Here is a 71,306-nt window from a genome sequence, read left to right as displayed (position 1 = left end):
TGCCCACCTCCGCCGTCACTCGCTAAATTTAACATAGGACTCTTTTAATCAACAGTGCGCTCCACAAGATTTATTTACGGACACTGTACACCACCGTTTTCTTTAAATGCACGACTATGAGCTAATGAAGGAGAAAAGATGTTAAAAAGACGTGCAGCGAGCCTGGTCTGTGACACTATGTATCCCAGCACATGGGGCAATAAACAATGAATGGGGATTCATTTCCAATCGCGTCAGGTCGTGTGCAGTGTGTGATGATGGGCTTCACTCGGTACGTGTCAGCATTTTATACTGTTCACAACGGTCTATAAAAATGCAGCGCACTTTTCAATGAAAAATTAGATATTAAAAGTGCTTCCTATTCCCTGGATTTTACAGTATTTATACATTTCTCACTTCTTTATTTTCATGAATTGCTTGTTTTCAAAGTGTTCAGAATGTTAAAGTGTTATGAGCGTTTAAGATTTGATAAATGCAGGTGATGTAAAATCAATCACCGTGTTTAATAATCAGGATCTCAATATCCTTAAAATAATCAGGATTACATCTTTTGCCATAATGGAGCAGACCTAGGTTCTGCTCCAGTTTTCTGCCTGTTTAAGGCAGTTTTGTCTTACCACTGAAACTTGTTAAATGTTGCTTAGTGCTCATGTAGGATTAATGTTGGGTCTTTATAAATAATAGAACAATGAGTACAGTCTTGACCTGCCCTTGTTGTAAAGTGTCTTGATAAAACATTTGTTATGAATTAGTGCTATTCAAATATAGATTGAGTTTTGAGTTTCTGGAAATGTGTCGGAACAAATGTAATGAAGCCGATTTGGAAAGATTTCTGCAGAAAGGGCAAAGTCAAAAGTGTCCACACACAGATATAAGTGTGCCTCAAAGCCTCATATGTTAGCAACAGATGAGATAAACACTGTGCTCAGAGGAGATCAGATGGGCACTTATCGAGTCTGCTCCATACACTATCATATAAACTTTCATATCTGTGTTACAAGACTCACAGGTTACCTGCAAGTACAGGAGAAACTGGGCCCCGTGTTTCTCGTCATTCATACCAGTTGATCTCACGTCAGGGAAACATTGCAACATCATCATCATCATCATGCAGGATTTCCTTACAAACCAAATCACATATTCCGAAGCTTGTCTTGTAACGCACAGCGGAAGTGTCTGTACATAAACAGCCTGCTTACACTTATGATAAAGGCAGCTAAGTTAAGGTTACCAGCTAGCGGAATGCCAATCCCAAAATAGGATGGCTGGCTAAAATATGCTAGCCAGCTTGTAGCTAGCATGCTACTTCTTCCTGATCCGAGTCCCACTAGTTCAGAGGCAGCGGCTAGCATGCTAGCAGGCTAGCAGGAAGCTAACGATAGCGCTAGCAAGTGGTCATCTTCTTTGCAATTTCCGCACAATAGTACTGACAGCTCGGTAAAACATGGCGCTGCGGTTCATCAAAAAGTGTCACTGAGGGCAAGTGTACGCTCAGAAGGAGTACTCACCTCTGTTCGGTGTTTATTTGTTATAAAACTCAAGTTTCTCCGCTGTCACAGGCTTGATTTGTCTCACTTACAGGTCTTTTCCTACCTCTCGGGTCATACCACTGTACTCCGCGGGGGTGTGTTATAAACAGGTCGTTATATTGGTCCTTATATTCGTTCGCTTTATACACTTCTAAAGTGTTTTTGAGTTGTATTATATTTTAAACAATATATTATATAGCTCTAAGTCCTTATGAAATGAGCACAGAAAGCACACGGACCTAATTCAAAGGCATATCCTTATATCAATGGTATCGCCTTAAAACTACGGAAACCTCTGAGGAATTGACCATTAAAAAATAACCGCAAGAAGTCGAAAATGAAAGGACGTTTCAAAACAATGAACGACATTGATCCATGCAGTGAACTCTTAAATACGAGGTTTATTTCAGATAGAAGTGAATGAACATTTAGTCATGTAGATATAATCTCAGGAAAATATTCTCTATGGTTATTATAAAACTGTGAAGCTTTTTTTTTAGACAGAATCCATGAATGGTTGGTAATAAACATAGATAGACTGTAAATATTAAGGTTAGAAATACTTTTTTTGTGTATCATTAGGGTTATATTTTAATTGTTTTCTTCATTCCACTGTTACTCTCTTAATCATTACATCTTACATAAATAAAATGTTTAACCACTAATCAAACCTCACAAATAATAAATTGGCAAAAACAACAAGACATTTTAATGTGTACCCCCCAAATAGCTGACCGTCCCCGTTGTTTTGTTCAGTTCTTTTTTGTGATTTCATATTGATATTTGTTGTACAGTGTTGTTATTTACAATTTGTATTGTTTTTTTTACCTGTTTTTGTTTTTGAATTTTGATCAAATAAAGTTTTAAAAAAACTTAAATAAATAAATGATAGTAAAATAAATATCTGTATGGGTTTCCCTTTCTCGTTTTTTATATTCCATTTTATTAAATAAATAAAATAAATAAAAATTATACAATTTTGCAGTTAGAATTGAGAAAAAAAACAACCAATGAGAATCCTCCTGCTTAACGTCCGTGACGTCAGCTTGTATTTGAATAACGCGCACGTTACACGTTTTATTATCAACTGGGTTTACTGTAATTACCGTGAACATCTTCAGGTCCAACAACAGGTAAAACATAATTAAACACGAGAACAGTTGCGGTATAAAAAAACAAGGCTAGTTAGGAAGCTAACTGCTTATTAAGAATACTTTAATAAGTTAACAGTTAGCATGTTAGGATGTTAGCTAGCTAAAATAGTGGATACTTTGACCGAAAGCATTCATTGATCGGTTTTCCTGAAAATATTTTAATATGCTGTAATAAGAATGGTATGTAAGTAGTTGACAAGAGTCAAAGTAGTATTTTTTTTATCTAACAAAAAGTTATCTTAGCTTTTCTGACTTGACCGGTGTTCTATCGAATATTGCTACCCATCGAGATCGTAGACTGTAAATAATGTAAACTGTCTATGATCGAGATGTGCTGCGCAAACTTTAATATTTACAGTCTATTGTGCATACAGGTGTTCTGTCAAAATGTTATTATTGGTACCCATCGAGATGTGCTGTGCAAACTTTAATATTTACAGTCTATGGTGCAGACCGGTGTTTTGTCGAGATGTGTTGCCTTGTCGAAAAATGCTTCCATCCGGGCACAACGATAGCAGAGGCTATCCCATATCAAATAACGCTATCTAAACAAAAATAAACTCATATTATACCACTACTCACTCCACATGCATTGTCGGAGTATGGGGAGCACGTTTTTGTTCTCTATTATTGAAGATTTCAGGAGAAGCCAATCTTAATAATAATGAATAATAAGAAATAAATAAGAAATCAAATAATGCAGTACATACATAATAACTTTAAAAGACCTCTACTCGCTACAATGGCACTGTAATGAAATGGGAAGCATGTTTTGATACTATTTAATAAAACATTTTAAGATTTCATAAGAGGAGGCATTTCCTTGATAGATAAAAAGCCCCTATCATTTAATGTTAACTTTACTGCACAGAGCCGCACGGTATAGGAAATCTCGATGGGCAGCACTAATCGACAGAACACCTGTTGATTGAGTTATCCAAGGAGGGTGGTGGATAACAAGAAAAACAATGATAGCCTATGATACATTTTCCTTAAAAGGAAGTTCACACAAAGCAGCACTCGTGCCTGATTGTAAACAAACCTCACCCACTCCTCCTTCTCGTCAAAGTAGAGAAATACGTAGAAATAGAGAACTTCTTGTTCTTGACAAAGTCCAGGAATAGGTTGAGTCATCAGGCCTGACTGACTCGTTCAGTTTATAATTTATCAAATCAATCTATGATTCGTTTCAGCTCAACATTATTTATAGCACTAAAAGCCTTCAGACAAGAAACAACAACAGAAATTGACAACATTAGATAAAATCTGCAAAGACAGGAAAGACGGTGATAAAATAATGAAAACATAAAAGAAAATTAAAGCTAATGCAGGTAGGAATCAATACATGTCAGTCAGTGAAAGTTGGAGACAAAATAAATACCAGAGATCAACTATCAAATGTAAAAACAATGGTACAGATGTTGACCCAGGAGCACCAGCAGTGAAGTGGTTACTGCACATGGTCCGTGTGCGTACCGAGGCTGTTGTCCTCAAAGCAGGCAGCCCAGGGTCCACCCCGACCTGTGGCTCCTTTCTGTTATGTAATTTCCATTCACTTTTTCTCCCTGATTTTTGACTATCCACTGTTCTGTCACTCAAATAAAGGCATAAAAAGCATAAAAAATAAACCTAAAAAAAAAAAGTTGACCAAGGCTATAAAATCTCTCAGTTGACTTTTAAAAGCACCCAGAGAGCTCGCCATTTTAACATCCAGAGGATGTGAAGTACACAGATTATGGGTTTAAAAACAGAAAGCTCTACCCCCCGGTGATTGTGTGGGTCACATGAGGGACATTTAAAAGGTCTAAGAGGTAAAGTATCGACCACTTACAGGCGTCATGGGTGGTAAAGCAAACAACGACAGGTCAGGAGTAACTCTCATTTGTCGTTGCTGTAGTGAACATTGCTTTCCATGCAGACTTTACTCTAATCCTCTCTCATCCCAAAGGAGAACTCCGGGCTTGCCCTGAACAGCAGCACCAACAGAATGTATCAGATGAACTCAGAAAAGCAATATCAGCCACACGTACCTGTGCCAATATGTCCTACACCTGTTCACCAGCAGAGCAGCCTCAGCCAACAAGCAAATCGTAAGCATGTCTGACAAGTAGTGATGTGTAGTTCGTGAACGATTCGTTCAAAACGAACAAATCATCTGGGTGAACGAACTGAACTGAATCACTTACTGAAAAGAGTCGTTCATTTCTCAACTTCAGTTGCGCTCTCCTCTCTCCCGTCTCGTGTCTCTCTCTCTAGACCGTAAGAGTCACTCAAAGTCCGCCCTCCCTCTCCCTTTCATGTCAGTGATACATACTGACTGAACCAACAGGACGGAGTCGGTCAGGAGCTCTGTGTCACTAAAGCCCGCCCCTACTTCTCCCTCTCATGTCTCCAAAATTGAGGAAGTAGCAAATATATTATTTAACATTTAGGTGTCGCGAAAATGTATGTGCTTTTTATAGCTGCTGTCAGTTTGCAAACGGCTTTTATATCCAACTTAATTTCACTCAGCTGACTGTTTTAACATCCACTAACGATCGTGTTTCAGTCAGTACAGTGTGTGTGTGTGTGTGTTTGTGACTGAGGTTGGTGACTCGCAGTCTCGCTCGTTCACGTTCAGTCAGTGTTTCGTTCACTGAACGAACTGAGAGGAAGAGAGTGACTCGGAGGCCGAGCTCTCGTTCACTGAACGAACTGAACGAGAGCTCCACCTCCGAGTCACTCTCTTCCTCTTCTTGTACTGAACGTACTGAACAGAACGGTCGGGGAAAATAAATGTGATTGTTTTAGCAGCTTTCAGTTTGCAAACTGTAACTTTATCCAACTAAATTCTCAGCTCATTGGTTTATTATTCACCACCGGCTGTTCTCAGTACGATCGCGAGCAGAACTAAATGTTCGGCCGTGTTTCAGCTTATTAAATTCTGATTCACAGACAGAGCTGCGGAGAAGTACTGAACGATTCGGTGAACAAATCTTTTGAACGAATCACTTTACTGAACTGATTCTACTGATTCAGTACACTGAAAAGAACTGCTTTTCACATCACTACTGACAAGCAACTTTCACTATTGATTCACCTGTTTCTCCCACTGCACCCACAACTTCTTCTTTGTTTCTTTGTATTTGAGTTAAATATCAACTGTGGCATTTTACAATATGCAGATTTTGTTTAGAGGAAAACCAGAAAACCAAACAAACAAATAATTAACCGACAAAGTACAAACATAAAGGAACAACAATCCATGTGAAGCAGAGAACCAGGGGGGTTACAATACAACATCAGCTCTTTACCTTCTTTGTGGGTTTCAATCAATCAAACCGTTGTATAGCACCAGTTCATAAAAAGTGTCATCTCGAAGCGCTTCACAAAAGAGCTGGTAAAGGACCATTCTCATTGTTAAGAAAAATGGGATAGGGGGATACAAATAAATGCATGTAGTACAATAGTTTTTCATATCGCTATAGGTAACCATTTGTTCACTTTCACCTTTAAGTCACTGCTGAAAATGACCTGATCGCACCGCCTGATGATTATCCTTGTGCCACCTGATAACGTTAGCAGTGACAGGAAATAATTAGATATTTAGTTCAAATTCAAAAGTCAAAATTCTCTAATATAAGTCAAAGTAATACATGTTTGTAGTAGTAATGTTAATAGTGCTAATCATAGTCAGTACCTATGACTGACATATTTTTTTCACCTTTTTTTTCAATGTTCTGAAGTTTCTAACACTAAAAATGTCCCCGATGTGGTCGACAAATGTTTATCTTATCATATCTAAAAACTTCCTCAACAACTTCTACACTCATTGTCATAACCACAGATACTTTCACAGGTGGAATAAGTCACTTAAATTGAAGCTTGGTGTTACACCCCACCATAAGGCGGCCCTATGGGACTAACAACAACCCACAAATAGACCCAATAAAACACATTGTACACCTTACCAGAGTCCAAACCAATGGATTTATGAACAGACAGACTAAATGATTAAACAAAGATCAACTCCAACTTTGAAAGACAACACACAATCCCTGGCTGAGAGGCACAGCAGTCCCAACTCCAAAAGACTATAAAAACAAACTCTGATTTATTTGCATATTTGAAAACGTTCGACCTGACACATTAATCATTTGTTATACTGAGACACCTTTGAGTTACTACCACGTGCCAATATGACTTTTTTTTTATTTGACTGCCCAACCTTTGATCTTTTACTTGGCTTTTTGTTTTGTGCTGTCTTTTGTATTAGTGGAGTCTTGTCATGGAAGCCGTGTTAACTTCCTGTCATCATGGGGGACACAGAACATGCCGTCTGTGCACCTGACCAGCACACAAGCGCCACAGCTTGCACCCAACACCTTTCAGTGCTACAGGGAGGTGATCAATTCCATGCAGCAGTATTATACGCAATCACTAACAGGTAACACTGAGTAATAATAAGAAGACTTTAGTAATACTGTTCCAGCTGTATCATACTATTACTGATATGTTCACATCAGGAAAATTCTACTATGTGCATTAAAAAACATAAGAAATATAACTATTGTGATAATCACAACCAGGCTGTAAAAAACAAACATGCTACATCTACCATTTTCACCTGCCCAGCTTCATTACCTCCAGGAGGTTGTGTTGGGACACAAGACCTGCAGTGGATGGCCATGACACAAACAGCACAGCCTCCTCCAGGAGCGTCTGAGTACAACGGGGGGGCCATGGCTAACCCACAGAAGACGGGTAAGCCAACATCACCGCTACACCTAAGGTTATTAGGCTGAGTGGCAAACAAGTGTTTAACACAAGAACACAAAAACAGTGATTAAGACCTTAAACCCATCAGGGAAATGTTTGCTGAGGAAACATCTTATAGACTTTTATACAATCATGACTTCTTTTTGAAACAAGGAGGGCCGTCCACCTTGAATTCTCTGTCTATCTTCATGAAAGTAAAATCCCAAGAGAGCGAGCGATGATGTTCTGAATGTGAGCTCTGCTGTGATTCAGTCTGAAAATAGTCAGATTACATGGTCACTAACTGTTGTATAAACCTAACAGGATGTATAATTTCCATATGAAATATAGCATAGGGTGACATTTTACCAACATGGTTTGCCCTGTTGAAGGTATATTAGCAATATTTTTTAACATTAATGTAGCAGAAATCAAATAAATCCTACCATCATTGTGGAGTAATGACTTTCTAAAAACAAGAGTGAAGGCAAACTCCTCCTGGGTTTGTTGTCCTGAGCTCTGAGTTCACAGTGACGGGTGGGGATTCCTTCAGCTTGTTGAAGAGTCACTCAGAGGCTCAAACATGTTTCGAGATTAATTCATGTGAACCTCTCCCTCTCTAACCATTAGCCCTGCCACCATGTGGTGGAGGAGGAGGAGTTGCGCCGCCGCCCACTCATCAATGTTGGCAGAGGCACAATGGCAGAGTGTCGTCGCAGAGCGCAACTCAAGGTGAGCCTTCCCAAAAAAAAACGTAAGAAAAAAACCTGGTAAAAATAGAGATGCACCGTTCCACTTTTTTTCAGTTCTGATCCGATACATATGTATAAGATACGATACTGATAATTTTAATATCATAACTAATAGTGTTATTGTTGTTGTTGTTGTTGTTGTTGGTTTTATGTGTAAGGCTACACAAAGCTGCAGTAAACCCGGCATTGCATTGTGCTGGCTCTGCATACAAACAGGAAGCAGCAACAGCTGTCAGGTTTTCAAATTAAATGTTTTAAACTGAAGTGGAAGAAGATGGAAGGAGCAGTCGAGGATAGTCATGATGGAGACGATTTGTGGGCATTTCTAAGAGAGACCGTGGGAGCTGAGAATGTTTAAAGTGCCCAACTATCTTTCTTGATCGGTGACATGGATCGACGACGTCAGTACGATATCCGATTCATAATTTACGTCAATATCGGATCCGGTACATATATAAGATCGGATCAGTCCAATCTCTAGTCGAAAAAATTCAAAGAAATAAGAATTGAATCTTTTAGTTGCGTATCAGAATGGAGATGAGTCTCCATCTCTCCGGTTGCATGCCAGTGTCATAGCTAAAAAAAAGTATTTTTTCTACTTGTAGAACATGATGTTTTTACATAGATGTTTTGATCAGTAAAGGATGTAAATGTGACCTTTGTCACTGTTTCACTCTCCCCTCATATGCTCCCAAATGATCTTGTTGGTCAGTTTTCTGAAAATCAGCTCAAAGCATTACCACTGTGGAAAGTATGATGTATCATTTCAGAGCAATCAAAGCAAAGTAAATGCAATTAAAATGTGAATCCTACTCCCACTCAACAACAAACAGGACTTCATCATCACAGGACTGATAGTTCTGTTTAACTCCTTGGTGCCTGCAGAGGGAGCCAGCTCCCACAGCTGAGAGTTTAACATGAATCAGAAAAGGAGATGATTGTTTTCTGTCTGGCAATGACAACAAATACATGCAAATAAGTAACCTTTTCTTTATTTGATTGAGGCATTCACATCAATTACATTTCCATTAAGATATGATAGAAGGTCGATGGAAGAGAAATGCAGGTCCATGTGTCTCCTCTCGTGTGGTAATGTGCTTTTGTTTCAAGAGAGACTGTTGTGAAACAAGCATGGAAGAAACTTGTGTTGTTATTTCAGGCTAAACGGGTACAGTTTTAAGCACTGTTCTAAAACAGTCCATTAATAGTAAGCTGCATTTTTCAGTGCTGCGCTCCAGCGGAGGAAAATTCCTCCTCCAAAGACAAACAGCAGAGCGCCTGACTCATAGCGCTGTGTCGAGGGAGAGAGCAAACCATACTTACTGTTGACATCAGGAGGCCAGTGATGTCATGCTGATGTCAATGCCTCTAATTGTAAATTGCACACATAGCCTGGCTGTTGGCCGTGGTAACATATCAGTCAGAGGGAAGACTCAGGCGGAGAGCGTTGCTGTTGGAAAAGCCTGGGAGTAGATACAGTATGGCTGTCACTGGGGATGAGACAGAAACAGGTATGTTTGAGATTCATTCTTTACTGCCTGATCTTTAGAGAAGATGCTTCAGCTGGAAAACTGATTAAGGGATATCTCTTGATATTCAATCAACATGGGGACTCTTCAGGTAACTTAGGCTGAAATTTTAAAAACACCTGATGTTTTGAACAGCTTGGTATACGTTACTATTGTTCTGAAGTTTCCACAAACCCTTTATGAATATGATCCATTTTTAAACCAAATAAAATCACAAGAAGACGCCTGAAATTGTGGAAAAGGAGTGATGAGAATTTAATTTTTCTCAGTGAGCTGCAAAAACCTCTCAATTAGAAACATTTGTATTGGGTTTGTTGCCTCTCCCTCTCTCTCCCTCTCTCCCGCTCCCTCTCTCTCTTCTCTCTCATCCTCTCTCCCCCCTGCCTCTATCTCCCTCTCTCTCCCCCCTCTCCCCCTCTCTCACCACCTCTCCCCCCTCTCTCTCTCTCTCCCTCCCCCTCTTTCTCACCTCCTCTCTCCCTCTCTCTCTCTCCCTCTTTCCCTTTCTCCATCTCACCTCCTCTCTCTCTCTCTCTCTCTCTCTCTCTCTCCCTTTCTCCTCTCCCTCCCCCTCTCTCTCACCTCCTCTCTCTCCCCCCCCCCCCCCCCTCTCTCTCCACTATACGAAGTGCTTCAGCGCTCTGCCCACTCACAGCTCACAGCAGCAGTAGCTGACGTCGCTGCATTTTCCTGGAACAAGCCCCCAGCAGCTACATGTAAATTTGAACAAGCGAATGAGATGCGCGCTGACGTCAGTCGCCGGGCACGTTCTGATTATATGCTGTCCTTCTGCAATTCCAGCACATCAGACTTAATCATCAGCATGTCACATGATATGAGGGTTAGAATGCTACTGGCATTAAGCAAACAATGAACAGAAGAAGCCGTAGATAAGAACGGCTCCAACTGTTGATGAGTTTTCAATTCTTTACCAGGGTTACACACACCTTTGATTAAAATAGAAAAGATGAAATATGGAATTCATTCACATACAATTTCTCAGACTTGATCCATTTATTATTTATTTTCTTCAATTAAATAGGAATATAAATGGTAACTGTAAGCTTGTATATTTATTTTCTAGACTTCTGACTGCTCAAAGCTCCTGCAGGTCACACCTACACATTCACACACTGATGACAGAGGTTGCTATGTAAAGTGACCATCAGTAATAATTAATCCCATTCTTACACCGTTGACGAAGCAGTGGGAGCAATTTAGGGTTAAGTGTCTTGCCCAAGGACACATCGGACATGTTGCTGCAGGAGCTGGGAATCCAACCCCAACCATCCTGATGGGGGAAAAAAGCATCTCACCCACTGATCCACAGCCTCCATTCATTGACTTCCAGGTTGCATAGTAAACTAATTGGGTCTGTTACCTCTCTCTCTCTCTCTCTCTCTCTCTCTCTCTCCGTCCCTCTGCAGCATGTTCAGGATGTCTCCTGGCAATCAGTGTACGCATGATATTTCTTAAATGTGACCGACATGTTGTTTGGCGTCTCCTCAGGCACTGCGGGTGACATGACTGCCTGCCAGCTGCGTAACCCCAGCTCCAGCCTCCCTCAGGGGGTCGCAGGAGCCAGCGCTCACAGCTCCCAGAAACCTAAAGCGGACGCCTTACAGAAGAGGGAGCTCCGCTTGATGAAGAACAGGTAGACAGGAATGTTCACACCTTTTAACTGCTGAGGCTACACAACACCTACCTGCAGATAATCTCAGTTTATACAAGCTTCAGTAGATGTACTGGACTGATGTGCATGGAGGCTTGTATTTACATAAAAGGATTGGAGGTTTTTAAAACAGCTATCCAAAATTTCAGAAACCACTCTATTATTAAGAGAGTTATTTGAGAGGATTGGTACCGCTCGTGTCCGGGCATACTGTAGTTATGAGGCTATAGCTAGCTTCCAATTAGCTTAGCTGCCATATTGCTTCAGACAAAAGTAAAATTATAGCTAGGGATTCATCGTTGCAGGCAAACATATCTGATTAAAGTATGCCGCCTCTGCTAAGCTTGTCATTTAAAAAAAAAAAATGTTATGCTTTTAATTAGAGATAGGACAGTGTACACTCAGAACATGGGAAAAGGAGCCACAGGTCAGAATCGAACCCGGTCCACCTGCTTGGAGGATTACAGCCTCTAAACATGAGGCTACCAGCCTTTCCTGACGAAAAATTTTCAACTTGAGCGCTCAGAGCGTCCGCACAAAAAAGGCAGAGCGCTGCGCTTTTTCTCCAGGCGGCCGCTCTCTGCTGCGAACGCTCTCTGCTCATTGAAAACAATTTGAAAAAAGATGCTGGTGTTGAAAAAAAAAACACTAGGTGGACATGTGGCCTTAGACACTTAAATATGTAAACAGAAATAGGTTTATAGCCTCAGTTTAAAATACAGTTTTTTTCCTTTAATCAGATTTGTGGGTGTGATTTATTGTCCTCACACACATCAATCTGGCTCTCTTGGACACATGCACTGTGGAGTCAGTCTGCTCTGCAACACACTAACACCTTACAAACACAGAATGACGATGGGTGACGATAACTACCTGCATGCAATCATGAGATCCTCAAGCCTGTTATCATACCACCACATGATTCTCCTACGTCCAGTGATTTGTGTTTGTAGCTGCTAATTCCCAGCTTGTCTGCCTCGATATGATCTGCTCCGTAATGCGTGACGGCTGGTTCGAGTGTGGTGTGTTTGTGAATGTGCTGTCTGTGTAAAGACTTCTAGTTGTGTTTGCTGTCAACAGCCGTGTGTCACTGCTGGCACTGACTCCTACTTTTCTTGTTTTTGCATGCTCCCTGTCCTCCCACATCACGATTTTACTACCATCAATTATCAGTCAATCCTCCTGGATGTGTTGTTTTGCTTTGATTGTTTGTTCCCCCCCCCCAAAAGGTATCTCATTTCACAAACATAATCATCATTCTCCAAACATTGCGTGCCCACATGACCTCACAAACCTCTTTTCTTTCTAGTGCTGCGAAACCTCCTTTCTACCGCTCCGTAAACTGATTCATGCATTGAATGAGTTCTCTGTTGTATCTGGGACTAAAGCCAGGATGTGAGAGGCTTCTTTCTTCATGGTTACTGTTGTTGTTGCTTCCAGGGAAGCCGCCCGGGAGTGTCGGAGAAAGAAGAAGGAATATGTCAAATGCCTTGAAAATCGCGTGGCTGTGCTCGAAAATCAAAACAAGACTCTGATTGAGGAGCTTAGAGCCCTAAAAGATGTCTATCGACACAAAGCCGAGTGATCCCTCTCACTAGAGGGGGAGCGTATGGACTGTGTTTGGGGGTTGTCTTCTTGAGGACTGTTTTTCTTGACACACACAAAACCCTCCTTGTTCGTGCTGTTAAATGTGTTTCCACGGTGACGTTAGCGTTTCTTGCTGTGAATGATTCCTGCCCCACCACCAGCAAAAACATGAACCTTGTTTCAGGTCAGGGTTATTATCAGTGGGTGTCCTTTTCATCAGGAAGGCTGCCAGTGAATCCAGGATTAGGAAGAAGGAATATATGCACTACCTGGAGGACCGCCTCGCTGCACTGGAGACGGAGAACGCCACGCTGAAGGCACGGCTGCAGCTCTCCGACGACACCTGCCCGGATGAGTGAGGAAGGCTCCACCCACAACCGCTTTAACTGCACTTCTTTTACATTCCTTTATGATCCGGCTGAGAAATTTACTCTTTAAATTATTAAAATATTATACTAACTTATAGACTTTGTGATCGTCTGTTTTGATGTGTTTAAGAAAATGTTGTAAGATGCCAAATGTTCACGAGGAATCAGGACTCCATCTTCAAGCACACAACCAGGAAAAAATCCCCAGTATTTATCACCCGTCTTTCTTTGTATTTAAAGTAGACGTCTATCTATTGTGCTCCTGTAGTGAAGTGTAGAGTGTCTCTGCTTCAAACGTGTGGCATTCATATTTATTTGTGCAAGTTTATCCGTTATTTGTTTTGGTTTTAAATCCCTCTCTCACGTTGTACAGAAAAAAATGGGAGAAGTGTGCAAAAAGGGGGAATATATCGTAGAAATCGTTGGTAGACATCAGCCTGCAGCGACTAAACAGGCTGTAGAAGCTGCAACTTCCTCCTGACTGGACGATGATCCTGATCATAGCTGCACTGAAAGCTCTTGTTTTGGACACTAAAAGTCTCACTTTGTTTCCTAAGTGTCTTGCAACATCATAAAAAAGTGATCCCTACAAAATAAGACTTATTTCAGTTTCTTTCTTTTCTTTTTTTTTAAAGATTTCTTTTTGTGCTTTTGTGCCTTTAATGGAGAGATAGGACAGTGGACAGAGACGGAAATCAGGGAGAGTGGGGATTGACATGCGGGAAAGGAGCCACAGGTTGGATTTGAACCCGGGCCACCCGCGTTGAGGACTATAGCCTCCATATATGGGTACTAACCACTGCGCCACCAGCGCCCCTACTTATTTCAGTTTCTTAAGCAGAAACAGAATTGCATTGCACTCCTCAAAGCCACCAGATTCATGGTTTTATGATACAAGAAGTAATTTTAGCTTTCAAGACCTGACTTGTTAGATTGTTTGTGTTATTGTGTAATTATTCTGTGTTAGAGGAAGAATGTGCGACATTGCCCACATAAGACCAGCAGAAATCAAGTCTATCCTGTGTAAATGTATCTCTGAGTCCTGACTGTCTACAATGAGTGTGAAGCTCGAGTCCCACTGGCTGTGTTGTTGTTAGAGTTGTGTTTACATGGACGGGACGGCCGGCTCCTCCCCTTGTGTATAAAAGCTGTTTTAGTCAAGAACTAGAGAAGAAGAAGAACATACTCACTGATTATTTGGATGTTAGTAAGAGTTTTTAGATCACGCTCATTCTGTTTCAATTTAAATACAATGTGAAGTTACGAGCTAACTAAAGAGCGCTAACATTAGCATGCTAACACAACAATGCAGGACACAGGCAACTGCAATTGGAACAAAGGACAACTTTGTGCGCCGCTTGGGCTTGACTCCTTTGAGCGAACTCAAGGGGAGGGGAGTCTGAGGTGTGTCTCTGGAGGTGTGGCCAAACAGCAGTTTGTTTTGGTTTCATGCTGGTGCTCAAGGGCGACATCTACTAGATCAAAAAGTCACACATTCTTCCTTTAAAATGTTAGTTAAAGGCTTTATATGTGATTTTTCACTCTTAAATATAATAGAAATCAAGTATATCCTCTGAAAATAACTCTGTGAGTCATGACTGTCTACAATGGGTGTAACACCCGAGTCCCACTGTCTGTGATGTTTTCAGAGTTTTCAGAGTCCTATCTTCACTTTGTTTACATCGTCCGGACGGCCGGCTGACTCCTCCCCTCACGTATAAAAGTTGTTTAATTGAGGGACTAGAGAAAAGAAGAATAACATACTGTACTCACTGCTTAACTGTGTTTCTAGATCACGCTCATTTCAGGTAAATTTACATGCAGTGTGAAGATACGAGCATAATAAAGATCGCTAGCATTAGCATGCTAACACAACAATGCAGCACGAGTTGTTTTGGTTTCATGCTGGTGCTCAAGGGCGACATCTGCTGGATCAAAAAATCACATATAAAGCCTTTAAGCTCTGATACGTTATATGTGCAACACAATAACTATAAACAAAAAATGTGGTAGACAAGTAATCCCCACGTTCTGCAACTTTAAATAACTTCCTGTCAATTCACTCTGGTGGCTTTGAGAAGAGCAAAATAACAGCAGTTTGCTCTTTAACAAAACAGCTCTGTCTCTGCAGGGATCATTTCTGTAATGTTGTCTAACACTTCACATATCTTTAAGCCTGTCCATGGCACAAACAACAACTTTAAGAAGATTTGGTGTATAAACACCTGAGTACTGCATTCTCAAGAAATTTAAAAAGATACCAGAATTCCCCTTTAAAATTAAACACTTTTGTGCATATCTTCTTTTACTCCCTGTTTTAACTTGACCTCTGTTTGCGTCCCCACAGTGTGAATGGCTGCAGTGATTTAAGTGACTGTAAGTACGAATCTTGTCAAATGACTCTCAGTTGATGTTTTTATTCTCATAAAAGTCCTCAGCTGTTGTCAGGCTATGATCTAAAGGTCTCATTGACATTGTTTAAACTGTGTTTGTTTCAATAAAGTTCTTGTTTAGTCTTTCTGTTTAAACACCTCATAAATATGTGAGTAATAAAAACATAGAGGGAGCAGTTGTAAAGTTGTAAAGCAAGTGAGTCACAGCCCACCACGAACACAAGAGGTCCGCTCTGAGTTTATTAAAGCTTTCATTGACACGCTCAACCTTGAGTTTCTGCACAGAACATTATGTGGTGTCCTTCCAGGGATGCCTTGAATTGATTGCTTTGACTGTCACAGTGAATACAATCTTTTTTAAATCATTTGTCGCCTTGTGCAGCGTGTGGGTATGTGGTGAAAGAGGCGACAGAACAAGCTGAGAGAAAGGTAAAGCACTAAAACATTTTGTGTCCATAACTGACTTGCAAAGGGAACGTACATGTGCTAAGAGAAAGCAATTATTGGCTGGTTTGATTTTAAAAAATGTACCTGTCTGACACAATTGGTGCATGGTAAATGGACTTGAGCTTGTATATTTCTTTTCTAATCTTCTGACTACTCAAAAGCGCTTTTACACTGCAGGTCACACCTACACATTCACACACTGATGGTAGAGGCTGCTGTGTAAGTCAATCAGAAGTAACTAATTCGATTCATACACATTCACAAGCAGCGGGAGCAACTTGGGGTTAAGTGTCTTGCCTAAGGACACATTGCTGCAGGAGCTGGGGATCGAACCCCCAATCTTTAGAGACAGTCGACTCTACCAACTGAGCCACAGCCAACCCCAATTGAATTCTCAAATACTCTAGACTTTGTTGCAGTAAAGGGAGACTTTTCATGCAACTGAAAGGTCAACATTCAAATGAGCAGGTTGGCTTCGTTATGATGCACCTGTCACTCCTCGTGCAATATTTGAGGAAACAAATCAACCGAGGAAAGTATCCAATACCAGTTAGACTTAACCTGCACCTGGACATCTTGTTAACACCTTAATCCTGCCTCCAGCTGAGAAACAAAATGCTATGAAGGCACCTTAAGGGAACAGGAATCACCTGAATGTAGCAGACTTGTAACAGATGGAATAATTAAGAAAAAGTAAGAGCAGAGCATCAGTGATTGTGACAGGCTGTCATGTGGGAGCCTTCTTTATGTAATGCAGCTGCAGTACCAGCGGGTGGCACTGCAGCACCATGCCCATCCCTGATCACGTCAACCAATCATACTAAAAGCCAATCCCTTCTAAAAAAAAAAATAATCCAGACCTTTTTTGCAATATCAGTAATCTTTGACATCATCCTGAGCGTATTGTCTCACATGTCAAGTGTTCCTCTCTAAGGATCAGGATCTCCCTCAGGACTTCTCTTTGTTTATGTTAACCTCTGCTAATCCCATCTTAATCCTACAGAGAGATTTACAATGAACAACCATGTGTCGGACTAAGCAAAGCTTGAATGCATGTGTTTAGTCATCAGTCAAGATCAAATTAGTGAACTGTTGCACAACATATGAGCACAACAGAAGTGACAGTTGTTCATACTTTGCACAATCTCATGTCCCAGCCCACCCAGAGATACTCAGCATTGATGTTCACCCACCTGTTCAAGCAAGAACAAGTTGCTTTATTTTATTATCCTTAGTTTATAGTAATCATAGGCCTTTTGACTGCAGGTAAAAATTGATGAAATGAAACTTATCGTTGATGAACTTCAGGATCCAGATTGTATCCCTAAGGGGGTCTTTACTTTTTAATTCCACATTTTTTAATATTATCACCTGAAGTATTGTCATAGTTGTCCATTTAAAACAGATTTGTAGCCACCTACTTGAACCGGAACCTTTTCATAACAACCACAGCGCTGTAGGGTTTTTTTTAAGAGACGTTCACGTGCTGCTCCAAATATTGTAATTTACAGTTCCGTAGATGCACAACGCATCCCCTGTAATTTACTGAAGGGAGCAAAAAAAAAAAATGGATGCATTATTTTAAAACGAGTACATGAAGAACAATGCTGCTTTTTGTTTTAACTTGCAAGTTGTTGTATCAATCGGATGAAGAGGAACGTGGCTGTGGAACAAATTACCATCATCTAATATTAAAAAATGTACATAGTTCAAGGTTTTTAAGACACAAGTAAAACAGCATTGACTGGCTTTCATTAATCCTTGTTTTAATGCGTGTCCTTATTTTCTTCTCTTGTTTTTATTGAATTATAATTTCTGTATCAATATAGCATCACTATGTCTGCATTTCTTTACTGCAAGTAAGCCGGCTACACCTGTTTGCATGGCATCTATTTGTATTTTACATATATACATATGCTCATTACATGTGTCCCTGTGAAAAACATCAACCTATGCACACTGCCTTAATGTCAAAACTATCTACCTTTAATATTAACCCATCTGTTACCTAATTACATAATTTATTACCATGTTTGTTGCAGTATCTTTGCACTCCTCTTCTCTTGGGCTTTTACACATTATTCTTAATTTATTTGTTTATTTATTGTTCATATTTAATGTTACACTTTTGTATAGAGAGCTAAATCTACCTCAGTCAAATACATTATATATGTAAGCATAAAATTGTGTGTGCATTTATCATTCCCCTCCCCAAATGACATTGTTGTGTATGATAATTGTGTGTCCGGGCTCGTCGATTGAATAAATACACCTTAAAATGGAGGGAATATTAAAGTGCGAAGCCTTTTTTTTTTTTTTTTTTCATCGTCGTCAAACACCAGTATTTTCCGAGGATCACCTGAACGCCACACGACAGCGGATGTAGCAGCAGCAGCAGCAGCAGACGATTCTACAGTTTATCGGCAACCATGTAGCTCTGCCAGCCTTTCTATCTCCCCCTGACGAGGTGAAGTATGATGTCCTCACATTTATCCATGTTGCAATAAAGTAGTGTCAAAATGTGTGCGTGAGGAGAAGCGGAAATTACAAGACGAAGGAGTCGAAACAGACGCCTGTAAAATATCTGCCCTCCTGGACGTTTTGAAGGGACACTGGAGATTTAAGAGCCTTTGTGGTCGTTTCATCTGCCTCTGAAATGACTACATTTGGACGGGTACGTGCATAAGTCAGGTGAAAAGGTGTGTAACTCTAAAGGAGACCGGGGGGTTCGTGTTTGCACCGCCGGGGCTGCCTGGTTTATCCGCGTTACCGCCCCGTTTTTTCTCCTCTAGGAGTATCGTCACAGCACGGGAAGACAGACAGGAGAAGACTGGAGATACCGTGCTGTGTGTGGATTATAACCAAGACCAGTTTACACCATGGGGAATACAACCTCCTGCTGCGTGTCCTCCAGCCCCAAACACCGGAGGAACAACCACTCCAGGCTCGAACCCTACCGGCCGGAGCCGGAGCTGAGCCGGGAGGACACGGGCTGCAACCTCCAGCACATCAGCGACAGAGAAAATCTAGACGGTAAGATGCAGTGAACAGACACAAACACATTCCCAAATGTATTAGTAATATATTCAATGTCGCAAGAGCTGGAGTCAGTGGGTTATTAACAGATAATGAGAGCTTGCAACATCTGTGCAGCGGACCCACCCACCCATTACACCAATAACTACAGTGCTGCTGTGGCTTCCCTTTCAATAGACCTCCAGCATGTTGGACATCAGCCTTACGTAGAGGTGGAAAATGCACTGTAATGCATTCATACTAGGCTGAGAAATACGTTGCGTGTTTGATTATTAATGCATTATTCTTTATTTTACAACCATTAACTAAAGCATTCACCTTTAATAGTCTCACTATGACTGATTGATGACGTGAAGTAAACAAAGTTATGCACATGAAATAAGATCGTAGTTTAGAAGCAAAGCATAATAAGGTGGTATTCATGAACTGCAACGTCCTTCATTTACCATTAATAAGCAGTTAATGCAAATACATCAAACATGTCTACAAATTACTTTGTACCTCCAGCTGAAATTACAGTAACCAAGTGCAGGCGGCTGTGGCTCAGTGGTCGAGTCTCATCTCTCAACCTAAAGGTCCGGGGTTCAGTCCCACATCATGCAGCTACATGTCCGATGTGTCCTTAGGCAAGACACTTAACTCTGAATTGCTCCCGCTGCTTTGTCAGAAATGTGTATGAATGGATGAGTTAATACTGATGGACTCTTTACTCAGCAGCCTCTACCATCAGTGTGTGAATGTGTGTGAATGGATGTGTTAATACTGATGGACTCTTTACACAGCAGCCTCTACCATCAGTGTGTGAATGTGTATGAATGGATGAGTTAATACTGATGGACTCTTCACTCAGCAGCCTCTACCATCAGTGTGTGAATGTGTATGAATGGATGAGTTAATACTGATGGACTCTTTACTCAGCAGCCTCTACCATCAGTGTGTGAATGTGTATGAATGGATGAGTTAATACTGATGGACTCTTTACTCAGCAGCCTCTACCATCAGTGTGTGAATGGATGAGTTAATTCTGATGGTCTCTTTACTCAGCAGCCTCTACCATCAGTGTGTGAATGTGTAGGTGTGACCTGCAGTGTGAAAGCACTTTCAGTAGTCAGAAGACTAGAAAATAAATATACAAGCTCAAGTCTATCTACCGTTTACTTATAACATTTTACTGACTACAGTACTTGTGTTGTTACTTTCTGCACTGGTACAGCAGACTCCTTAAAATAAGGATTTAAGTGTTTCTGCTGCAGGAACATATCAGCCCTTTCTGTCCTTGTTTGTGTGTCCAATGGAAGAAAACCCTGACTTATATGAAGCCTCCATGTTGGGCGGCCTCGCACAAATGTTGTCAGTTATCGGTCAGCGCTCTACAGCACTTAAGAAAAGTGTGAATCCCAACCTGCTAGATCTGAATGTCTTCTTATTCCTACCAAGAAGTCTAAAAGGCTGCCCGGGTGCATCTGCTGTCTTGTGTCATCTGCACCATGTGTCAGCGTGTGAACGGGTGTGTAAGGTGGGGACAGCATGTCTGAAGGGCGGGTGTGAATTTGTGTTGCTGTGGGAGGTGATGTGATAATGGTGAACAGTGCGGGGTGTCCATTCATTTCAACAGTGAGCTGACAGGGAATGACCAGTCCCACATTCAATGCTCATTAACACCCGCTCAGTCAGTCATACTCTGCTGTACGCTGCGAAGGAAATGTGCCCACAGGGCCCAGCGTGGGGGGGGGTCGCCCTGAAAAATATGAGCAGCAGAAAAGAAAAATGACACCCTGATCTGTTTCCTAGGGTAATGATGAATCCTTTTTTTTTTTTTTTAAGGCAACAGTTCTTAATTCTCTGTAGCACAGTTTATATTTCATCCGTGTCTAATGAAGTCTAAAGTCTTTAAGGAATCAAATTCTGTGTCATTGCCACAAAAGGATAGACAGCCCACGCAGCGATCAGGAAATCGGAAAGAGGCAGAGGGAAGGAAGAGAGGGAAGGAGATCCCCGGAGCATGCAACTACTGCAAGGAAACAAGCCGCTCTGCTCTAGGAAATGTGCGGTTATTAGAAAGCATAAAAAACATAAGCAACAATCTGACTCACAGAGGATGTTGAATTTTTTATTATTAGGTTGCCTATTGTATGCTGAGTTCTCTTCCCATTCCATCATTTGCATGCTTACAGTTTCAAAATCCTCGTTACTTCCTGTAACAACAACAAGACTGTAGCAACCTACACAGTGAAAATGGCGAGTTTTTAGCGGTCACTGGACAAGAAGTCAGACTGAGCATCGACACAAAGCTGTGAATTGTACCTCTTAGAATGTGTGTGTGTGTTTAGGAAAAGGAAGGAGAGAGTAAGAACTGGTTTTTCACTGTTTGTCCTCCTAATCTGTTTACACACGTCTTTAGTTCAGGACCTTTTGACCCCGTCACTGGACCTCTAATGACATTCCTCAGTCTAAAGACCTCTAGCCTATAGGGCCCCACCAGACTCTAGAGTCGCCCCTGTACATGGGGCGTGCGCACTAACCACTACGCTACTGGCGCCCCACAACATGATGCTTCTGATTACACCTGATGTGTTTTTCACAAATTGCCTCATCGACGTTATGACGTTAAAGGAGCTTCTGCTTTGACTCAACATCCTCCATCATCTTGTTGGCACATGTCCCTTATTCCAACACATATGAGCAGAAACGGCCGGGCCCCTGAAAGGCTCAGTGGACGGGCCCTCCCAGGACGTGGTTTAATTTGATCAATGTATGTGCATTCGATCAGTAGTGTTAGCGCTAGCATCCTGGCTAACATTAGCTCCCTCTGCTCGGCTCCCATCAGCCTTTGAAACCGACTGAAGTAAGTGTGTCGGAAATTAATTTTAGTAGAGATGTAATGATATATCAGGATACAATTCAATGACATAAATATCGGACAATTAAAAAAATATTGCAATCTGTTTTTCTTGTATAAAAAACACTGAAGGAGGTCTTGTTCAGTGTTGAATGTTTCTCACTGCAGGGGCATTTCTTATTCATAGCTTACAGTCACCTGACTGATGCGGAGGGCAAAAAGAGCCGAGGAAAGTGGCGGCCATCACTGAAACATTCCATCAAAACAACGCATGTCTACATAACCTGACAACTGCAGAAAATCTGAGATATTAAGATAAACTGCAGGGTTTGACCCTCATACAGCACGAGCAACACTATTTCAATAAATCAAGTCCTCTGCAGAGCTTTTAGTCATGTTTACCTTTATCTGATTAGTGCATAGCTTCAGTTTGCATTTCTATTGGTTGGTTACTTTGATTGTAGAGGCATTCACATTGTGAGATGAGCACTAGGAAGCCATTCTTGCCCCCCCCAGGTGGGCGTATCCATCAGTGTGAGACAGGCGGCTGTGGCTCAGTTGGTAGATTTGGTTGTCTTTAAACCGGTAGGTTGGGGGTTTGATACCCAGCTTCTGCAGCAACATGTCTGCTCTGTCCTTGGGCAAGACACTTAACCCCGAGTTGCTCCCGCTGCTTCATTGGCGGCGTATGAATTGTACAGAGTTGGCATTATATTAATGATTTTGTGAACATGGAAGTGAGCAGGAGGACCTTGTGATGCAGGACGATTGAACGTCCCCCCACTCTCTCTCTCTCTCCCTGATGAACGTCCTTTGAGGCAGGAAACAATGCCTCGAAGGTTCATCTGCCTCCTGATCACTAGAAAGAGTGAAATATGACGGTGATCGAGCTCTTATGTTATATAGCTGAACCACTAATGTGCTCTTGTTTGCACACAGGCCGGCTGTGTTGTGTGTTTATGTGTGTGCATGTGTGTGTGTGACCCTCTGTTGAGCATGTGATCATGAAGAAATCAGCCAAGAGAACTGCTGACAGTGATGACACGCTGCTCTGTGTGCACAAACAGAACACACAGAGCTCATTGAGCCTCCTTACAACTATCAGAGGGCTTTTTTTTTTTTTTTTTTTTTTTTTTTTTTTTTTTTTACGGGCCCTTTCACCAATCAGCAGAGCAATCTGATTCGCCTGAGCGGTCTCTCGCTCTCGACAGCGGCCCGGTGTGTTTTCATCATAACTCGACCAACAATCGGAGATAAAGAGGCTGGAGATCCACGCTCCTCCTGACAGCTAATTTATCTCTGTTTGGGTGTATTTGTGCTCACTCTGTCATGCTCTGTAGGTCACACCTCACAGCACTCTACACTCTCACACAGGTCTGTCAGGGTCAAGCCCATCACTCGTCTGTGACTGCGATAAAGACGCGTCGACTATAGTGGATAAACACGTCCAAACGGTAGTTTAGTTTTTATGGCTGCTATCAACAAAATGTGAAGTGACTGATCCGCAGGAGGAGGAATTCACTGGTGGTGAAATAGTCCGACTCTGCAGCTGGTGGCTCCTGTGTACGTGTGGTCACGGCCATGTTGCTCAACATAAGTAGGTTGAAGTCATTTTGTACTCCTCTTCCTGAGGTCTAAAGTGTGTGTGTGTGTGTGTGTGTGTGTGTGTGTGTGTGTGTGTGTGTGTGTGTGTGTGTGTGTGTGTGTGTGTGTGTGTGTGTGTGTGTGTGTGTGTGTGTGTGTGTGTGTGTGTGTGTGTGTGTGTGTGTGTGTGTGTGTGTGTGTGTGTGTGTGTGTGTGTGTGTGTGTGTGTGTGTGTGTGTGTGTGTGTGTGTGTGTGTGTGTGTGAAAGTGATGCTGAGATGCCAAGACTAGTTTTATAGGTTTTGTTCACACATGTACAGTTTAGTTATAACGTGTGTCTTGAATTATACTGCAGGACTGTGAAGTTTATAAGACTACAAAAATGTATATCCTGTACAAAATAGAACTACACAATGCTTTTTAGGGTCCAATGTTGTTGGATAAATCCATAACAAGGCTGCAGGGCCACAGGGGGCATTCATTCCTGCGTATTTCCAAACCCTCCAAACTCAAAGATATCTTTAGTGTAATGTGATCAGATGACCTTGTAGAGGTGTTTCTTCTTCACAGCTGCTCTAAGTGAAGGTAAACCTGAACCTCCGATCACGCCTCGCTCTCTGTCAATGAGAGGAAACATGGAACAGATGGACGTCTCACTCTGTTTGGGTTTTACTTAACATAGACATCTGTAAATGAGCAATGGCTTCAGGCCCCGCTGTGTCTCATCACTGTGAAAGTTAGTTATTTCTGCAGCACACACACACACACATATTGATGAGTCTCGCTCGTAGGCTAATTGAAATCTGGACGTGGATTATTCATGCCTGGTTGATGAGCCCGGGGAGTCTGCTAACTAGGATTTGCAGACGGGTTGACCTAGATGTTCAGGGTATGATCCCATTTATTTGACTTTTGCTGAGATGAAGAATGTCTGTATTGTGGATTTTCTATGTACTGTGGAAAGATGCACCCATCTAGGGGTGTCTGGTAGCTCACTGCTCACCTGGATACCTTGCACACCATGCATTAAGACTGAGTTCTTATTTCAGCGGGCTGGGATCCATCCCACCAGAGCTGTTCCCCCCCCCCCCCCCCCCCCCCCCCCTCCTCAGTTTGGATCATTAATAACGTAGAAATGCCCCAAATACATCATCTCTGAATTAAAACACAAAGATGCACACGTTAAGGTTTAAATGAAGCTCAGATTCTCCCATGACCTGCTCCCTGTGCAGTACATGGGCGAAGAAAGGCCAGTGCAATTTTCTTGAAGCCCAAACAACAAGGCTTCCTGTACGTTCAGAAAATCCTCACCTTTGAGAATGTAGCACACTTAAACTTTTATTAGTATTTGGTATAAAGTATTTGCATGAAACAAAAGTCTTACAGTTTGTGACAATTAACTTAAATGCAAATGAAACACAATCTATCACAACTCACAAGGAAAAGGCAAAGTGTTGATATGTTCATTGTGTTAAAAATAGCACAAAAAGAATTATAGCTCTGTGTTGGATAGTGTACTCTGGGGCGGCTGTAGTTCAGTGGTAGAGTCGGTCATCTCTCGGGGGGGCAATACCCTGAACACTGAATTGCTCCTGTGCTGCATCAGGGTTGTGTGGATGGAGTTTCTTCTGATGGACTCTTTACATAGCAGCCTCTCTCATCAGTGTGTGATCGGTAGGTGTGACCTGCAGTGTAAAAAACGCTTTGTGTACTCAGAAGACTAGAAAAGCTGAAGTCCGTTTCTTGTTCAGTCGTAGTTTTAGTTTCAGTGAAAACATTAACCTGCTGAGATCAGAATTTAAAGTTGTATATTTGAAGATTCTTATAAAGTATATAACACATTTGTTAAAGAGTGGAACTGATGCTCACAGGTTTGATTTCTGAAATTAACATGATCAATAAGCCACACATGACTCATGTTGAGAGAGCCGGCTCTCTAAAAAGATGGAGAACTCTTCTGATTGATGAGCAGCAAACGCCACATGTTGGTGTCAGAAACTCAAAGTTAAAACAGACTCAGTTTAAGTAAAGGCTGAGTGGTGCCCGCAGTGGTTATAGCCCCATGTACGGAGGCTGTGATCCTCCAAGTGGGCGGCCCGGGTACCAGTCCGACCTTTGGCTCCTTTACTGGATTTCATACCCCACTCTCTCTCTCTCTCTCTCTCTCTCTTTGTCTGTCTCTCTGTCTCTGTCTCTCTCTCTCTCTCTCTCTCTCTCTCTCTCTCTGTCCCTCTCTCTCTCTCCCTGACTTCTATCCACTGTCCTGTCTCTAAATTAAGGCATCAAAGCCCCAGAAAATAACCTTCAAAAGAGAGTAAACTGTAAATTGCTGGACCCAAAATTCTGTTGAATGCACTGTAGGAGTTTTGATATGAGGTTGTTTTTTTACTAAGGTGATATTGTTGCTTGTTGACTGACAGGAGAGCCAAGGACACTGAAACAGGAGACAAACTGGAAGCATGCTGCCATTCATTGTAGATGCATTAAGGTGTTGGTTAGATTCTCACTGCTTGCATGCGTCTCCTCGACTCTTTATTTTTGTTCACATGAATCCGGCAGTTTCCCCAAAAGGAAAAGCACATCCCCTCAGAGGTGATGGTTTCCATTTGAAAAACAAATGAACTGATTCACGGATTGTTAATGGAAATGCAATTGCCTGTGACAATCTCATCCTGGTGTCTGGTTTGGTTTGGCTCCACCTAAGTGAAGGAAGATGCATCTGCTGCCCATAAATTACCTGCTCGTGTGTGTTCGGTCTCAGTGCAGCCGTCTCCTGGGAAATTCACATCGTAATGATCCTCTGGCAGGAGGCGGCCTGTGGGTCTGTGATCAGGAAAACCTGTTAGAATAACAGACGGCTTCTCTGTGAGACAGAAAATCATGCACCTTCAAAGCGATTGAGTTATAATAGTTGTTATACACAATCTGTGAAATGAAATCCTGTGAGGTCCCTTGATCACTTGAGCTCAGCAGAGGTAGAGTGTGCATCAAACGATCCTGTGCTTCATCACCTGACTTCAGTATTCTTGGCTACAAGAGTTGAACTTTCGTCAAATATAACATTGGTGTGACTGACTGAACATGGCATGTGTTTGATGCGCTTGACTGAAAAATCAACATCTTCTCACTTCCTGTGCATAGTGCAGCAGTTAGACAGAGGATGCACGCCCAGTTACAGTTTTGCTAAACTCAACGGCCAATGAATCAATAAAAACATTGGACATGCGCAATGTTTTGTGTGGCAATATCATTTTGATTCATGGCCGCCAAGTATCGATATTTTTCTAATATTAAAGGAAGAATGTGCAACCTTTTTATCCAGTAGATGTCGCCCTTGAGCACCAGCACTAAACCAAAACAAACTGCTGTTTGGCCACACCTCCTTCATGCTGAAGCCTCCGCTCTCCTACAGAGACACACCTCCAACTGCTCTCCACTCGCAGGAGTCGAAGGAGTTTCATCTGCGTGCATCAAGATGGTGTGAAAGTAAGATCGTTATACTCCGACCTCTGTCCAATAGATACACTGAGAGAGAGAAAGCATTGCGTGACTAAATGTTTTTATTGCAAAGGCTCATATCACAGTAACTGTAAAATTACCATTAAGTGTGCAACACCTTGTTAACAATGTATTTGTGACCCCTCGTTCGCCCTCCGTCTGACTCTAAGAGACATAAACGTGACTTTTTACAAATGAATGAGACGACACGACCACTCAAGAAACATCACAGCATGTGCTGACCTTTGAATTTGAATGCACCACCACTGCTCTCTCTCTTTCACTCCAGGGCAGATATGGGTGAAACATGCGTCAGTCAACTTGACATTTAGTTTCTCACTATGAATGATCCAGTTAGTGTGAGATTTGTTCCTGGAAAAAAAGTCTTAAAATAGAGCAACTTGCATTGCAAAAACTCCAGAGGACGTGACAAATGACCTCAATCAGCGTGATTATTATTATTATTTTTTACAATTTATTTGTTTGTTTTTTCACGTGTTAATTCGAGGGACAGGATGGTGGATGTGGTCAGAAATAGGGCAAAACATTGGGAATAAGATTTGGGAAAGGAGCCACAGGTTTGATTCAAATCTGGGCCAATCGCTTTTGGAAGTCTCTGTAAATGGAGCACAGTCACTAACCACTCACCTACCCCACCATGCTTTCTTTAATTCAACTTGAAAATGTATTGGTGATTGTGAGGTGATAGTAGATCAACAGTGACCTTAGACTTAGGAAACTTGATTTATCCCTGAGGGCCATTCGTTTCCGCAGTCCACCCAGACCATGCCCACTTTTTTGGGGTTTCTTGTTCCAGAAGTAAATTTTCCCTTTCAAATCCTCAATTGGCATTTAACTAATTCCTTCTATAAAGAGATTGACTTCTGGAACCATGACAACCAGCAACTTCAATACTCGTGAATATAGAACATTTGATTTGGTGCCAAAACGGCTTTCAGAATAAAGGAGAAAAAGGCAAAGGCACAAGACTGTGTACATCATTTTTGTCCAAAGTAAAGGAACTACACATCCCACAAGCCACTGTGAATGATACATCTTCTTATTAAAAGTAACTTTAGTTGTTGTTATTGTGTTTATACTGTTAATACAAGTGTTGTAGTTTGTATTGTGGAAAATATAAACTACATTCACTGCAGCATGACGAGGTTATTAGTAAATTCCGTGTGAGCTAACTAACCAGCTAGCCTCCTATCAAAACTGTCCTCGCATTCAGCGATGAGGGGCGGGAAACATTGCAATGGTAACAGCGAGCTCCACCACTCAGAGACAGAGCTTTGACACTCTATGATACTGGTTAGTGTAGTTCTTTTAACCCAATGTCGTGAGTAAAGCATGTTTTTCTTAAAACGAGGTTGATATTAAACAAACTTGTGTCTCCTACTGGAGCATTAACCATCGTTTCACACTCAGGTAGCTCGTGGTCAGTCTACGTTGGATGGTTATGACATAGCTACCGTAACAATCAAATCGGCTATGGAGAAAATTAACTGGATTTTTACTTCCAGAACCACACTGTTGAGCCCTAAACCTATTTAAGGTTGGATATGTGATAATAATAAATCCTCAGCAGATGAACAAAGATGACATCAGCATGTAGAATATCAACATCAACATGAAAGGTAAGCAGTCAAAGTCCAATCATGTCCACCGAGAGCTCACTGCAGGTTTGATTTGAAGTCACTCTGGGTGCTTCCCTGAAAAGAAGAGCGCCTGAAAGATGGAGTTCCCTCTTGCCAGCACGCCCGACAGTCAGAGCAGAGTGGATCGTGCTTGAGGAAGAGAAAAACACCAACAGGATTTGTGCTGTTGACCTCTGCTCTGCCTGTTTATTTATTTTTTTGCTGGCAGAGTGTTCAGCCTGAGCTTTCTGTCAGCTGTGTAGTGGAGCGTGGGAATGCCAGTTTCCTCTCTGATCCGAGTCTCTGCAGCGTCGTTTGGAGCGTATTCCCCAAAACCAAGTTGTCAAAAGTGAGTAAACAGGAGGAGCAAAAATCAGAGAGCGCCATGTTTGAGTGTCTGAGTCGATTCCCATCAGCGCTCTTGAGTGACATAATCACAAATCAGCTTACATTATGCAATCTGTCTGTTTGCTGGCTGAAGTGATGCTTTCAGCTACACACACACACACACACACACACACACACACACACTTGGAAATGAATGGCAATTAGTCTTGGTGTTTGGGAGCTCAAGAGATCATTTGGACACAGCTGTCAGCAGGCCATGTGTATTACTGGAAAATTTGTTCTGCAAAATGGGGACTGTTTATCTTTGAGAAGAGAGCACAGTGACGTCCAAATCCTCCAGACCTTAAAAACTGGATGTAAAATACAAATTTCCATTTATTACCTCGCACCCTCTTCCCACAAAGAGTGATTTTACCATCCACCATGGCTAGTAACACTAGCTACCTAGTGTTTAAAATAGGTACTGCAGTCGAAATTCAAAACATTGTAGAGAGCTGTCCCCCCCCCCCTCCTCTCCAGAGTCCATGCTCACACAGGTTGCCATGTGGTGGACACTGAAGCTTCAGTGTTTATCCAGCTCTGCATGGGTCTGTAAACCTTTCTGTGTTCTAACCTCTCTCCATTTTTCAAAAGCATCTCCAATATTGATCCTAGTTTGAGCACGTTTCTGCTCGTGGAGCTTATTAGAAACATGCAGAGGCTTTTTAGGTCGGGTACAATCACTTCTATCTGAACCACTTCTCTTGACCGCTTCCATCGTTGCAACACCTGTTGGTTTGACCTGATAACTGCTCTCATATCTGACAAACCGAGGGGCGTCCAAAACGGCCGTGTGGGGGTGTCTTAAAACCGCCTACCTTCTCTGGTCCAAACAAATCCAGATCATTCAGGAGCAGAATCTAAAGTTAGAAGGAGGACATACTGGCTGCTGCATTGTTGTCAGAGAAGCCAGCACTTCAACATAGCATGTTTCCTTAATGTCTGATCATATAGTAAGATACCTTTATCATTTCATTCAGTAGATATTTGACCTCAGCCTTACAGCTGCTGTTTGAGTTCAATGTGTGGATGAAGCAACAGACATTCCTTCCTAATAAATATTGTCTTCTTGATTAACCAGTGAATTCTGATTTATAGGGTTCATTGATTAAGGGCCTGTGTCCACTTCTTTACAAAACCAAAACATTCCAGGGATTTCAGCGGTCAGTGTCCTGAGTGTAAGAACGTCCTCATCGTCAGCTTTTTCTCAGTTTCACTTCTCCCTCTACAAGCAATTAAAACAAGAATGGGCGAGACCTATGATATCAACTTTGTCCACAGAAATGGTGAAGGAGAAACCGATCTGACTCGTCTTGTGACGGTTGTTGTGGGCAAGACATTTAATTACATTTTTGCTTTATTTGTGGGGTGCCAGCCAGGGCCGACCCTGCATACAAAAGTCGGTCTCCACACTAAAAGAAAAACCACCACACAGGATGTCAAAGCATAAAACTCAACCACCTTATAATAATAATGAAACAGAAATCTTCCATAAATGTTCGTTTAAATAAATGGTTCTTGTATTAAACTCCAAACTCAAACATAAAACACAACAACCACCAAAATATTTCACCCACAATTTAAATGAACAAGTCACGTCATGAAGCAGCAGCCAGCGGTCTTTGGACTGACCTGCTGTCACCAGTTTCTCCTGCTGGGTGAAATGTTGGTAAGCAGGTGTTAGCGCTGAGTGGTTGAAGAGGTTTTGCAGTGAAGCATAACCCGATTACGGGGGGGGGGGCTCCGATTTTATTTTGAAAACGATGTGTGTTATCCATAGTTAGGCGCGTAGCTGACATGATTGACAGGTGGGCACAATGTAATGGTTTGTCAGCTCCAGCTCTCAGCCTGTCATTAGGTTGTCTGAAAGTTAGGCTGAGACAGCATTTCCAGCATGGCGGCTGCTGCTGATAAGCCTCTGGAGTATCCTGCAGGACGTCACTCAGGCTTCATCCATTCATATTTACAGTCTATGCTTTAGACATAGTAAATTAAATAGGTTGATTAAGAAACTCTCTTGAAGGGCAAATGTCTTCATGTGTCGTTTTCCCATCATCTCTCAGAACAACACGTGTTTATATTTAATGCCATCATGTGCTTTGAGTTCACACGTTTGCCGTCATGTGACTTTCCTGTGAGAGTAACAGCCGTACATGAACACCATGATGCTCTCCTGTAGGAAAACTCTCAGATCGTTTCTGATGCAGACGGTGGAGCAGCCAGTGAAGCTCGGCCGTTTGTTCCTATTTTTGGTGATGTCTCAGCTTATTACACTCTCTAACTGAGCATGCAGACATCAGATGGGACCAATTCAGTTCATGCTGGTGGCTTCATGAGCAGGTGTGAAGGGTGATTACAGGCTGCTGATTGACTGTTAGACTCAACCTGTTCGGCCAGCATCGCAGGAAACACCTGACACTCTATAGACTCAGTAACAGATAGCTGGACCGGGCATAACAGTGCCCAATGATGCTCAATAATGTTGCGTAGTTCTGGTGCAGTGAAGGTGCCATCTGTCAATTTAAATCAGAAGAGATAACTTGAAGATTGAAGTCACCTTTATAATGCTGCACAGTTATATCTCCAGGTGATGCCGTTCCTTTTGTATCTTTTATTTGAAACAAGAGTAGTTAATACTCAAAACTTGATGAAAGATTTTTTATGTTTCATTGTCTGATTCAAACTCTGACAGAAATCTGCAGCGTGTGTGCACATCCCTGATAAAAGCCTCTGTCTTCTGTGGAATTTGCTTATGATCTTTGAGTTGATATATACATGAGAGGATTGTGTGTGTGTGTGTGTGTGTGTGTGTGTGTGTGTGTGTGTGTGTGTGTGTGTGTGTGTGTGTGTGTGTGTGTGTGTGTGTGTGTGTGTGTGTGTGTGTGTGTGTGTGTGTGTGTGTGTGTGTGTGTGTGTGTGTGTGTGTGTGTGTGTGTGTGTGTGTGTGTGTGTGTGTGTGTGTGTGTGTGTGTGTGTGTGTGTGTGTGTGTGTGTGTGTGTGTGTGTGTGTGTGTGTGTGTGTGTGTGTGTGTGTGTGTGTGTGTGTGTGTGTGTGTGTGTGTGTGTGTGTGTGTGTGTGTGTGTGTGTGTGTGTGTGTGTGTGTGTGTGTGTGTGTGTGTGTGTGTGTGTGTGTGTGTGTGTGTGTGCGTGCGTGCGTGCGTGCGTGCTAACACAGACAGAGTATGACAGAGCTTGGCACAGACCTCCTTTCTGTCATCCTCAGCTCCTTCCACAGCTTGACACCGGATGAACCTCACATAGAGAGAGAGACACACACACACACACACACACACACACAGTAGTTTGGATTAGAGAAGAAGCTGTGCGAAGAGCAAAGGCTAATGTTTGGGTGATGCATCATTCTTTCATCGGTCCAGCACACACACTGATAATATTTGTTTATAGTAATTTTGGTATTTGTGCATTTAGGGAAATATTAAACACTTTTTCGGACATAAAGTGAGAGTAAAAAGATGTGTTTTAAAATCTGTTACTCCTGGGGAAGGCAACTGGTTTGCATTGCAGTGTGCATTGCTAAAGGTGAATGAAAAGCCAACTTAAGGATACATGTGTGAATGGCCTTACTGTCAATAAAAGCCACCCTGGTTACAGAGGACCCCTCTCACCCCCTCCACCAGTTAGTGCCATCAGGATGCATGGCCGATCAGCCACAAAGACCTCTGGTGTTCCTGACCATTACACGAGGACTTTGAATCTCAAGGAAGATTGTATGCTTTAAAATAACAGTGTTAATGTTGTCAGCATCACCTTCTCTTTACCTGCAGGTGATTGTTAAAATGTGTATTTTTAGGACCATCACTCCTGTGAAACCTACTGACGTCATTCCTTTTTATTTTTAAATCCCTCTTGTGCAGTTGCCTCTAATTGGCCGTCTCTTTTCCCATGTGTCAGCACGCGTAGGACGTCCAGCTGCCTCTTTGCACCATAATTAGTGTCACTGAGCCGTGTGTGTACACTATATACTTATTGATTGCATGGCAGTGCTTCACCACAGCCGCACCTGATTGCAGAAGACACAAGGATTACAAGTTGTGTTGTTTTCAACATACCGGATAGCAAGGTGTGCTGTTAGCTCTGTCTTTTTTTAAGGTTTATTTTTGGGGCTTTTATGCCCTTATTAAGAGATGGGACAGGAGGAGAGAGAGAGTGGGAAAGGAGACATATGGGTAGGGTTTGAACCCGGGCCGCCTGCCTGGTGTACTATAGCTTCCATACATGGTGTGCGCACACTAACCACTTGGCTACGGTTGCCCTCTGTAAGCTCTGTATTTATGCTTTTCTTTTTATGCTACTTTACCAAACTATGAATGTTACCAAACTGCAGCAGATCTCCTTCAGTAACCATCACTGTGTAAATCCATTTTTGTAGCGTCCACAGTCTTGATCATTTTAATCAGCACACACATCCTTGTTCAGAAAGTTTCCATTGCCATCCTTCTCTTCTGCTTCACTGTGCAGAATCTAAGGAAATTCTTGTCCCATATTTCTCGCCCTTCTGCAAACAGTTTGGAGTCATGCTTACACATCAAAGTTGGGAAAGATGACTTCCTCTCTCTCCTGGTTAAGTAATGCAATGTATTCTGTATATGTGCTGTGTGTTGTACAGCGTCACTGCATCATCTAACAAAATAAGACTCAGCAGCAGCGTGTTCACAGATAGTACAGAGAAGTGAACAACAGGTCGGAGAGGCAGGAAGAGAAAGGAATAAAGGAAGAAAGACAGCGAGCTCGGCCGTCTGTCTTTGTCTTTGATGGGCCCGCCTTTTAAGCTAGGGTTGCCTGGTTACAGCAGAGGATGCTGGGAGTGAGGAGAAACAGGGAGGTTGGATTTACAGCTATCAGGATGCTCAAACTTTCCCTTTACATCTCACTTTTGCTCTCTCTTTCTCTTGCTGTTTTGATTTTTGTATTATCTTTATTTTATTTTTTGTCTGTTAGTGTGTACGTTTTGGAGAATTACAAATGCAGCTTTCAAAAACTACTCAAAACCTCTAACCGACATAATCTTGCCCATGTCAATTATTTTGATTATTCTCAGGGCAGAGTCAGGTGACGACACGTCCAATCCGAGACATGGAAGCAATGTCTGTCGTTTGAACACATTCTGTCTTTACGGAAGATGACACCCAACAAAAAGAAGTCAACCTGTAAACACTGCGAAAAAACTGTAAGAAATGCAAGTTTATTTAGTTATTTATTTTCTACTGTTTTAGAGAAGTTCATTTCTACTTTAAAACTTAAGTGTGTCGTTTTCATTTCAAGCTTTGCTTTGATTTCAGTTGGAAATATTCATCAGATATGAACTATTTCATTAGAAAACATATCCCAGCTTTAATAGTTGAGCATATAGACATCGTATTCGAGGTCAAATGTTCAATTAATTGTGATATTGATTTGAGGTCGTATCGCCCAGCGCCCCCTGTTAGGTTTATTTTATGTTGTAGTGTGTTGAACAAATTTGTTGATAAATCAGAAATTACCAAAACCACATAATAAATCAAACTACAGACCCATTTGGGTTGTGGTAAACCTGCGACTTCCCTTGTTGGAGGCGATGTGTAAAACTAGAATAATCAGTACTTCCATTCAAGGTAAATTAAATCTGGAGTCTTCACACATCAGTGGTCAAAACCAGCCTGCATGGTTTCCAGCTGCAGTCTGAAATGAAGTTGTATAAATAGTTCCCCTGTGTCACATTAACTCGCAGCCTGCAGTGTTCCTTTTAACAGATCTATTTTCAAACAGCAGCTTCAGCATGTGCTCTTTACTCAAACACTCCAACACAAGATGTGCTGTGTGCTTCTTATCTTAAGCATGTGGGCGTACAGTGTTTGATAGCACAGCGCCGCTGACAGCCGGGCGGGGCGGGGCCCTTGCTGCACCATCTGGATCCCCTCCGGCTGGCTCCTCAGCGGGGGAGCCAGAAATCAGCGAAGGGTCTTCCTGTCTGGGCTGAAGTTTAAACCCTCGAAGCCTCTCCCATGACAGACTCAGAGGGCAGCCAGGCAGCGTGCCAGCTAACTACTAACCACAGTAATACAGATATTCCTCTTCTCAATCTGAACAACAGCAGAATGAGAGGCATCCGTTTCCTCGTGTCCTGCAGGCGCTCCAGGTGTGTGTTTCAGGGTTACCCCGGTGAGCCATCACAGGTGTGACCTCTACAGTGAGTCACATTTTGCCACAAAGGAGCAGATTCACTTGTATCTAGATGGTTAACAAGATCTTAAAAATAGTTTGTTTTTCTGTCCTGACAGAGCTGAAAAGCAGATCTATGATACGAAGATCTGTAGGTAGATTTTCTATGAAGTCGTTTTTTAAATTATTTTACAGATTTTCTTCTGAAGAGTATAAATCAGTCACTTACTATTGGTATTCATTTCATAGCCCCAGCTGAGCAGATTTCTTGAAGTTCTCTAGAGATGCTATAAAAAAAGGTTTGTAGCTCTGAAATCTGGACGGAGTAGAGCCACTGCTCTGATATCGTTACTATAAATGGAAGGTGTGTGCTCTTGTGGTCTCCCACCTTTATAACACCGGTTAAAATATTAAAATCATCTAGCGTGTAGCCAGCCTTAGTAAGCATGCTTCAACCTCAAGTGGATGGATCAATGATCTATAGCATTAGGGCGCCGATAGCCTAGCGGTTATGACGCACGCCTCATGTATGAAGGCAAAAGTCTTCAGTGCAGCGGCTGTGGGTTCAAATCCGACCTTGGCCCCTTTGCTGCACATCATCCCCCATCCTCTCCTCCCAAACATTTCCTGTCTCTCTTCAGCTTTCCTATCTAATAAAGACAAAAAGGGCCGGTTTGTACCAGGCTAGAGAGTTTTGTGGATTTACTGGTGATACTTCGGGTGATAAATCTAATCTCAGTTGACTCTCGTCAGCAGTCATCCTCCGCTCCGTTCTTCCATATCTGCCTAGCTACCCCATAGCACTACAATATGATTCTGCAATCCTACACGACCATCGCTGACAAGACAATGCCTGTAAAATGGATTTCTTTTTTCTTGAAATGGGTCACATAAATGGGTTTCTGGCTTTCGTTGGGGGCCGAGGTGGAGTCATTTCTCAAAGGACAACAAAGGACAGAAGAGCTGTTATTGCTGCATCTTTTGGTTTCGTCCTCTGTAGGTGTGAGTGCATGTGTTACAGTGGTTTTGAAGAAGTGTAAAATGCTGGACCTTAATTCCGCACACTGACTTTCTCCCTGCACACATTGTTTCACCATGCCTCCCTAACAATGTGTGACCACCTTCTCCTTACTGCAGTTTCCTCTCTGCTTCCTGAAACGCAGGAAGTTTGGTGCTTTTCGTCTCTACCAGGTTGTAGAGAGGGAGAAAGGTCAATGAAACCAACCATCCAGAGGGGACACTCCCTGAGAATGAGGACATTCAGCTTCCTGTGTTAGAAACATGACATCACCAGGAAATAACCCTCAGACCTCTGACATAGAAACCATGTCGATGGCCTGAATGTTTTAGACTCAAGACATGAAGAAATAAAAGAACAGGGCCTGCATTTGTATTTTTGTTTGTTCTCTCTTAAAAATGTTTCATGTCACTAAAAATAAGTACAACCAAAAGGTCCACAGAGTTTTGCAATTCATGCTCTTCCTTTCATGACATTATTCAGGATCAGGATTATGCAAAAAAAAAAAAAAACAACCTCATGCAGAAGAATCCCTGCTGACTCGGTCGTCACCACGCTCTACAGTGCACATGATAATATGTAGTGATGTCATCAATGAATGTAAAATGTGCGGATGTGAAAATCAGAAGCAGTGGCTTTCTTTTGCGGGAATAATGAAGCCTAAAGCTACTATAGATTAATTTTTAAGATATATTTAAACATAATAAAGCACATCATGGCTGTTTCAGAGGGAGGTTCTGTTTCTGATTCCACAGAGCATGCTGTTCACCTTTAAACTGTAGTTTTCTTCAGTCTGAAGTGTTGCAGATGGTTCTGTGAGTGTGTGATTTATGTGTGAACTGTACACCTCACTAACAGCTGAGCATGCTGCGCAGCATCATTATTTCACCTTCAGTTCTCCTTCATTGCTCTCTGCTTCTTCCCACACACACACACACACACACACATCTTTTATTCAACGAGTGTCCCTTCCTCCTTCATCATGGCTCACTGTGTGTGCGTGTGTGTCTGTGTTTGTGTCCTTTGAGGCTCTTCAAGTGGCTCTCAAACACAAAAAGACTGAAGTTCAAAAGGGTTTGTACACAAAGGCTGAGGCTCTCATGTCTCACCTTTTATAATAGTAAGAAAGGAGCAGCAGTAACCATTCAATATTGTTTTTTATGGAACATTTTAGCCTAGTTTTTACATTTATCAGGATAACTTTTAGGACGTTCTATAATATCAAACTTTTTTTTTTATATAGCACCAATTCATAACAAATGTTATCTGAAGAGACTTTACAAAGAGCAGGTAAAAGATCTTACTCTGTTATATTACAAAGACTCAGCATTAATCCATCATGAGCATTTAGCTACATTTAGCAAAGTTACAGTGGCTCATGATGAACAGCCAGCTTCCCAAATTACGCTAGGCTTGAAAAAGTGGGATAGAGGAAGATGCAGGAAGAAGAAAAGGTACAAACAGTGGGGAGGGTATGTGGTTAGTACGGTAACTTACATGAAGATTTATAGATAGTGACATGCAGTAATATGATGTGAATGCACAGAGAGAGAGAGAGGAGCTGAAGTTCTCCCGGTAGTCTAAGCCTATAGCAGCATAACTAGAAGCTGGTCTACACCTGCGTTAGCCCTAACTATAAGATTTATCAAAAATAAAAGTTTAAAAAAGTTAAAAGTCTATTCTTAAAAGTACAGAGTGTGTCTGCCTCCCGGACCCCGGCTGGGGGATGATTCCCGAGGAGAGGAGCCTGATGACTGAAGGCTCTACCTCCTGTACTACATTTAGAGACTGTAGGCCTGCATTCTGGGAGCGTAGTGCGGCGCTACTAGCTATTTTACACCACAAACAAACAATAAAACCTACGCTGAGGGCATTTTTGTGCTTAAGACGCTGAGCACTGAAAATGCTGAAAACCGTAGTTTTTGTATTGAAAGTGGGCGTTACCAGCACAAAAAGCTCGGTCAGTGCACACAGGCTTTTATTTCCTCATCATAAAGCCTTAATGTCCAGAACTAGCAGTAGCTTGTTAAAACACTAAATCTTCAATATTGTCTCTGTGTCAGATCTATCTGCTTGTTTCTTGTGTGATTTCCTCCTTGCTTTGAGACAAGATTCTTTTACTTGTTTTCAAAATCCATGCCATGACTTTTCTCCTCTACTGTTCACCATTAATTGTATACCCTCTCCCGTCTTGTATTGTCTTTACTCCTGTTTTTAATCGCTAACTTTTACTCACATCTCTTATTTCCCTCTCTCTTGTTTCTGTTTTGGTGTCTTTCCCTCCGGTCTGTATTTTATTTTCTCTGATCATTTTCTCCCTCTTATTGTTCTCTTCTCGCTGGCCCTGCCGTCTGCTCCCTCCCTGTCAATCATTTTACAAATCTGTCACTCTCATCTCTTAATTTTCCGCCCTCTTGTCCTTTTCTCTGCCATTATCAGCCTGTCACTCTCTTCTGTCTCCGTCTCCTGGCGTATTTTTGTCTCCGTCTCTCTATTAGTCCTTCTGGGTGTTGGTCCCTTCTGACCCTTCCTGTTTCTCTGACATCATCCAAGAAACCAGGAAGCTGCTCATTGTTACTTTGTGTGTGTGTATGTGTGTGTTACTGTAGTTGTCCCGCCTCTTTAGAGATCGTCAGAGGAGGTACAGTGTCACAGTTTAAACTGATGATTAACCTGGACTCTGAAATATTGACCACGGCTTTTAGTCAACATATGGTTCACCTGAGGTTGTTCAGGATATTACATTAATTCACCTGGCTGTAATAAGATCTACACAAGGCTGAAGGTATGATACCGCTCCACTGTGCAAACATGCTTTTCTGATTCATCAGCCAGACACGAACACAAGCTCAGCTGCAGAACATGACTTAACGACACGACCACTCTTTGTAAACTTCTTGGATTTAATCAGGGCTAATACCTAGGACACAAATTTCAAGCGTTTTCTCACCTGTAGATCGTTTGCTCTGGTCTGAATCATGGACTTGTTGTAACTACATCCTGTTTGGTCTGTGTTCACAAGGGGACATTTACAAGCAGGCCAAAATGTGTTTCTCAAGGAAAATGCTCTCTGATTGGTCATAATTTCTCGTGTTAAATGTCCCCAAAGTAAACAAAGACTAGTTGACTCCTGCCTAGCTGTGGTCACTCCCAAGACACTTTACGAATTCTAAATGGACAGACGACTACACGGATTGATGTCGGCAGGGTTTTGCACTTCTGCATTGGCTTCATTTTTCAAGACCGGAGATTGCCGCTTGCTCCAATTCCTATATTTAATTATGCCTATAAACCCCTCTATTTCAGCCCTGCTCAGGACAGGCTGTTTCTGTGTCTGTACCTTTAAATATGTAAATGAGCTGTGTCTGACCACGCCCCCTCTCTGGAAGGACTCGGGTGGCTCGGTACTTTCTCGCTCCATGTCCTATTGTTTACGGTGAGAAGGCAGACTCAGAGGGCAGAACAAACACCTAGCTGTGGGAGTGTCACCCACCTGGGGGAGGAGTTACTGCCCTTTGTGATGTCATGAAGGGAAAATCTCCAAACAGCCTGTTTGAGCACACATTTTCTGAAAAGTGGAGCAGGGAGGAGACGGAGAGGATGGACTTTTCTCATCATAGGGGGGTTTGAAGACAGACTAGAGACACATATTAGTGTTAGAGAAACATGGTGTAGAGTATTTTGCATAACATGTGACCTTTAACATTTCTAAAAAGAAGCTTGCAGACTGTTTTGTATGTAATGGAGTACTTTGTCAGCATCAGTCTCAGAAGACGGATGTTGTACAAACCTGCTGTCAGAGATCATCAACTCATCAAACGCTCAAAGATCTTTTTTTTATTGCAGTTTGTATCAGCAGCTTCTGTCTCATCTGCTGGCTGATCCTCGTGGAGTCTGTGTGCACACAATGATCTCAAACAAATCTATACCTTTCTGCTGTGTTTGTCTAGCACATCGATTCACAAACGGCCGTTTACACAGCGCTGCTGCAGCAAACTGTCAGCTGACTGATTGTTTTTCCACTTAGTTCAGTCCATTACAACAGAGGTGGTTCACCCCTGAAGCCAATACCTCACGTTTCACCTCAAAGAAGAAGGTTTCAGTGCACAGTGTAATATTTATTGTCAAGGAGCCTTAAAGGAGATCCATTACACTCACTTTCACCATTAATGATGTCAGTCTGGCCCCCCCTAATGAGTAGCGTTGAGAGATGTGTAGCTCAAAAACCTCTTTATTTATCTGATAATGACATTAGTAAAATCCCTAATTTCAGCCTCTGTCTGAAACTCTTCATTTCAGCCACTGTCTCTTTAAGACCCTGCCCACTTTACTTTGATTGGCCAGCTCTGTTTGCAGTTGCAGGGAAATTTGAGTGAGCTTCAATCAAGTCTCCAATGTGCGACCTGTTTTACTGACTTTTGATTCCTTTATTACAGATCTGCCGATGGAGTACAATCCCTCAGATCATCCCCGGGCCAGCACCATCTTCCTCAGCAAGTCACAGACTGACGGTAAGCATGACTCTGTGAACGTGCATCTCCACTTTAACCTTTTGCCTTCATGTCAACCCCTATGTACCAATCAGTATCACACTTCTTTTTCCAATGTGTTCGACACCACATGAGTCTTCTCTTTCTTTGATTCATGTGACTGCCGACTCTGCCATGTCCTGATGAAGACATCTGATGTGAAAACAAGTTGGCTTATTTAATGATGTAGCCATTATGATAAATAAAGGCTTCTTAAGTATTTCCTGTTTGCTTAGAGTGTCTGGTTTCCTCCACTGTCGTGCGTCAGGTTAACTCACGAGTAGGTTTTCACAAACAGAGAATCTGTCTTTGTGTTTTGGTGCAAAATCAATAAACACAGAAGCTGAACAAAATGTTTGAAGTGGTAAGCTGTAAAATACTCTGACTTTTAATTGTTGTGTAAACTTTATTAATCCCAGAGGGGAAATTCTGGTTCACACTCTGTTATTGAGAGACTTGCTTCTCACAAACATAGGCCCCGAATACACACACATGCACAAACAGGACCTGTGGACATGTTTTAGAGGAGAGATGTCAGAGTGAGGGGGGCGGCAACACAGGGACCGCGCCAGATCTGTTCAGGGTTCAGTGCCTTGCTCAGGCCTTCCTCGGCAGTACTCAGGATGTGACCTGGCATTTCTCCAGGCACCAAACCAACTGCCATACTTTGGTCCGTACCAGGACTTGAACCGGCGGCCCTCTGGTTCTCACCCCAAGTCCCTACAGACTGAGCTACTGCCTTTAATAGAATAAGATCAGGCTAAAAATAATTTAACATAAAATACTCCCAAGTTGAGACCGGGTGAAACCGACCTGAGGAAGAGAATATGTTTACAGACGAGCTAATGTATCTCAATATATTTCAAATTATGTTTTTATCACAGCAGCACACACAGCAACAGTAAAGCAGCTTTCAGCAGCAGCTCACGCTTCCTTATGCAGCGTAACATCTGGTGTTTCCATGGCAACGATAAACATGTCGTGGCGTAACAGTTATAAAATGACAAATTTCTCTGGCTTTTACTGTTGGAAATATTTGAGGTGATGTAAGTACTCAACAACAAAATATATAAAGTAGGTTTCGTCTATTTTTTTAATTAATTTAATTCAACATATTGTATGTTTAAGTTTAAACAGATCAGTATTTCCAGCTCCTCTCAGATCCGCTGGTAGACTGTTCCAGCACCTCAGAGCGTAACGGCTGAAAGCAGCGTTTTTGTTTTACTCCGTGGACTGACTGAGAGACGTCATTCAAAGAGCAGCAGCGTCGCCATATGTGACATATTGCACATTAAGCCGTAACGTATCGGATGCAGAATCATCTTAAAAGTGCCTTTTATGTTTCAGACACACACACACACACACACACACAGCAGCTGCTCTGTGGGAGAGCGTGCAGGCTGTTTCTGTGATGCAGGGATTTCAGACGTGGAGCTGTTTTAAAGAACAGATTTCTCTAACGTAAAGGCTCATGTGGAAACATTTTTACACCGGCTGACTTTCCGAGGTTTGAGACCGAGCCGGGTGTTTGATCGTTTCTGTCAGAATGATCCTGCAGCAGTTTGGACCCATCACACAGTGACAGTAATTCATTTTAATCAACTGAAATGTGTTTAAGTTCTTGTCTGAGATTAGTATTCTTTTAGTTTTGACATAATCTCTTCACTTTGATGATAAGAGGCTTAATAACGTTCCCTTTGCTCACCCTGGAGAAAAGCCGGTTCAGCCGGCGAGTTTGTATAGCCTGGAGGCGGAGGTATTGATCTGATATCTGCTGCTGATGCTCTTTAATTCGCCCGATCAAACTATTGTGTGAATATCTGCAGCCTGTTTTCTCAACGTACTGTACACAGAGCAGAACAGAGACCACATGGAAGGTTATTTTATCCTGCAAAGGTTTTTATAATGGTAATCCTGTTATTTTGAACCCTTGACCCAATTTTTACATATTTTAGAATCTTAAAAAAACCTTTAAAGTTGACATATTCTCCTCCTCTTCAACCAGTTTAAAGACGTCTCAGAGCTCCTCAAAACATGTGTGTGAAGTTTCTTGTTCTAAATCCACTCTGATCCTGTATTTGATCATGTCTATAAACCCCTCTATTTCAGCCCTGCTCAGAACAGGCTGTTTCTGTGTCTGTACCTTTAAATATGTAAATGAGCTGTGTCTGACCACGCCCCCTCTCTGGAAGGGCTTGGGTGGCTTGGGCTTTCTCGCTCCATGTCCTATTGTTTACGGTGAGATCTTAATCAATCTAAAGGAGCAATTCAAGGCTTATGCACCTATTACTCAGGAAGACCCCAGATGTCAAAATAAGGCCCGGGTGTAACAGTCATAACAGAATCCCTGCCTTTAATTGTAGCCAGATGTGCACCTATGTTACAAACAATCAGAGACAACTTGGACTTTGTGTTTTTCAGTTGCTGTTCCCAACAAGAGAGGTAAGCATGTCCACGTGTGGTGTCGATGACGGCTTTGTCTACTGTGTGTGTTCACACTTGACTTTAAATGTGGTCTCAAGCTTTTTCGTATCCATGTACTCGATCTTTATTGTTTTCTGTCAGCAGGTGATGTGCCTTAAAGCTGAGATGCTGGTGGCTTTGTGTGTGTGTGCGTGTGTGTGTGTGTGTGTGTTTGTGACTATGTGCATGTCCATATACAGGATGCAGCTGTATAAAAAGAGCTATTTTTAATCACCTGAAGACACACATGAAGCTCTGTTTCCTCGTCAGCAGTGCATAAGAAATATTTCTTACTGAGAGGAAAAGCCAAGGTTAGACAGGAAGTATCAAATAGTGATTTGACACCAGCATTATGGCATGTTGCTTGGAAACGGTTTTAATTAGTTGGTGTTGGTCTACAGAAAAAAACGGCATAAATCACAGCAGCTAAGATTGCAATCTCTGCTTTTAAACTCCAATTATGCAAAACCCTTCATTAACATCCTGCAGCTTTTGCTAGAAAGCAGCGCACACAGTCACCACTGCCCGGAGGAAAAACACAAGACACATGCACACGAGTGCAAGAGAGAGTGTGTGTGTGTGTGTGATGGTGTGTGTGTCAGCCGTGAGGTATGAGAGACTGTGTTGGGATGAAAGGCGCCAGACAGCATCACCACGGCTGTGTGTGTGTGTGTGTGTGTGTGTGTGTGTGTGTGTGTGTGTGTGTGTGTGTGTGTGTGTGTGTGTGTGTGTGTGTGTGTGTGTGTGTGTGTGTGTGTGTGTGTGTGTGTGTGTGTGTGTGTGTGTGTGTGTGTGTGTGTGTGTGTGTGTGTGTGTGTGTGTGTGTGTGTGTGTGTGTGTGTGTGTGTGTGTGTGTGTGTGTGTGTGTGTGTGTGTGTGTGTGTGTGTGTGTGTGTGTGTGTGTGTGTGTGTGTGTGTGTGTGTGTGTGTGTGTGTGTGTGTGTGTGTGTGTGTGTGTGTGTGTGTGTGTGTGTGTGTGTGTGTGTGTGTGTGTGTGTGTGTGTGTGTGTGTTGCACTCTGCATCTGCTCCAGTTTGCCCTGCCATCGACCTTCTCCCCTGTGATTTCTCCAAACTGGGCTGAACACAAACACAAATAAGACACACACACACACGGCTCCTCTGACACACAGCTACACAGCTGTGTGTAAAGTGAACTCCATGAAACCTGCACAGCCTCACGTCCATCGAGTAGAATTAGGATCGAGGCAAACGACCTGTTTCATGAACAGACGCTTTATCCAATCACCTCCTCATGAAGAAATCTGTCACCATGCTTTGTTTTTATTTGGACGTACTGTATGTGGGCAGAAAAAGATGAACGGGCTAATTGTGTCCTCAAACTTATTAGAAAACACACTTTCTTATGCATCAGGAGATCCACTGACAGGTTTTTGTTCTCCTTTAAACTTAAAAAAAGAAAGCCCCCACCTTTTGTTTAATGCAGTGTGACATCATTTAAACTGAAACAAAAACCTTATCCAATATGTTCCTCCACATCTCTAATGAAGGGGCATTTATAAACCCTGGATAAATGCTGCCCCCTGTCTGTGAGGGTTGTGTACTGCATGTGGAGATCTGTGACACCTGTCCTCTCGTCTCTCTTTTCAGTTCGAGAAAAAAGGAAGAGCCTTTACATCAACCATGTGAGTAAGATATTTGTTTACGATGCATTAGAAGGGAAGTCATAAATATCACACAGAGGCTGAACACAGCGATGAACTGTTTTTGTAAATTGTGATTTGTATTCTTGTATGTTTTTTTTGCAAGTTTACACATATATCGGAGAGCAAGGTAAAGTTCTGAAATTATAATAATCCAACATTTTCCTCATTGTCCCTTCATTCTCAAACCTCCTACTCCATAAGTAGTGTAGGTGTTGTGTTTGTGTAACATCCTGGAAATGATAAATCAGGCTTTTAATGTGGTAAATATGTAGTAGTGACATTTGTCTTTGCTTTATGGTGGAGTTCATCCCTCAGCCCCGAGTGCAGGAAACGATCAAACGGATCATTTTTAGAGATTTAATATGGAAAAAGATATATATTTTTTAAATGTTTAACCAAAAGTTCCCGGAACAACATCGAGCCAATACCAAAAATGATCCCTGAAGTCGAGTTTCAGACTTCTCCAAAGATGCACTCCGCCATAAACGCCATCGCTGCATGCACCAACGTCTGACAGAGGACAGACAGATTTAGTTTGTGGGCTTACAGGTGCCCTACTTTCCCGTACTGTCAGCCGGCCGAGTGCAAGTTTGACAGATACAGAGATTGACATATGTGTGTGCGTGTGTGTGTGTGTGAACTTTAGCATCATCCAGGCCCAGTGAGACGGAAGTACAGCTCATGCTCCACCATATTCCTCGATGACAGCACCGTCAGTCAGCCCAACCTCAAATACACCATCAAATGGTAACAGCCTCACTCTGTCTGCTCACACTGAAACCACACATGACCTGATATTTAAACCCTTTTTTGGGTCATTTTTCTCTTTTGTCTTTAATCTTATTTTATGTCTTGTCTTTTATTTGCAGTGTATCTCTTGCAATATACTACCACATAAAGAACAGGTATGATGAATCTAAATCTTCTGTATCTACTAGGCGTGCATGATAAGATGATATTATGCATTGTGCAATAACAATATGATGTAGAATAATTATCAGCTATACTGTAGCTCACAGTTTCTATGTCCATGTGCTGTTCTGGGTGTTTAGCATAGTACCTAGTGTTTGCATCGTGTCCATCCTGAATCTTAAATCCAGACAAAAAGCGACTTTTTCACCACTAAATTAGCATCAATTAATAGGACGGTAGCTGATAGTTAGCATCAGCTTCATCTAACTGCCTAAACATGGTGTAAAATCAGGGCCTGTATACCCAGAGCTTTGTCTGACAGGTAAAATGTTCACATACTGAGTGAGAAAACTAGTTTAGATAGTTTGTTTACTTGTAATGTGTTTATTGCAACATTCATGAACTGCATTAACGATTACATTTGCAGCCCTAATACCTGCACTTGAGTTTCACAGCCTTGCATCAGAAATCAGCGTCAAAACATTTGAGGCAGAGCTAAACATTCCACGAGAAAGAGTCGCTTTTAGTCCCTAAGGCTTCAGTTGAAATGTCAGGCACTGAAGTCCCTGTGACGCTCTGTCTGATGGCTGACTGCATCTACAGCTTGAGTGAGCTGAGGGTCCTGCAGAGAAATGTGCTCTGTGAGTGTGTCCAGACACCCGAGTACAATAAAACACTCCTAAGAACAGAGTCATTTTAAAGTGATGCAGAGCAGCGATTTAAGAGAACTTGATGCATTCATGAAAAAGCTCATTCTTCACATCTTCTCTTTGGAATGAAAACAATTCACAAGTGGCCCTGACCTGGAGAGCAAGCTTTGTACAGATAGTCAGCCTCTCTGAATTGAATGAATAGTACTTTGATTTGTAGCAAGTGAGTGTTAGTTGTAGGTTTGAGATATTTGAATATTTACAGTCACATTTCACACAGGCTATACATCCACTCTGTTTTTCCTCTTTGGTCTCTTTAATTTTACACAAGCAACATCTTTAGGGCCAAGCTTTCAAGGACTTAGAAATGTAGAATCATGTCTCGTTTCTGTCACACTCTTGATGTTCTTCTTCGATTGTCATTCCAGGGACGTCGACGGAAGAATGGTGTTAGACATTTTCGATGAAAAGCTGCATCCGCTTACGGTAAGGCCTTAACTAAAGGTTGATTTTCATGATGTGCATCTGAAAGGTTGTCTGTCTCGTCTCATTAAAGCAGGACGACGCACACAGGCTGATGAACAGAAAATAAGAATCTGTAGCCTGTAATCACAGCAGCCATCTGGATCCTCCTGGAGTCTTTTGTGTCCGTTTCTATGTCTTAAAAACTGCAGTGAATCGATGCAATAATGTACATAACAACTTGCCTCGTGCTTCAAATGCATCACATATAAGGAACTAAACAAATTATGTGCTCTTTCATTTGTTTGATATTTGTGTTTTAGAAGTCAGAAGTTCCTCAAGATTACGAAAAACACGACCCCGAGCAGAAGCAGATCTACCGCTTTGTGAGGACACTGTTCAGCGCCGCACAGCTCACCGCTGAGTGTGCCATCGTCACATTGGTAAGTGTGTGTGTGTGTCCTCGTGTGTGTTTCAGTGCAGAAACCAGGAGGGAGTGTTGCATCCTGGGTGTGTTCTTCCCTCTTTAGTATTCTCTGCTTTCTTCTGTCTCTTGTTTTATTTTTGAACCCAGTTTTCTCTTTTCCTCTCAAATGAAATCCTTGGTGTTTCTCTCTGGAGATTTTGTCTCTAAAAAAATATGAAATGTTCTCTCAGGGATGGTCGAGATAATTTTCTACACGGTGAGAGCTGAGACAACATCTGTGCAATTTTTCCCACAGCGTCATTTTGGTTTGGATGCCGTGTGTGTCTGGAGAAAAGATCAAACTGGTTTCTCTGCTGTTTAGGAGTTTCTCTCTCTGCTCACCAACAAGCTGAAGCTGAGGCTGCTGGACGGAGTTGGAAGTGTAACCCTCTGTGGATCATTAGCATGCTAATGATCAAGGATGTCTCACATCAGAGTCGTTAGCTGAATCGTTAACCTAGTTTCGCCTGGAGTTGTAACCACCCCCAGTTATCTGTGGGTCGTTGATGTCTCATGGTACAAGGTGGGAATGGGGCTTCATTTGTTTGGTAGAGAATTCTAAACCGCATCGTAGGTTGGTAACGACTCTGGTGTGAGACATCATTGATCATTAGCGTGCTAATGGTCCACAGAGGGTTACACTTCTAGCCCCGTCCAGCAGATAGTTTAGACCTGAAGAAACCTTTCAGAGGAGAGGTGAAACATCTTCCAGATCTTTCTGCTTTCTCTGACCTCTCTCTCTCGCCTGTCCAAACTCTGTGGCTCTGTCTGACTCGTGTGTCCCTGCAGTCTGGGGGGTGTGGGGTTAATATGTCTGTTCTGTTAGCCTGGTGTATTGAGTTGCGGTGCTTCCTGACAGATGCACACACGTGTTAACGGCATGCATGGCTGAGTGGGTGGGCTGCAGAGTCCAGACAGTCTTTTAAAACCAGTACGCTGATGCACAGTGTTTCTGTGTCTTTATCCATGCACAGACATACTTTCATTTAAATGTGCTGGATTGAGGTTACTATGTTTACACTATATCCTCTGTATCCTCTGTTTCCTGTTTCATCTGTTTCATCTGTATCCCCTGTTTTCTTCTGTCTCCTCTGTATCCTGTTTCCTCTGTATCCTCTGTATCCCCTGTTTCCTCTGTATCCTGTTTCCTATGTATCCTCTGTATCCCCTGTCTCCTCTGTCTCCTCTGTATCCTCTGTCTCCTCTGTATATTCAGTTTTCTTCTGTCTCCTCTGTATCCTGTTTCCTCTGTCTCCTCTGTATATTCTGTTTTCTTCTGTCTCCTCTGTCTCCTGTTTCCTCTGTATCCTCTGTCTCCTCTTTCTCCTCTGTATCCTCTGTGTCTTCTGTCTCCTCTCTTTCCTCTGTCTCCTCTGTTTCCTGTCTCCTCTGTCTCCTCTCTTTCCTCTGTCTCCTCTGTTCCCCTGTCTCCTCTGTATCCTCTGTATCCCTTGTTTCCTCTGTATCCCCTGTTTCCTCTGCATCCCCTGTTTCCTCTGTATCCTGTTTCCTCTGCATCCCCTGTTTCCTCTGTATCCCCTGTTTCCTCTGCATCCCCTGTTTCCTCTGTATCCCCTGTTTCCTCTGTATCCTCTGTATCCTGTTTCCTCTGTATCCTGTTCCTCTGTATCCTCTGTATCCCCTGTTTCCTCTGTATCCTGTTGCCTCTGTTTCCTCTGTATCCTCTGTTTCCTCTGTATCCTGTTTCCTCGGTATCCTCTGTATCCCCTGTTTCCTGTTTCCTCTGTATCCTCTGTATCCTCTGTATCCCCTGTTTCCTGTTTCCTCTGTATCCTCTGTATCCCCTGTTTCCTCTGTATCCTGTTTCCTCTGCATCCCCTGTTTCCTCTGTATCCTGTTTCCTCTGCATCCCCTGTTTCCTCTGTATCAGTTTCCTTTGTTTCCTCTGTATCCTCTGTATCCCGTTTCCTCTGTATCCCCTGTTTCCTCTGTATCCTGTTTCCTCTGCATCCCCTGTTTCCTCTGTGTCCTGTTTCCTCTGCATCCCCTGTTTCCTCTGTATCCTGTTTCCTCTGTCTCCTCTGTCTCCTCTGTATATTCTGTTTCCTCTGTCTCCTCTGTTTCCTCTGTCTCTTCTGTATCATCTGTCTCCTCTTTTTCCTCTGTCTCCTCTTTTTCCTCTGTATCCTCTGTATCCTGTTTCCTCTGTATCCTCTGTCTCCTCTTTTTCCTCTGTATCCTCTGTATCCTGTTTCCTCTGTATCCCGTTTCCTCTGTGTCCTGTTTCCTCTGCATCCCCTGTTTCCTCTGTATCCTGTTTCCTCTGCATCCCCTGTTTCCTCTGTATCCTGTTTCCTCTGTATCCCCTGTTTCCTCTGTATCCTCTGTATATTCTGTTTTCTTCTGTCTCCTCTGTATCCTGTTTCCTCTGTATCCCCTGTTTCTTCTGTATCCTGTTTCCTCTGTTTCCTCTGTATGCTCTGTTTCCTCTGTCTCTTCTGTATCCTCTGTCTCCTCTTTTCCTCTGTCTCCTCTTTTTCCTCTGTATCCCCTGTTTCCTCTGTATCCTCTGTATCCTCTGTGTATTCTGTTTTCTTCTGTCTCCTCTGTATCCTGTTTCCTCTGTATCCTCTGTATCCCCTGTTTCCTCTGTATCCTGTTTCCTCTGTATCCTCTGTATCCCCTGTCTCCTCTGTATCCTCTGTCTCCTCTGTATATTCTGTTTTCTTCTGTCTCCTCTGTATCCTGTTTCCTCTGTCTCCTCTGTATATTCAGTTTTCTTCTGTCTCCTCTGTCTCCTGTTTCCTCTGTATCCTCTGTCTCCTCTTTCTCCTCTGTCTCCTCTGTGTCTTCTGTCTCCTCTCTTTCCTCTGTCTCCTCTGTTTCCTGTCTCCTCTGTCTCCTCTCTTTCCTCTGTCTCCTCTGTTTCCTGTCTCCTCTGTCTCCTCTCTTTCCTCTGTCTCCTCTGTTCCCCTGTCTCCTCTGTTTCCTCTGTATCCTCTTTCTCCTCTGTATCCTCTGTCTCCTCTGTGTCTTCTGTCTCCTCTCTTTCCTCTGTCTCCTCTGTTTCCTGTCTCCTCTGTCTCCTCTCTTTCCTCTGTCTCCTCTGTTCCCCTGTCTCCTCTGTTTCCTCTGTATCCTCTGTCTCCTCTGTCTCCTCTGTATCCTCTGTCTCCTCTGTTTCCTCTGTATCCCCTGTATCCTCTGTGTCTTCTGTCTCCTCTCTTTCCTCTGTCTCCTCTGTCTCGTCTGTATCCTCTGTCTCCTCTGTTTCCTCTGTATCCTCTGTCTCCTCTGTATCTTCTGTTTCCTCTGTATCTTCTGTTGTTCCTGTTTGTGTTTTTCTCTATCTGTGCTGGTGCATTCATATCGCTCAGCATGTGGTGGGCCTCTCATTTACGCAGGCTTTCTGCAGTGCTGTGTGCTGTCTGCAGCCAGATGAGCATGTGTACGTGGTGTGTGTTGGCAGACTTTGGGCCACAGCGGTGATGGGTTAGCAGCGCCTGCAGGCACAAAGACCATCACAGTGTGAATCGTCCAATTAGCCAACCGATCAATGACAGAGGGCAAGTCAAAGCCCGCTGGACCAAAGGATATTTCTTTATTTCATTCACAGCATTTAGGTGGACGTTTCCCTGTTTTTGCCTTATTTATATGACACTATTTAATGCCCAGTAATTAGGTGGTAAAAATCAGGATCTATCAGGTTATTGTCGACTTTGCAGATCTCTTCCAGGATTCTTTATAGGCACATAAAACTGACAGTTCTACCACGGAGGAGATTCACACAGAATTAGAATAAAAACTTCCTCCCTCTGCCATGAAAAATACAGCATCCCAGCAAACTAGATTTCTTTGTCAGACTTGTCATCTGAGAGGACGGATTTCAAAGCTGTAAGCTGCTGGAGCCGGTCTGCATTCAGCTGAGCCTGCAGCGGATTGTATTTATGGAAAACAAGAAACTGGAGATTCAGCCCGGAGGAAAGAAATTCTGTAACAAGTTGTAGATTTATTGCCTTTATTCAACCATTTTGGTTACAAATAATTTTTCATTTTCATTGTGAGGAAGTCTGCTGTTATGTGCCATTGGTAGGCTAATAGACTGAAGTATAACTTAGATCAATATTATTCTCAGTGACTAAAACAACATATTTTACTCTCCACCAGTGCAGAACAGCCACACTAATATCCTATTATTGTAGAATTACAAACAGTAATGTTACAATCAGTATTTTAAGAAGAAAGAAGTGAAGACATAACATGTTTCTGTGAGGCTGGTTAAGACGGGACAGGGCATGCATTGAATTTCTCTGGAGTTTTTCATGAGGGGTTAATGAGGTATGCATGAGCAGGAAACAAGGACATGAAGATGTCTGCATGCAGCAGACCTCTGCAGCTTTCATGTTCAACAGCATCCATAAAACCTAACATATTACTTTTCTCTTTCTAACAAAATGATGATCAGTGGATCAGAAGAATGAGCTTCTGTAAAAGCTCTTCATCTTGTAAGGAGCAGGTGCCTGCAGGCTCTCTGTGAGACTGTGGGAATACTGTCAACTGATGGAGAGAGAGAGGGACGTAAACGGGGAGACGGGCAGGAGGAGATAGATGGAGTGTATATTTTAATGAGCGAGCTCGGGGGAAGCTAGATTTCATCAGCTTCTGACATCTTGTTATTGTGGTTTGCACCTGGAGGAGGAGGCAGGAGACTGCAGAGCAGGAAGGCTGCAGAGTAACTGTGAAGGATGAAGCTTTAGACAGGGAGAGCAGAGGCTAATTAAACATGGAGGAGCTAAAGGAGCTGTGATTTACATAGGGAATGGATAATGCATAATTACATGATTCTGATGTGTTGCTTTGGAAGAGACAGGATCACAGACATCCCAATAATATTACCACTACAAAGAAATGGTTTAAACCGGAGCCTCGACACCGCAGCAAGTGGGAGGAAGAAGTTAGAGGAATCTTTGTCATTGAAAAGATAACTTTCTCTGTAACACTTTGCTAAGAGGAGGGATAAATGGGCTGACTTAAGGAGCACTCACACTAGCAGAGTTGTCCCGTACCATGCCTAAGCACAATTATCCCCCCTCCCCATCCCCATTCCCCCGCTGGCCTGCACTCACACTGCTCCATGACTAACAGGGCCTGAGCATGGTTACCTCTTGTACATACCGACACAATACAACACATGACTCGATAATAGAAGGCTGTCCACGTTGTGTACCTGTGCTTATGCTCATGCATGAACTGTGCCAAAGCACACCTCTTCCAAGCACGGAGCACAGATCAGAGCACTCACACTAGTCAAACCAACTGGACTTTAGGGGTGAGGCTGCTTGGGCACAGTACGAGTTGCCTAGTGTGAGTGCGCCCCTAGTTGCAGAGGAGCAGAATGCTTTCTTCTTGTGACTCTTTAGACAATAGTAGAAATTTGACTTGACATAGGAGGATTATTTTCAATTGAAGGAGCCTCCTGTTTTTAGGTTCTGTTTTATTCTCTTTGTTTATCTGTATTGTTATGTCTGTATATAAATGTGGACATTAAAACGTTTAAAGACTAAAAAAGACCAATATTTATGTGTTACTGACCTTGTGTCCCAGGTGTACTTGGAGAGGCTCCTGACCTATGCTGAGATCGACATTTGTCCTGCGAACTGGAAACGCATCGTGTTAGGAGCCATCCTGCTGGCATCCAAGGTGTGGGACGACCAGGCGGTCTGGAACGTCGACTACTGCCAAATTCTCAAGGACATCACAGTGGAGGACATGTGAGTCGCTAAATGCACCCCCAAACTAGCAGGAAGTCAAGGACACTCACCTCAGTCAAGGTCAACAGTCTGCGAAGTTGACCACAATATTTATCTGGATGTATTTACAACACTATAAGAAAGAAGGTAAAACGTGTATTTACCGTGATGAAGCATCAGCGTCTCTGCAGAGCAAAAACTACAACAAGACATTTGTAGTTGTTTTTAACCGTTTCACAAGTTTAGTGGTATTTTTGGCTCATGCTTCATCCTTCCAAACAAGTTTTTAAAGAATTGGGTCAGTAGAATCTTTAATTAATCCTGTTAAAAAAAATACAAACTGAGGTGAGGGTTTTTTGTGCAAAGATTTAGAAATGAAAGAAAAGCTCTGAACACTCAACAGAAGAGCTTCTAGGCTGAGGTCAGTCTTGCAGAATATAAGCAGATGTTGTTATTTACATAAAAGCAAACATGTTTCATCATTATCTGCAATGAAAGTTTGATTTCATTACACATATTCTCCTCCTCTTCAACCAGTTTAAATACGTCTCAAGTTTCTTGTTCTAAATCCACTCTGATCCTGTATTTCATCATGTCTATAAACCCCTCTATTTCAGCCCTGCTCAAAACAGGCTGTTTCTGTGTCTGTACTTTTAAATATGTAAATGAGCTGTGTCTGACCACCCCCCCTCTCTGGAAGGGCTCAGGTGTCCTATGGTTGACAGTTTTCAAGGTCAACCACAATGTTTAAAAAAAAAAGACCCGTGGAGTTTTTACAGGTCTGTTTGTAGCTCACCTGGCCTCTGTGTGCGCCCTGATGTGTTGAATATATCTATTTTCCAAACATTCAGATGTCAGCATTTGAAAATCACACAAAAAAAATCACAGTTTTAAAAAAGTAAGAATTGAGAAAAATGTCAGTTTTAAAGAAGGACAGACTTCAGGAAACACTGTGACTAGAAATGGTTCAAGGTTGAAGTCAACTTTGTTTTTCTAAGAAAAAGAAATGTGCTGCACACCTGTATATTTGGATTCAGTGTCGTTAGAAGGACTATGATTTAAAGGAGCTTGCTTTGGCATCAGGTGATGTCTCTACCCTTCTTTTGGAAGTAGAGCTCTCTGTGCCACATCTTTCATCTGATTATCGAGAGAGGAGATCCAGCAGCTTCTCTCAGAAGGAAACCTGTGTCCCTGTGTGGGAGGTGCACAATCACATCACTGAAATACATCATATCATTTATCAAATTAACATGGGAGGATTACTGTACCTCATTTTCTTTCTTTTTTTAAGAAATATACTTTTAGTGGAGAAACAGGAGAGGTGATAGAGTCGGAAACCAGGGAAAGAGAGAGAGAGAGGCGTGTTTCTTAATCATGAAATGTTTATCATGACGTGTGCTGCTGCTGCCCTCCTGGCCAGGTAAGCCTTGTGACCCATTGAGATCCTGTACCTGGTTCAATAAAGGTTAAATACATCAAATAAAAAGCGTGTAAGGAGCCACAGGTCAGATTGGAACCCAGGCTGCCAGCTTCGAGGCGTGTGAACAAACCACAAGGCTGCCGGTGTCTCATTTAGCATATTTTCTTCGATAATTTCTCAGATTGCTCCTCAGGGTGAAAAAATAGAGTGAGATGCGAAAATAAAAAATGAATCATGTTGCAACAGGAGAGGAGTGTTGACTTGCTCCAAGCCCACAGGATAAATGCTCTCTGTTGAACTCTGTGCAGACTTGTTCACACCTTTACAAAGATCCTGAAAAACTCCTGAAGTCTTTCAGGGTGAGCTGCAAACATTTTTCACCCCGACTTTACCCAGAGTTTCTCCTGCCGGCCTCCGAGAATTTTTTCTGCAGATACTCGGAGTGAGCTCATGTGAGAACACAATGGGATATAATCGGGAGAATTCACCTTTTAATAGTTAAGTTTTGATTCATTCAACGACAGAAACTTGTGTTCTGTCAGGTACAAATGACCTTTTTTGTCGATGGAGTCTGGTGGTCTGAAGAGAGCAGCTGTTTTTTTTGTTTTTTTGTTGCACTTCATAAAAATAATCATCTGCTAATAGTTTTCAGTAACTTTTTTTCAGACTTTGTTTGGGTAGATTTGAGCTTTTACAGCAAGTTTTCTTTGTTTCTGGCTAAAGTAATCTACACGAGCAAATCCAAATCGTTTGGTAGCTGTGAGTCATTCAGATCTCAAATTAAACAAAAATAGGGCAAGTGTTTAGAAATACCAGACCTCCCCTTTAAGATGAAACCACTTTCAAACAATAAATTCATTTATCTTGTGGTATGCAAGTGAGGGAAGAAGCATCTTGAGTATCCGGAGCTGTAAACCACATCCGTTTACAATCCACAGGAATCCTGGCTGGCTTATTCTGAGGGGGAACCCGATGCTGCAGATGTGTTGCCACTGCTGCGTCCTCTGACCCCTCACTACATTCACTACCTTCCTGCACAAGTGTATTCTTGTCCTTTGGCTCAGTTTATCCACAGCAGTGACTCTGATCCACCTGTTTGGGCGAGCAGAGCCCGGCCTGTGTTTCTGCTGTGCTCCCATATGTTCAGTTTACCGGACAGTGATTTCAACAGAAGATCAATTTTAGTCTTTTTAAATCCATGCACGGGAACCTCGCCCTCCTTCTCCTACCCCCCTACTGCTCCACTCTGAAACAACTGCAGGGGAATCTGGGTGGAAACTATGAGGAGCGGAGAAGCAGGAAAAGAAATAGAAGAGAATAGCTGAACGAGTGCCACGCTGAGATTTAAAAGAAGCAGCGTTATTAGGCAGAGTTTGGCTACAGCAGAGTCTAAATTTAGCTCGTCTGTTGCTGCATGCCTCTAAATGTGTGTGGGAGGAAAACAAAGGCCTGAAAAAGAAGAGATGGCTCGTTCTTCTCCTGCAGGTTACAGTGCAGAATGGATCGGTCATGGGTGAGGATAAACAGATGAAAGCCGGCTGTCAGAGCGCTGCAGAGGGACTCACTGAGCTGTGCAGCATCAAGCCATGCATGACAATAGCATTTTCAGGATGTGGGATTAATACTCTTTCTTACACATAATGCTCAGAGCCCTTTGTGTAGATATGACTGGTTTTCAGGATGAGGAAAGGCTTATGTTAGGTGGGTGTACTGGGGATTTTCTTGGTGTATGTGAACTGGCGCTGTACATGTGAAATAACACCCCGCTGTCTGTGATGTTATGGATTTACGGGGATGGTCTTAAGAGCCTCTCACAGCTTTGTCTCTCTTTCAGTCTCTCCATATGGGATTTATTTATAGACTAGGGCTGTCATGACACCAGAGTTTTAAAACTTCAATAAAATTCTAGAAAAAACTAAACAATATTGATAACACAGCAACAAAAATAGAATTCCTCGATAACCAATTTTGGACCATTTCTTGCTTTTAAATTAAAAAGTGCATGCACACTCCTGCAGCTTGTACATTGCCAACGTGCATTTTCTCTCTTCTCTCTCACAGCAGCTTTTGGTTGAAACTATGACTGAAGATTTCTGTATTTAATTTAAAGAGGTACTTTTGGGGTTTGTCGATTTTGTCGCCCCCTGTGGAGTGAGGTGATTTAGCTATTTCCTCTACATGAGTATGTTGCGTTTTCTGACACTCCTCTCGTCCCCCACCGAGCAGGGCCGACTGGCATATGAAATAACTTAAATATACATATTTAATCTTCTCCTCGATGGTCATGTTAGCTTGGTTATTTATGTTTTTTATAACCATCTAAAACCTCCTCACAGGGGCTTTTTTATCTGCTTTCTTTTAGCTTGTTAAAATCTCTCTCTCTCTCTCTCTCTCTCTCTCTTTAAAGGAACGAGTTGGAGCGTCAGTTTCTGGAGCTGCTGCAGTTCAACATCAACGTGCCATCCAGCGTCTACGCCAAGTATTACTTTGACCTGCGCTCGATGGCTGAGGCCAATAACCTCAGCTTCCCCCTGGAGCCCCTCAGCAGGGACAAGGCCCAGAAACTAGAGGTGAGAAGAAGAAGAAAACACCTCCAGAGAGACACCCCAAAATATTAACCCAGTTCTTGCAGCTTGAGGATAACAGCATGGAAAACAACGAGCTGAGGCCGTCTCAGCCTCAGCCTCAGCCTCAGCCTAGTCTCAGTCTCAGGGCGCGGTCACACTGGCCATCCGTACCGTGCTGTACCCAAGCACGATTGCCCCCCCCCCCACCCCACAGTGCCTTTCCCACCACTGGCCGGCACGGCCCGCGGTCACACTACACAGGACTATCCGTGCCTAAGCACGATTACCTTTTGTACATAACGTCTTAATACAACACATGCACGCTTTATGTTATTATGAAGTGTGCTCAGTTTACAAACAGGCGGACGAGAGAGAGAGAGAGAGAAAAAAAAAGAGACGCGCAGTCGAGTCCACGTCTGCACATCAGAGAAAAACACAGAGAGCATGACAGCTACTTTACTGACTTTACAGCTTATTTTAAGCCATTTTAATCAGACACAGCAATAAAATAAATTAAAAAATAAAATAGGCCGAGTCCGTGCGCGAGTCCGCACGGACGCCCGCACATCAGAGAGCTACACAGAGCATGACAGCTACTTTGTGTCTTATATTGTGTCATTTCAGTCAGATACAGACATGAAACTCTGGATTTCTCCTTAATGAAGGCTGTCAGCGTTGTTTACCCGCGTGCTTGTGCTCGTGCTCGTACCGTGCCGAAGCACACCTCTCCGAAGTGTGCCAAAGCCAAGGAAGTGTAAGATTAAGAGATTTAAGATTTACCTTTAATTATCCCTGCAGGGGGAAATTTCAGTTTTTACACTCTGTAGTCATGCAACACACACATGCACACAAACAGGATCCTATGGACATGCACTAATGGAGAGATGTCAGAGTGACGGAGCTGCCCACAGCAGGCGCTCCTGAGCTGATGGTGGGGTGGGGGTTTGGTGCCTTGCTCAAGGGCACCTCGGCAGTGCTCAGGAGGTGATCTGGCACCTCTCCAGCTACCAGACCAACTTCCATATTTGGTCCGCACCGGGACTTGAACCAGCGACCCTCCGGTTCCCAACCCAAGTCCCTACAGACTGAGCTACTGCCGCCCTGGTACCGTGCCTGAGCACGATACGGAGAGGTCACACTGGTCAAACGAACTGGACTTTAGCGTTGACGCGTGCTTGGGCAACCCCTAACCCTAACCCTAACCCTAGTCTCAGCCTCAGCCTCAGTCTCAGTCTCAGCCTCAGCCTCAGCCTCAGCCTCAGCCTCAGTCTAGTCTCAGTCTCAGTCTCAGCCTCAGTCTCAGTCTCAGTCTCAGTCTCAGCCTCAGTCTCAGCCTCAGCCTCAGCCTCAGTCTAGTCTCAGTCTCAGTCTAGTCTCAGTCTCAGCCTCAGCCTCAGCCTCAGTCTAGTCTCAGTCTCAGTCTAGTCTCAGTCTCAGCCTCAGCCTCAGCCTCAGCCTCAGTCTAGTCTCAGTCTCAGTCTCAGCCTCAGCCTCAGCCTCAGTCTAGTCTCAGTCTCAGTCTAGTCTCAGTCTCAGCCTCAGCCTCAGCCTCAGTCTAGTCTCAGTCTCAGTCTAGTCTCAGTCTCAGCCTCAGCCTCAGCCTCAGCCTCAGTCTAGTCTCAGTCTCAGTCTCAGTCTAGTCTCAGTCTCAGCCTCAGTCTCAGTCTCAGCCTCAGTCTCAGCCTCAGTCTCAGTCTCAGCCTCAGTCTCAGCCTCAGCCTCAGCCTCAGTCTCAGCCTCAGTCTAGTCTCAGTCTCAGCCTCAGCCTAGTCTCAGCCTCAGCCTAGTCTCAGCCTCAGCCTAGTCTCAGTCTCAGTCTCAGCCTCAGCCTAGTCTCAGTCTCAGCCTAGTCTCAGTCTCAGTCTCAGTCTCAGTCTAGTCTCAGCCTCAGCCTCAGCCTCAGTCTAGTCTCAGTCTCAGTCTCAGCCTCAGTCTAGTCTCAGTCTCAGCCTCAGCCTCAGTCTAGTCTCAGCCTCAGCCTCAGCCTCAGTCTAGTCTCAGTCTCAGTCTCAGCCTCAGTCTAGTGTCAGTCTAGTCTCAGTCTCAGTCTCAGTCTCAGCCTCGTCTCAGTCTCAGCCTCAGCCTCAGTCTAGTCTCAGTCTCAGCCTAGTCTCAGCCTCAGTCTCAGTCATAGTCTCAGTCTCAGTCTCAGTCTCAGTCTCAGTCTCAGCCTCAGCCTCAGTCTCGGCATTGATGCACACAAACACAGCCTGTAGATGATGAGCTGGGTGAAGGACAGGGTGCAGGGGCGTGTTGCTGTGTAATTAGCTTCACTGCCTCAACATCTGTCTCTTCCTTCCTCTCCGCCCTTGTGCCAAACTGCAGTTAGCATTTAGCGCAGCTCTATGCAGCAGTAATGATGTTGCTGTTGGTTGAAGCATCATTTCCTCCTCTGTCAAAAAGATTTCATTTAGAACACAAGTTACGTGGTTATGTATTTGTTTGTTAGGATTCCCATTAGCTACCCTAAAGCACAGCTATTCATCCTGAATCCACATTTCAAAAATTATAAAAACATAATGAAGCACTACAGTCCACACAAACCATCACATTCAGATGAGGGCTTTAAAAAATACAGATCACACAAATCACGACCTTTTAGAATATATGTCCAACAGAAGACATGTATATGTTGTTTTCTTTTTTATTGCTGTACAGTTTGGACTCTGAATTTGACCAATAAGAACAGACTTGGGAGTCTTGCAAAATCTCAGGGAGGTGTCAGGCTTGGCTTGTGGCCGTTTATAACAAGCAGGTCCTGAGGAGAGCTCAGGCTATAGTGGTCTGCTCAGATCACCTTCTTCAGAGTGAGGTCGTCGTTTCAGAGACTCCAGGTCTTATTTTACTGGTTGCAATTAATATATTAAATTGCAATTAGCTCTCAGGTTGCTGTGCTTGCATGTTGATTGCACATTTGCACACCTCCACGTTGCACTTAACATATCTTAGTAAAAAATTCCATTTTGTTTTGAGCTCTTGACTGATTTTACTGCAAAGTTTAATATTGTTTCATCATAGGGCCTTTTGTGATTCCCACCCTTAGTGCCGGTAGATTAGCGGTTTGGGAGCGAATCCTATGTATCGAGGTTATCGAGAGCGGGCGGCCTGGGGTCAGATCTGACCAGTGGCTCCTTTCCCCCGTGTCGTTCATCTCTCTGTCCCCCATTTCTGACTCTTTCTACTGCCCTACTTTAAATAATAAAAGCATAAACAGCCACAAAATAATTCTTTAAAAAAGAAACCTCCAAATCTCTCTGAATATTTTAAGTAATATAAATCACACTAAACTAAAAATAGAAGAGTTTGTGACCCTTTATAATCCTGGGATTATAAAGCTTGATTCTCTCACTTTCTGGTGACAGTTTCTTAGGATGTTTTTTAGGATACATTTCTTGCTCTAGCAGGCACTCTTCTTCTCTGTCTCACTTCTGCTTTGTTTGGTGTTTCAGGCCCTCTCACGGCTCTGTGATGATAAATACAAGGACTTGAGGAAACAGGCCAAGAAGCGGTCTGTGAGCGCCGACAACCTGACGGTGGTGCGATGGTGTCCAGCCATCATTTCCTAACACCAACCGCCTGCAGCACGGAGATACACCGGTGATACAAACTGAACTGTGTTCCTGCCTGGTCAGCAGGTTAAAACCAGGTGGGCTGCAGTCCTGTGGATCAGAGGGTGGATCACACACACACACACACACACACACTCACACAATCTGGCACTTTGATAATTGTGACTGCACCCTCTCTGGTTCTTGTACATAAAAGAAGTCCCACTGGGTGCCTGCACTGAACCAAACAGAGCTGAGCTGAACCAAACTGAAGAGTGAGAGTGAAAGTTGTTCGAATGAAAGCTGCAGAAGAAGAAAGGAGGCCAAACAGAAGTAGAGCCGGCGATACGAGAGACTGTGTGTAGAAGACGACAGCGTCCCATAATCCCCTCTGAGGCTTGACTGCGGCTGATTGAGGGAGTCAGCTTGTACATTCCTTTATTTTAATCTCCTGCTTCAGTTTCTCAGCCGAGGCAGAACGTGTTTTGTTGACAGCTTACAGGCACATTATGAAATTCTGAAATGCTCAATTCCTAAATTTGCTTTCTTGTTTGTGTTTTTTCTGCTCCTTTGCATTCTTCACCCTGCAGAAACATCTGCTGCACATCCAACATACACAAAGAAACAAATACATGTTCATTCCACTGCTGCTGTTGTGTGTTTACAGTTGATAAACTGGACAACATATCATGACACAGTCCACAGTATTTATTGACATTATAGCCATAAAACTCAATATCATTACATTGAGAAAGTCAGTGTGGTTCGCTCTGGGACGTTTTTACAGGACCGGGGAATTTAAACTGAACCATTCCACTTACTGAATCGTTTCTCTGAAGGCGTGTTCTGACCAAAAATGAGGTGTGATTTCATACAAGGTAACTGCAAAATTTGCCCTGGCTGATTTTAAACTCTGCTTTGTCGTAGATTTGTTGAGTCTCTCAATCCAAACTCCATAAAAAAAAAAAACAAGCAATTTAAAATGTGTTTGTTTTCGTTTTGCAGTGACACCTGACAAAGCATTAAATTGTACTTTTCCCAAATCTGCATCATGATTCGGTCATTTCTGCATAATTTTTAACCCATTAATTACACATAGATCACATGAAAATCCACTGTAGTACGACAGATTTCAGCTGACGTGTGAGCCGTGTTATCGTTAAAACTGTCACTCAGCAGAGACAGATGGACCGGGGGGATCTGCAAATTGAATCAGAACATAGAGATCCTGGTACTGATCCCCCCCAACAGGTCATCAAACAGGGCACTGGTCAGCCTCAAGTAGGCAGAAAAGTTCATCCAGACACCGAATTCATGCCGGCATTTCATTTCCCAAACGTTTCTAGAAAGGAGAAATTAATTTGTGTCCGTACAAACGACCCCTACATGTAAAAGACAGTAAGGCAACGATTAGCTTCACTTTTGGTCTCAGCACATTTTCGCCCTAGGACCATCCAGCCCCGCCTCCAATCACATGAAGCAGCATCCATGCATTGCTTTGTTGTTGTGCTGAGATGTGGCGGTGAAAGCGTGCACACTTGGGAGAACCCGGACTGGAAGACGGCGTGAGACATACTCTGGAGCTCATGTGGTGTACTTCTTGATTCACTGCCATCGTCCTGACCTGTGGTGCCTGTAATAAGCTACTTTATCACTTCTCCTCTTTCTACTGGAGGAACAGAACAAATCAATTCAAAGTCTGTTTTCTTTCTTGTTTTTTTTTTTGTACGGTTCTTCCAGCTTATACATAAACAGCACAAGTGAAGTATTGACGTTTAGGAGCCACTCAAAGCTTAAAGCATGATTCTTCAGGGTTCATTTTGTTGTTCTGAGGACTGAAACGAATAAAAGAGCATTAACTCAAACCCTGCTTTCAAAAAGATCGATTGTATACCTTTTGCTAAATTGTCTCTGTAAAGTGTAAATACAGTGCACGTGTGCAGAATCTGTAGACTTACATTGTACTGTAAAAAAACAACAGAATAATGTTAGAATATTTATATGGAGTCAGTTTCTACTGTACAGGAGGATCATTAAGATTTGAACTGGAGACACCACTTTAGATTTTTGTCTGTTTTCTTGTGACAAAGTATTCCAGAAAATGACATTTTTGATGTGTTACATCTTTTAAAGGTCACATATTCTCCTCTTCTTCATCCAGTTTAAATAAGTCTCAGCGCTCCACAAAACATGTGTGTGAAGTTTCTTGTTCTAAATCCTCTCTGATCCTGTATTTGATCATGTCTATAAACCCCTCTATTCCATATGTAAATGAGCTGTGTCTGACCACGCCCCCTCTCTGGAAGGGCTTGGGTGTCTTGGTCTTTCTCTCTCCATGTCCTATTGTTTACAGTGAGAAGGCAGACTCAGAGGGCAGAACAAACACCTAGCTGTGGGAGTGTCACCCACCTGGGGGAGGGGTTACTGCCCTTTGTGATGTCATGAAGGGAAAATCTCCAAACGGCCTGTTTGAGCTCACATTTTCTGTAAAGTGGAGCAGGTAAAAGACGGAGAGGATGAACTTTTCTGATCATTGGGGGGTTTGTAGACAGACTAGAGACAAAGACATGGTGAAGTGTATTTTTCATGATGTGTGACCTTTAAGAAAACTGTCGAAGAATTTCCACATTTGTTTGATGCTGTTGGAGCCCCTGAATGACACGATGTGGTAAAAATCAGGCAGGTCAGAAGTCCAAATTAACTTAATGCATCGTTAAGTATTTTTAATTAAATAATCAAAAGAGTGATGAAGAAATTAAGTTTTATACTTTTACTGCCCATACTGCTTATAAAGTGAATATATTCCTATCTCTCTTTCACTCTTCTTAATCTATTCTTAAACTTCTTCATTTTTCATCTTGTTGCATCAAATATTCTTTCTGTAATACCCATCAAGAAACATTTCTTTGTCTTTGGCGTGCTGCCGCTCAGCCTTGCTTCCATTTATCTTAACTTCTCCACTTTGTGTTTCTGCAGAAAATCCTCTCCATCCCAACAACAGTAAAAAAAAAAAAGGTCAGATAGAAGTGATCTTAGTGTGGATCCATTGAGGTTTTAAATTCATAAAATCCCTCCCTTGCAGAGCAAATCATTTGAAACCTAACCATGAAAAGTCAGCGTGCAGAGCAGGAGAAGCACTCCTGCACGTCTTCTGTGGGCTGCATACAGGGGCCCCCTTTGAAATCTGATTGGCCATCCTAAAATCCTACACTATGAATGGCTTTTGTCCTTATCAGAGGCGGGGCTTATGTCCAAATCAAGTATTTAGGCAGTGTTGGAACAGGCTGGAATATAATAAAACACAAATAATATTTTCTCAGTATTTAGATTTTGACACAGGACTTGTTTTTTATAGAATTAGTCCATGAAGAATGATAAGAATATGTTCTCATTCTCCTTTTACTTGTAGTCGTTGTTCTTCATGTACTGAGTCGTATCTCTTAAATTGTGCCAGTTTCAGGGCTTCATAGTCTCTCAAATCTTCTGGAAATAATTAAAACCATTCATTTATGATCATGCAAAAACATACAAGGTTTTAGTAAAAGGTTAACCTATAAAGTCAGGTTTTCATTGGTTTAATTCATTGCTGTCCACACACATAGAGGATCGATTTAAACATAAGTAAGGCTTTTATTATCTCAACTTTCTAATGATCTTATGATCAGCTGCATTTTCCTCCTCTTCAACACTGAAGACACAGTCAAGTGTTTGCTTTGATGTTTCACAGCATGGAAAAAATCACAAGTCACTTTTTAAATGCATCTTTCTTTATTCAACTAAAGGTTCAAATTCAAATGTGACATCAGCGTACTCCCCTTAAAGCCTCTTTGTTAAGTTCCACATCTATGATTTATGTTCTGTCATTTGTAAAGAATCAGTCAGTCAGTCAGATTTCAGCCTTGTGTGTGCGTGCGTGCGTGCGTACGTGCGAGGACAGAACCGTACCAAAGTCACAGAGAAATGAAGGACAGTCCTGATCAACGAGTCGTCCTGGCTCTAGGCTAAGTCTGAAGGATCAGGAGCCGGGTGGGATAGTTCAGGGCTTCAGTTCGTTGTGACCCGGCTTTCCTGCACATGAAGAACAAAATAAAAAAATGGATGTGAAAGAGAACGATGGTTTCGCTTCGAATGAGTGAAAAATAAAAGTTCAAAGGTGTCTTTAGGAAAGATTCTGGAGTTGTGAGGTATTCAAAGATTGTATGACCTATTTATTGTATGAGTGTGTGTGTGTGTGCATACAGCTCGGTCTGGTGTGTGTGGTCAGCTCTGAGGTGGACTCGGGCCTGTGGCGTCCTGTCAGCGGGTTGCCCCATGTGTGTGTGTGTCATAGCCTTGTGCACTGAACTCTACCTCTGCATAGAGTTTGACTTTTCCTTTTTTCCTCCCCCCTCTCTTTTATGATAATTTTTTGGACTTCACTTCAAACTCTTCATTCATAAATATTCATGGCGCTAACATCAGTGGACTGCTCTACCTGTGACCTCTCATTCGTTTTTTTATTGATTGATATTTTCTAAAGACTTGTACTGTATCCTGTTGTTGTTGTCCTTTTCTTTTCAGTCTTTCTGTTCCTGCCTCAGATCTTTTCCTCTCTTGTTTGTTTCTAACTATGATTCATAGAACTGTTCCCAACTCTTCTCTTCTGAAGCAACGTTTAGAAAAAAGCTGTGCGAGAATTAAACTTTGAAACCTTGCAATAAACCCAGTGTTTGTTTTTTTATTTAAAGTATGGAGATGTGTATTCATTAATGTAATTTACCTTGTGCCCTGGTTGAACACATTCTGGGTTTTAATAACACAACAAAAACTTTTGGGGATTGTTGAAGTAGTTGGATTCATCCTGCAGAAGTAAAACAGGCTGCAATGGCCTAAACATCATCCTTCATGGCAAATATCAATTTATCCATCCATCTATTATCTATACCCCCTTTCCCGTTCAGGGTTGCAGCTGGCTGAAGCCGATCCCATACACCCTGGACTGACACAACCAGTCACACTCCCCAAGCAGCCTAACGAGCATGTCTTTGGACAGTGGGAGGAAGCTGAAGTACCCGCAGAGAACCCATGCATGCACGGGGAGAACGTGCAAACTCAGCACAGAGAGGCTACTCTCTGAAGGGGATTTGAACCAGGAACCTGCAGAGCTGAGTATGTGTGTTGCGCCAATGAAAAACTTGCCAAATCTTCTCTGCCAATGCCAAACGGCTTTTTCTGCTGTTGCTATTGACTCTTGCTGTTAGCTGCTGATACCCCAGGTGCTGAAAATCAGGTGCCTGATTTGCACCTGATTGGCAGAGAAGATTTGGCAAGTTTTTCATGGGTGCAACCCAAATAATCAGCTCTGCTGCTTATCCCACAAATGCATGTTCCTTGTTCCTGTGGCATCATTTGAAAGGGAAATAAACAGGCTTTCCAACAGTATAAGATTTATTGCCAAGAAGCTTTGTTACAACAAAGAAATAATCTACCAAACACAAATTTCCTTACTTTTTGTGCAATGTTTTATGTAAAGAAAATAGGCCACAGGTTAAAATCACAGGTTTTACCTTAAAGGATTATTGCTGAAGTAAACCAGTAAATACAATACACTGACAAACCATCCCTCATGGTCTCATCTTGAGTGCTCCCACACAGCTATCATAATTTGATGTATTAATTGTTGTGACTCAGCAGGGTTTCTTCTCCCAGAAAGAACAATTTTAATGATGTAGAGTACATGGTAATACAGAGATTACACTCAGCCTTATATATCGTCACTGAGGGACAAATCAAATCCTCACGTTAGCCTTCATTTGCATTTCAATCGCTGCTCTGGTTACTGCTCTACGAGTGAATTCAATGCAGTGAAGAGGTAGAGAGAGCAACTGCCAGACACCTCTTTGACATAATGACAGACAGAATATGGAAACAATCGCAGACTCAGAATTCGATACACAGGTCTGCAAAAACAATCAACATCATGTCCAGGGGGTGAGGCAAAAGGCAGGGTCAATATGCAGTCATACACAGGAGCGGTAACTACAAAAAGGCTGTAACGAGGTACACGTAGGAAACACTACGAACTGGCAACAAGAGGGAGCACACACTAGGATTAAATACACAGACAATCAGGGGATAACGAGACACAGGTGAGGGGAATCAGGGCGCCGCTGACACAAGGAGCAGGATCTGAAAGACAGAGACAAGGGTAAAAAAAAAAAAACTCAACATTAAGACAAGAAAGAAATAATGAAAAACACAAAACATGAGCTAATGCTGGGTGGAAACCAGGTCATATGGACAAATGAAATATACTGTACACATGATGAAATCACATCAGCTGAGTTAAATAACACCTCAGATGTTTTGCACTCAGTCCTTTTAGAACAGATGAGGGAGTCATGTGACAATGGTTCTTATTTACATGTCCTGTAGAGAATGAAAACGTACTTAAAGGGTGCAGCGAGGGAATATCTTTTCCTGATCACAGCTTGATTGATAGATATATTCAAATACACCAGACGTAAAATAACGGCTTCTGGGCGTTGATGTGGATGAGTAAGCCAGCTTTTTCTTACTTAGTATGAGCAAAAATCTTCCTCACTTCTTTCACTACAAGGAGACAACTTGTTCACAACATAAGATAAGATAATAATTTATTTATCCCACAACAGGGAAATTTACAGTGTTACAGCAGCAACGAGCAAAGATTGCAAACAAAAAGTGAACACAGTACACAATTTAAATAAAAAATAAAAATTGAAAATGTACAAAAAATAGATAGATACCACAATATAGATTTAAAAAATAGATTTAAAAAAATAAAAATTGGTCAGAACACGATGTTCACCAGCTATCTGTCTCTTGTTTTGTGCTAGACAGGAAGTGCACTTTTAGTTAATGAGAACTTTTTTGTGTTGAAGACAGAGTTCTGCAGATGCCAGGGCCAAAGAAAAAAGGTGCCAGCTTAAAGACATCAATACACTCAATAGAGCTCAGGGAAGCTGTCTTTTCCTGCACTGATTTCTATCTCTGTAATGGAGTGTGAACGCCCTTTATGGCTGTGCTTGAGGTCATATCAGCGATATTTTTAAAAACTTGCTAAGAAAGCGTTTTTCTCCCTCTTTCCTTCCTCTCTCTCGCCAGCTTTGGCAATTAGTGTAATTTCCCTGCATGCTAACTATCCTCTCACTTCAGAACTCTGAAGATTTCCCATCTGTCCAGCAGTTTCTGTTTCAGAGTTTTCCCGCCTCACTGATTTACCTGATCAGCTACCTGATGCTGCAGCTGTTCCCTTTTTTCCCTATTAGCAGGGATGCGGGGGGGGGGTTGAGCCCAAGCCAGGCCTTGTATAAATACACAGGTGTGGATGACGAAACGTGACAGAATTGAAAAGTTCTGTCACGGACATCAAACTGCCCAAATTAAAGTCACATTTAGGCAGATGTAGCTCGGTCCGTAGGGTCTTGGGTTGGGAAGTGGAGGGTTGAAGTCCTGGTACGCACCAAATCTGTAAATTGTCCAGTTCACTTGGAGTACTGCCAAGGTGTCCCCAAACAAGACAACAAACTCCCAACTGCTCTGAGTTCCTTCACTCCTACATCACTTCATTAAAGGTCACATATTCTCCTCCTCTTCTTCAGTTTAAATAAGTGTCAGAGCTCCTCAAAACATGTCTGTGAGGTTTCTTGTTCTAAATCCACTCTGATCCTGTATTTGATCATGTCTATAAACCCCTCTATTTCAGCCCTGCTCAGAACAGGCTGTTTCTGTGTCTGTACCTTTAAATATGTAAATTAGCTGTGTCTGACCACGCCCCCTCTCTGGAAGGGCTTGGGTGTCTCGGTCTTTCTCGCTCCATGTCCTATTGTTTACAGTGAGAAGGCAGACTCAGAGGGCAGAACAAACACCTAGCTGTGGGAGTGTCACCCACCTGGGGGAGGGGTTATTGCCTTTGTGATGTCATGAAGGGAAAATCTCCAAACGACCTGTTTGAGCACACATTTTCTGAAAAGTGGAGCAGACAAAAGACGGAGAGGATGGACTTTTCTCCTCATTGGGGGGTTTGTAGACAGACTAGAGACACATGTTAGAGTTAGAGAAACATGGAGAAGTGGATTTCAGTTTGCTGGTTTGTTGTCAGTTTTCAAGGTCAACCACAATGTTAGTAATTTAGATTATTTTCTTTGGTAACAGTTTATGAGGGCATTTTAGTGGAAATTCAACGTTTGTGGTGTAATGGCGTGATTGGGCTCTAAGTCGTGCACTGAAGTAGTGTGAGGTCAGTCGTCTTTTGGTTTCGTTAGAAGAGTTATATCATCCTGATTATAAACTCAAGTTGCAGCTTACATCTGTGATGACAATCAGTATTACACAGAAGGGAAGGACAAAGAGTCCCTACCTCCTCACAAAGAACGAGTCTGTCTCTGTGGTTATTAACTTCATCTTTACAAGCAGAGGAGAAAAGGAGAGCAGGTGAGGAGGTGGGAACAGAACAATCTGAGATAGCGCTGAATGTCACAACAGGAGGTTCATGTTCACTTTAATAGTTGGCTGAGGAGAAATAAGAACATCTAATATTACTTCAGAAAACTAAAATACAGACATCTGAGTCAAGAGCTGGCTGCTCAACACGTCAATGACTGAACAATAAAACAAAGTAAGAGATGAATGACGTGGTCCAAAAACAAATCTTCATAAAAAAAGACTAAATCTACACAATGAGAGTAACATGTTGATCAGTGTTCACAACATTTATCTCAGGAATATGTCTTTTCATTGGAATCTAAATACAAGTCATGTGTTCTGACAAATCTTTACTTTACACACTCTGGGAATATAAAAGGAGGTCGTTGCAGGTCATCTGCTCCAGACAGGTGTGCATTGTTGTGTGCAGGATGTCAAACTCACAGAAGTTAGTTTAAGGGGTCAGTCACAAAGATAGTTTGATAGTGAGGATCCATTGCTAACAATTAGAGTGTATTTAGAATGGAAAGCCTCCATCTACCAGTAAAAAAATTAAGTGGATTTCTGAACAGATAATATGAGACCTCCTCTGACATCGTGTAAAGTTTGCAGTTCTCTTAGTGTTTCATTTGGAGTTTGAGTTTAGTTTAAGCTTCTTATTTCTTACGCTGATAGTTTTAATGTTTATACATGATCCATCATTTCTTCATAAACTTAATTTTTCCTTTTACCTGCTGCATTGGTGATCGCCCCTTTAATGAACCAACATGTCCTTGTTATGTCCTCCTTAACCAAATGAATAAACCAAGGCTCAAAAACATGGAGACCAGAAAACATATAGGGACGCCACACAGATTGAAAGGCTTGAACCCAGAGCTTAAAACTCTAAATGAGACAAATGACTGGAAGGAGCTGAGTCAACCACACAACGTGCCGTCGCTCTCAGAATCTCCTCCTAAAACTACCAAAGAAATAAACTAACCTCAGAGAAAACTAAAGATAGAATACACAAGACACTGGGGGTCTCCAACCCAAACTAAAATACAAAAATGTAAGATGGAAAAAAACACCCCTCACGTTGAGCTGCGATGAGAGAGTGTGTGGCAGCCTCTCTTATCTATCTGCTCCTCTAAAGCCCCCCCCTCCTCCTCCCTGAGTGCAAAGTGCACCAGGCAGAGGAAGGAAGGAGGGAGAACCAGGGAGCGAGACAACAGGGCTGCATGCAACACTCCTTAAAATTCAACCTTTAAATGAAATGCAGGCGTCATTTTCTGTCCTTCCTGACGAGTTCATTCCTCTCTGTTATTCCTCTTTAAGCAATCCTATACATATTCCCCGCTGTAGCCTCGCAACCCAGTCAAATGAGCCATGTGGGATTCGGACTGTGAGCCAAAATTGGGGCGCTAATGACCATTGATCTGTTAGTGATTATGAGCCGTGTCCCCTCTGGATAGAGAGACCCTGACCATGAGGTCAATGCAGCACGTGACAGAAGAACTGACTTTCCCTCTTTTAAAATCGTATTATAATGGAGATCTACACTATTATCAGGATCAGAATCAGAATCAGAATCTGGGTTTATTGCCAAGTACATTTACACATACAAGGAATTTGACTTGGTGTATTGGTGCTAAACAATTAACAAGGAAATAAAGCAGAACTAGCAACAACTTAAATAATACAGTATAAGAAGATATTACAATATATAAAATATAATTTAAAAATATAAAACATAAAGATAAAATATAAAAAAAATTAAAAACACAAAATGTACAAAAGGTGTAATGTAGGAGCTGTGCAGTGGACTATGAGAAACAATCTTAGTGTGTGTAACTACTCACAGAGTGCATATAAGGATTATGTAGATTTATTTTCTACAACAAGATGCTAATATCATCTTATTTTGTCAAAAAAAGTATTTGAGTAGCTTGTTTCTTTATCATATCTGTTAAACTTCAGAGTAACTTTCCATATTTTATTTCACACAGATTGTAAATGGCTGACCTTCTCAGTCATAAACTGGCATCAGCTGTGGGAAAATACTATTTACAACCTACTTATATTCCCCATGAGCTAATCCCCAGCCTTAATATCTACATGTTATCTTGATTCAACACCAGGAGATGAAGCAGTAAGA

At 42.4% G+C, this 71,306-nt stretch overlaps 3 protein-coding genes across 10 annotated transcripts in view; 2 read left to right on the top strand and 1 right to left on the bottom strand.

Annotated features, from left to right (window-relative positions):
* cul2 (cullin 2) overlaps positions 1-1,641 on the bottom strand; it is a 17,689-nt gene extending 16,048 nt beyond the window's left edge. For both annotated transcript variants that reach the window (XM_061064289.1, XM_061064290.1), the window contains exon 1: positions 1,509-1,641. The gene's annotated coding sequence lies outside the window, so the exon portion shown is untranslated. The remainder of the gene's footprint in view (positions 1-1,508) is intronic.
* Positions 1,642-8,055: 6,414 nt separating this feature from the next.
* LOC132994437 (cAMP-responsive element modulator-like) lies at positions 8,056-13,423 on the top strand. Of its 4 annotated transcripts, none has more exons than XM_061064790.1 (3): positions 8,056-8,152; positions 11,211-11,355; positions 12,814-13,423. In XM_061064790.1, exons 2-3 carry the CDS (start codon positions 11,225-11,227, stop codon positions 12,956-12,958), a joined length of 276 nt encoding a protein of 91 aa, XP_060920773.1. In that variant the 5' UTR covers positions 8,056-8,152; positions 11,211-11,224; the 3' UTR covers positions 12,959-13,423. The 4 variants fall into 4 exon arrangements, with proteins under 4 accessions (XP_060920773.1, XP_060920774.1, XP_060920772.1 ...); XM_061064791.1 differs by lacking the exon at positions 8,056-8,152 and adding an exon at positions 9,538-9,683 and having other exon boundaries at positions 13,185-13,423; XM_061064789.1 differs by lacking the exon at positions 8,056-8,152 and adding an exon at positions 9,538-9,683 and having other exon boundaries at positions 13,181-13,423.
* Positions 13,424-18,533: 5,110 nt separating this feature from the next.
* ccny (cyclin Y) lies at positions 18,534-65,425 on the top strand. 4 transcript variants are annotated; one of them, XM_061064162.1, is made up of 13 exons: positions 18,534-18,867; positions 18,975-19,201; positions 40,767-40,841; positions 43,281-43,301; positions 44,933-44,967; positions 45,092-45,115; positions 45,635-45,735; positions 45,858-45,893; positions 46,979-47,036; positions 47,336-47,455; positions 53,044-53,210; positions 57,017-57,179; positions 60,626-65,425. In XM_061064162.1, exons 2-13 carry the CDS (start codon positions 19,048-19,050, stop codon positions 60,740-60,742), a joined length of 1,071 nt encoding a protein of 356 aa, XP_060920145.1. In that variant the 5' UTR covers positions 18,534-18,867; positions 18,975-19,047; the 3' UTR covers positions 60,743-65,425. The 4 variants fall into 4 exon arrangements, with proteins under 4 accessions (XP_060920145.1, XP_060920146.1, XP_060920147.1 ...); XM_061064163.1 differs by lacking the exon at positions 43,281-43,301 and having other exon boundaries at positions 18,534-19,201; XM_061064164.1 differs by lacking the exon at positions 45,092-45,115 and having other exon boundaries at positions 18,534-19,201.
* The last annotated feature ends 5,881 nt before the right edge of the window (positions 65,426-71,306 follow it).

This window comes from Labrus mixtus, chromosome 19 (assembly GCF_963584025.1).
Source record: "Labrus mixtus chromosome 19, fLabMix1.1, whole genome shotgun sequence".
Lineage (NCBI taxonomy): Eukaryota > Metazoa > Chordata > Actinopteri > Labriformes > Labridae > Labrus > Labrus mixtus.
Note: the sequence above shows the minus strand (reverse complement) of the source record. Positions and strands in the feature narration are given on the sequence as shown.

What these genes read in the sequence shown, in the direction of transcription:
- LOC132994437 (XM_061064788.1), top strand. Translation starts at nt 9,653, where the DNA reads ATGGCTGTCACTGGGGATGAGACAGAAACAG. An exon ending in TGGGGATGAGACAGAAACAG is followed by an intron (nt 9,684 to 11,210) that starts GTATGTTTGAGA and finishes GCGTCTCCTCAG; the next exon opens with GCACTGCGGGTGACATGACT. An exon ending in CTCCGCTTGATGAAGAACAG is followed by an intron (nt 11,356 to 12,813) that starts GTAGACAGGAAT and finishes TGTTGCTTCCAG; the next exon opens with GGAAGCCGCCCGGGAGTGTC.
- ccny (XM_061064162.1), top strand. Translation starts at nt 19,048, where the DNA reads ATGGGGAATACAACCTCCTGCTGCGTGTCCTCCAGCCCCAAACACCGG. An exon ending in TACTACCACATAAAGAACAG is followed by an intron (nt 45,894 to 46,978) that starts GTATGATGAATC and finishes TTGTCATTCCAG; the next exon opens with GGACGTCGACGGAAGAATGG. An exon ending in AAAAGCTGCATCCGCTTACG is followed by an intron (nt 47,037 to 47,335) that starts GTAAGGCCTTAA and finishes TTTGTGTTTTAG; the next exon opens with AAGTCAGAAGTTCCTCAAGA.